The sequence below is a fragment of the Neolamprologus brichardi genome, chromosome 6, assembly GCF_056152115.1.
Source record: "Neolamprologus brichardi isolate AB-2024 chromosome 6, ASM5615211v1, whole genome shotgun sequence".
NCBI lineage: Eukaryota > Metazoa > Chordata > Actinopteri > Cichliformes > Cichlidae > Neolamprologus > Neolamprologus brichardi.
The window spans coordinates 3,885,377-3,950,236 of record NC_142109.1 but is presented as its reverse complement, the minus strand read 5'-3'; the positions used below and the strand labels follow the sequence as shown (position 1 = coordinate 3,950,236).

Here is a 64,860-nt window from a genome sequence, read left to right as displayed (position 1 = left end):
CCTGAGTTGACAAATAATCTAAGTTTGACAAGAAATCGAAGTTTGACAAGAAATCGAAGTTTGACAAGAAATCAAAGTTTGACAAGAAACCAAGTTTTTGGAAATTGAAGTTACCACAACTTCGTCGATCTGTTTTCAGAAATCTGAGAGATCTCTGCTCTCACTGCTCCTTCTTTCCTGTTGTTAAACTCTCTCATATCCACTCATTTTGCTGGAAATTACAAGTAAAAAGTTGAATATACAGTACAGTAGAACTCACTGTAGAAACTACTTACAGAGCCCTACATTTGTCATTTTAATTTTGCATTACACTTTGAAATAAACAGTGATAGTTTCGCTTACAAGTGCAATTACTTGGATAAATTATATAAAATATACACCTTTGTTGAGATTTATTTGTAGTAAGATAATCTGGTTATTTTGTAATACATACATTCAGACTGCTGTATTCAGATAAATATTAAATTTGATTCATATACATTTTTCAAGTCTGTTTCATTGGCAATAACATTTGACTACAAGTTTATACTATTATTATTTAAGGACAAACCCATTTTTGTCACTCAGTGTAAGTATTCAGTTACAATTGTTACATCTAGAGGCTGCCCTGAGAACCCAGACTTCCTGTTTCCTGACTGCTGCAGAACATCCAGCTGAAGAATCCTCATCGCCTTTCATCTGATCATCACACCACCACAGCTCCTTATATTTGCTTTAAATTTTAGATATCTGAAAGATTTACACAAAGTCTACTTAAAAGCTTAAAAGTTTTATTATAGCCTGTTGATTAATTGTTGAGATTTATTCTGCATATTACATTACAGAAGTATAGACCTATTTGTTATCCATTCTGGTTTAAAAAAATATAAGAAGTAATAATATACAGTTTTTGAAAAAGCTACAATAAAACAGACCAAAGTGTTTTCAGAGAACTTTAAATAACTTTTATATTGAGTTTGTATTTAAGTCAGCCTTTTACATCAATTCTGATAAATCTCTGATTTAATAGAAACTTGAGGTGTCATTAGTTTTTCAGTGTTTACAGGTTGAGTTTTGTTTACATTTGTGTATAAATACATATAAGGTTCAGTTTGTACTTCAATAAAATGCCAAGAAAAGGTCAAAGGTCGCAGTCGCAGAAGCTTAGATGGCAAAAGCAGAAAGAACAGGTAAATGTTTCTCAGAGCGGTGAGGAGGTAAATGTGTCTGTTACAAGTATTCCCAGTCCAGAAGTGCAGAGCAGCGTTCAGACAGCCGCAGTGTCTTATGCAGATGTGGTAAAGAGAGGTGTTTGCTCATCATCTGTGCCAAATGCTAAAGTACAGCAGGTAATCCAGACTGAACCCCAGGTAACTGTGCAAACGCAGCATGATGGAGAAGCTCCAGGACCGTCTCATGTACAGGTTACAAACAGTGAAAGTCGTGCACGAGTGAGTAGCATCTGTGCATCCCGAAGCCAGGCCTCTGCTAAGTATGGAAAGTACCGGAATCAGCAATGCATGGCTAACAGTTTGGTTTTCCTGTCATTCTTACACGAGGATGAATTCATTACCAGAGCAGATCTTAACCGTGTGTTGGACAAAGGCCATGCCGTGTATTCAGATGCCAGAAAGAGGTTTGTGAACAGCGTTTTTCTAGCCTGTGATGAGCTTCCCTCAGTGGTCACCAGCCGCAGACACGAGTATCAAGTGGACATGTCTCAGTTTGCTCGTTATGGCACATTTGATGGTACAGATCATCTTCCGAGCCTTGAACAGGGACTACAGTGTTTGGCTTCAGAGTTTCGCTACGCTTTGCTAGTCATGGGAGGAACAGTCATCGCAGTTTGCAGGCTGACTTCAGGTGAATTTGCATACTTTGACCCTCACCCACGTAAGTCTACAGGAATGCCATTGTCACTAAGTGTAAGTGGTGGAACTGCAGTAATGTTAAAATTCACACGTCTTAACGACATGATTGACAGGATCAAATGTTTGTACCGAATGTTTAACATCGCACCAACCTGCACTTATGAGCTACAGCCCATCGAGTTTCACAGTGAAAACGCTGCTTACCAAAGAGATGCTAATCAAAACACCGAATACAGACAATGCGCTACAAGTGCTCCAGCACCAGATTTAAATGAACCTGTTCCTGAATTAAACTCCAAGACATCCACTGAGCAGACACAGAAAACTGTGACTGACACTTTAACCACAGAAGTGACATCATCCAGAGTGGATTATTCAAATGAGACAGCTGCTCCTGAAAGCAACCATCGTCCTTCTGATTTTTTACAAAAAGAAACATCTGCATCTTCTGTGAGAGAACCTCAGGTAACATCAGATTCTGTTCCTCAGAAGGATCCAACCGCTGCCTCCTGTTCAACCAAGACAACACAGGAACTTTCACATAAACTGCTGAAATATAGTAAACAGCAAAGGCAAAAAATGAGGAGAAGATCACTGGCCCAACAAAAACTACCAAAAAGAAAGGAAAATCAGAAAAAGAAAGAAAGGCAGATGTCTAATGATCCTGATCACAGACAAAAGAAGAGTGTGTACAAAAGTAATCTATACAAGCTAAATCCTACATATAGAGAGAAACAGAGGGAACATTTGAGAAAGATCTATAAGGAAAGAGATGATTTTAAGGAAAAACAGAAGGAGCAAATGAGAAGGATCTATAGAGAAAGTGCTAAAATTAGAGAGAGAAAAAGAGAACGTGTCATAAGGATGTATAAAGACAATCCTATATTCAAAGATAAGCAGAAGGAACGAATAACAAGAACATACAGAGAATCTCCCGTGTTCCGAGAGAAGCAGAAGGAACGAATAACAAGAACATACAGAGAATCTCCCGTGTTCCGAGAGAAGCAGAAGGAACGAATAACAAGAACATACAGAGAATCTCCCGTGTTCCGAGAAAAGCATAAGGAACGAATAACAAGAACATACAGAGAATCTCCCGTGTTCCGAGAAAAGCAGAAGGAACGAATAACAAGAACATACAGAGAATCTCCCGTGTTCCGAGAAAAGCAGAAGGAACGAATAACAAGAACATACAGAACTTGTGCTGAATTCAGAGAGAAACATAAAGCTTACATGAGGTCATATGTTTCTAACCTATATAAAGAAAGTGTAGAATTTAGACAGAAAAAAAAATGTTACATCACTAAACGTTATGGAGAAGAGAGACAATTTCAGCAGCAACACAAGGACAATATGAGAGAACGAATGAGAGTAAAATATTGGAACAGTTTTTCTTTTAGACAGATGCATAACATTAGATGTGCAATGAAAATAAAAAGAAAATATTGTCAGATGCATCGACCAGCTGAAAGTTTACCATGTCATCCAGATAACACTTTAATGAATGAGGCCATATCTCGTTTCAGATCCAACATTAAGTCAGCACCATCGTATGTTTGTACTGTTTGTCTAAAAGCTTCTTTTCCTAATCAGGTGAAAATCTGCAAAAGAGAAAATTACTCAAAACACCAAACTGTAGCTCAACAGTGTCTAACTGGTAAATTTGTTCATGTGTGTGATGAAGCATGTCATGATCAATGCAGCTTTCCTATTGAGAGAAAAAAGGAGTATATCTGTCACACGTGTCACAGTTCCCTCAAAAGTGGACGCATGCCCAGGCTTGCTGCTGTCAATGGTTTAGAACTGCAAGATATTCCAGCTGAACTGTGTGATCTCAACATTCTGGAGAGACATCTGATTGCCAAATGCATACCTTTTGCTAAGATTATTCCACTTCCAAAGGGCAGACAAAGACTCATACGTGGTAATGTGGTGTGTGTACCATCTGAAGTCCAACAAACAGTTGACTGTTTACCGAGGCTCAGAAGTCAATCACAGGTCATGAGGATCAAGCTGAAAAGACGACTGTGCTACAAAGGCCATCAGCTGTTCCAGACTGTCACCTGGTCTAAACTCATTGAAGCTCTGCGTAAACTCAAACAGATTCACCCACAGTACACAGATGTTGTTATCAGAGATGATGCATTGCTTTGTGATCCAACGTTACCTGATGATGACAGCAGTGATGAAGCCAGCATGGAAAGTGATGATTATGATGAAGCAGATTTAATGGAAATTGACAACTATGAAAAAGATGCCCTTTTGTGCGAAAGTGAGTCTGAAAGTGACCAAGATATTAATATGCAATCCTGTGATCAACAACCAGAGGAACAAAATCCAGATGAACCAGAAAGTGATTTGAACAATGGAGGTTTTGCTCTAGAAAGTTGTCTGCAGCCTGTTGACATTTCAGAAGAGATTCTCTGTTTCAGTGATAACACATATTGTGTGGCTCCTGCAGAAAGAAACAATCCTGTTAGCTTTTTCAGAACTCCTCATTTGGAAGCGATGGCATTTCCTGTGCAGTTTCCTACTGGTCAGAATACACTGGACAAAAAGAGACTTCTTAAACTCACACCAAGTGCTTACTTCAAGTCAAGGCTTTTCAACATTGACGCAAGATTTGCTAAAGACACAAATTACCTGTTTTTCTCACAGTTTGTTACTGAAATACATTTGGCTAATTCCAGCATGACAATACAGCTAAGGAAAGGTAAAACTATGACCAAAGATGGACGCAAAATCACATCAGGAATGTTACAAAGTAAGACAGAAGTAGAGAAGCTGGTAAGAAATAAAGATGCAATCAGATTTATGCAGCCACTCAGAGGAACCCCAGCTTACTGGCAGAAAACTACCAAAGATGTATTCAGTATGGTTCGTCAAATAGGAACACCTCAGTTCTTTGTCACTTTCTCTGCTGCTGAGATGAGATGGCCTGAAGTGATTCAAGCAATAAAGAGACAGCAAGGTGAAGAGGTTGATTTTGAAACCCTGGACTGGTCAGAAAAGTGTGAAATCCTAAGATCAAATCCAGTAACCACCATGCGAATGTTTGATAAACGTGTTGAGGCTTTGTTCAGAGATTTGCTTTTTTCTCCTGCACAGCCCCTTGGTGAAATCATTGATTACTTTTACAGAGTAGAGTTCCAGCACAGAGGTAGTCCGCATATACACATGTTGCTGTGGATTCAAGAAAAGGTAGAAGTAGATGTGGACGATGACCAAACGGTCTGTGACTTTGTGGACAGATACATCTCAGCTCAACTCCCTGATCCAGAAAAACAACCTGAACTGCACAAAAAAGTCACTGAACTACAAAAGCACAGCAAAAACCACACAAAAACATGCTTTAAGAGTGTGAACTCTGGTTGTAGATTTGGGTTTCCAAAACCACCAGCCACAAGAACAATGATTGTGAGACAGGATGAGGATTCAGACACTGAAGCTGCAAAAGCCAAACTCAGACCTTTGATGAACCTGCTGAAGGAACCTGAAGCTGCTTCGCTCACCATAGAGCAGATTCTGTCACGATGCAACTTGACAATGAATGAGTATGAACAATGTCTGCAGGACATAAACAAGAAAACAGCTCTGATTCTGAAACGTGACCCAAAGGACTGTTGGATCAACAATTACAACCCTCACCTGCTTGAAGCCTGGAACGCAAATATAGATGTCTCATTAATTTTGAATGCCTATTCATGTATAGAATACCTCTGTAAATATATAACGAAGAAAGAATCTGGCCTCTCTGAATACCTGAAGACAGTTCTTGATAACTCTGCAAAGAACACGGTCAATGAATGTGATGAAATGAGAGCTGTGATGCAGGCTTACTCAAAAAAGAGAGAAATCAGCGCACAGGAGTGTGTGACTCGAGTCTGTGGCCTAAAAATGAAAAAATGTTCCCGCAGTGTTGTATTTGTACCAACAGATGATAACCCAGTAAAAATGAGTCGCCCCATGAGCTATCTGGAAACCACAACACATGACAGTTGTAATATTTGGATGACAAGTTTGAGTGATAAATACAAATGCAGACCTGAGACACCAGAATATGAGGAAATGTCGCTGGCTGATTTTGCTGCGCTGTGCAGGTTGGTGAGTGGTCCAAATGAAGGAAAAGATGTGCTTCCTCTTCTAAACCAGCTTGGATTTGTACAAAGGCGAAAGAATGATAAACCAGCTATAATCAGGTATTACCACTGTTCACAGGAAAAAGATCCTGAGCAATATTATGGACGACTGTTGAGACTTTACCTTCCACACAGATCAGAGCAGGAACTGAAACCACAAGGGTTCCAAACCTATCAGTCCTTTTACAACTCAGGTTTTGTGCGACTTCCATGTTCAGACCACAGTGAGTCTGTGAAAAGGGTTGTGAAAAGAAATAAAGACAAGTATGAGAAGAACTCTGAGGATATTGAGAGTGCACTGGAAGAGTTTGAACAAAATAGGGATGTTGTGATCGATGAATGGTGCAATCTGGCTCCTGAATCTGAAGTTGTGAGGCTGCAATGAGATGAGAATCTTCCTGAGAGACATGATGATGATGAGAACGAACAGGAGAATGTTCCCGACTACAGTCGTCAGTCTGATGCTGTAACAGAGATCAGAGCCATCAGAGAACAACCTGCAGTCGATCCAGCCGTGGTACGCGTCATGTATCAGAATCTGAACCAGAAGCAGGCCTGCGTGTTCTATGCTATAAGAGACTGGTGTATTCAGCGAGTTTGTGGTTTGAACCCAGATCCATTTTTCTTCTATATCAACGGTGGTGCAGGAACTGGAAAGTCACATCTGATTAAATGTATTCACTCTGAAGCATCAAAGATCCTGAGCAGACTGCCTGCTAATGCAGAAGAAGCTGACATATCAAATCCAACTGTTTTACTGACGTCATTTACCGGGACAGCAGCTTTTTCTATCAATGGCTCTACATTACATTCTCTACTCAAACTACCCAGGAGTCTGAAACCACCCATTCAAGGACTTGGTAACCAACTGGATGAAGTCAGATCTGAGCTGATAAATGCTGAAATTATTGTTATTGATGAGATTTCGATGGTTTCAAAACCCCTTTTTGCTTATGTGGATGCAAGACTGAAACAAATCAAAGGCACTCAGAGACCTTTTGGTGGAATGTCAGTTTTAGCTGTTGGAGATTTTTACCAGCTGCCACCAGTGCGACAGTCTAAACCTCTCTGTGTTTATGATCCAGAACAGATTGACCTATGGCAGGAACATTTTCAGATGATCACTCTAACCGAGATCATGCGTCAGAAAGATGATGTGGCCTTTGCAGAGATGTTGAACAGGATTAGAGTCAAAGAAAAGACAGATGAGCTTTCTCAGTGCGACAGAGATTTGTTGTCACAGGCTGTGACTGCACCAGAAGAATGTCCAACTGAGGTCTTACACATCTATGCCACCAACAAGAATGTGGAATCCCATAACACAGATACCCTGAAGAAGCTTCATTCAAACATCATAATCATCACTGCAGACGATTTCCAGAAGGATAAACGTACAGGCAGAATGGCACGAAGAGACAAACCATTTACAGGTGGGCGAAATGATTTACCCGACACTCTGAACGTTGCTGAAGGAGCTCGAGTGATGCTGACCAGAAACTTGGACACACTAAACGGTTTAGTCAATGGTGCTTTTGGTATACTGGTAAAGGTGGTGAGATCTGAAAATGATGGACACATAATTAAACTGGGCCTCAGAATGGACAACCGGCAGCCTATGAGACACAACCGCAGTTCTAATGCAGCATCTGATGATCTGGTTTACATTGAGAGAGCAGAGGAGAGTCTGAAGTTTAAAGGAGCGGTACGCAGACAGTTTCCTGTAAAGCTAGCATTCGCCTGCACAATTCACAAAACCCAGGGTCTTACAACACAGACAGCTGTAGTTTCAATGAAGAACATTTTTGAACCAGGTATGGCTTATGTTGCTCTCAGCAGGGTGACGTCTCTCAGTGGACTCTATTTACAGGACTTGGATGAGAAAAAGATTTACGCCAATCCTGAGGTAACTGCAGCGCTCCAAACCATGAGACAAGCCAGCGTTGAGGAAATGATGCCTCTTCTTCAGGTCAGAGAAACAGCCAGCAGACTTGACACTCTTACACTGATCCATCACAATACGGAGGGTTTGCCATCTCACATCAGTGACATCAAGAGTCATCATGAAATGTGTTTAGCAGATGTTTTGTGTCTCACAGAGTCTCACCTCCAAGGCTCCTTTGTTGCAGATAGTCTTCATTTGGACGGCTACACAATGTTCAAACGCAACAGACATGTGTCCTACACAAACTTTCCTCACATGGCCAGCAGAAGTGGTGGTGGAGTTGTTGTGTATTTGAGGAATCATTTTCAGGTTCAGGTAAAACAGTATCTGCATAATGTCACTGATCTTGAGTTTTTAGTGTTGAAGGTTCAGGCTCCATTCCCTGCGCTCATTGCGGTTGTGTACAGACCCCCTGACTACAGTTTGACACCGTTCATGCAAAACCTGGTAAGTCTTTTAGATTCACTTGAAATAATGGACTGTCACCCAATAATTGTGTGTGGAGATTTTAATGAGAACCAGTTACAGAGTGGAAGAAAACAGATTCTGGAGCAGTTTCAGTCGAGAGGGTATTCACAGCTGATCACTTCTGCCACTACAGACAAGAACACCCTGCTTGACCTGATTTTTATTTCTCAGCCACAGAAAAGCCTCCATTCAGGTGTTCTGAGAACATATTACAGTTACCACAACCCTGTGTTTTGTGTCCTGTCCTTGAGCCAATCATGAAGTCGTGTGGTGAGTTTTGAAACAATTACAGATCATGTTTGTTACAGAGTTTACTGATTATAGAGCATGAAAAAGATTTTTCATTGAAATATCACATTTCTTCATATTGTCTTCCCTACTCTGTCTGTAAGAAGACCCTTTCTTATTGCAATGTTATTAATCATTTCACCAAATCATGGCTGTACTTCATGCAGAGCTGGGAGATCTGCTTTCTGTTATCATGCACCTCAGATCTGAAATATGCTGCAAAAAGTATTAAACGGACATAATTTATTTTTTATTCTCATGTTTTAAATGACTAAATCTACTAATGCATTTTTTCATGGATGTTAATTGTCATCTCCTTTTTTGATACTTTTTTTACTCTGACGTATGTATCTCAACAAATGAGATCTTCCCCTCCAAGGGCTTTCAAATATGAAATAGTAAATAAATAAATCCCAGATAAATGCAGGTATTTATTATGGGTCACATGAATAAATACAGACAATTATATTTTCTTGATTATAGTAGATTTTGTAGAATCAAATGTTTTTGGGATGAATGAGGTTTTGATTATCATGTTTTACAGGTAAAAAAATTTAAAAGTTTTAAACTATCTTTAGGCTACCAGAGATGTCTATAATGATACATTATGTAGAGAAAAAACATTAGTACAGCTTACAGAATATGTATAAAAACTGATTTAGAAGTACATGGAAAGTTTCTGCATCCATTTTCTGACTTGGCCTTTATCCGGGTGGGTTTGGGTTTGGGTGGATAAAGGCCAAGTCAGAATTCTCTGAGCAGCTGGAAAAAGCTGCTAATAAATAAAGACATCAGAAAGTGGGGGCTTTAGGTGTAGCCCCTGCTTTCTGATGCACTAATTAGATTTAGTAACTGACACCCCATACCAGCATTACATAGACACTTGGGGGCTGAGATGGGTGGGTGGGGAGGGTGGGTGGTGTTAAAAGCACTTTATGTTTTGTAGATTATTTTTTTCAGACAGGGCACACACAGTCCTGTTTCCTTTGTGGGAAAACCTTCAAACTTCACCATCCTCAGCTGAAACAACAAAATCTTAACACCATCTTCATGAACTGCTGAGCCAAACCTGATCCATCAGTGCTGGACTGCACAGATAACTACATGCCACACAGAGTCTGCTGTTTTATGAACTGCCATACCAGTGTGTCTTCAATGGAGAAGATGACACACCCATCACCTGACCTCCTGCCTGATCTGGAGACCATCATCATGCTGCCACACTAAACACCTCTGAGACCATCAATGATGACTCATACTGAGGAAACTGTATTTCCTGTCAGAGATGCTCAGTGATCCTCAGAGCAGAGAGAGGTATGATTCTTTATCTTTGATAAAAATGTCAGTGTTTTTAATTCAATTAATTAATTTAAATCCTGTTTATTGCACAAATAATTTCACACTCAAATGATTATACTTGTTGAAACTTTTTGAGTTTTAATTCACATTATGGATTACAAATCTATGCTTTTTCTACTCTGTCTCTCTGTGCAGGTATTGCTGTCTTCTGAGTTCTTCAGTGTCCCAACTGAGACATTCAAACCTCATTGCAGAGCTCATGTCTTTCCTCACCATCATGTGAGTGTGAGATTGCTCTGGATTCTGGTTATGTGGCCTGCAGCACCTATAAGGTATTTCAACATTGTTCATTGTATAACTTATTTGTAGTTTTTAGGCCTTAACACAAATAAAATGTTCCTTTTTCTGTATTTTTTAGAACAAGCTCGTACAGTGTGCCTGCATTCCAGCTTCTTAGACTCTGCACAAGTGGACAGAGTATCAGTGTTTGGCCACTCTTACAGACACCGACTTCTGTCAACTCACTGCTACTGATCAGGCACCTCACTCCAGGAAGACAGAGGGCTGCAAGCCTGTCATCGTTTCCAGTGTGGCTTTGTATTCTTGGGGTAGCATCAGATTTTTCCCACAAATATTCAAAGGTAACACTTATTTTAAGCTTAGTTATTAAATCAAAAGTCTTCCCTTGTGTTCATTTTATTGTTTTAAAAATTTTTTTTTGTTTTCTTTTAGATTTATATGCAGTGATCGGATGTGGTGGAGCTTTGTTAACTGTGTGGAAAACATCTGTTTGTGATGATATTTACAATGAGGCTTTAAGGTGACAGTTTCCATGTAAATTCAATCCTTTTACTAAGCAAAAACATGTTTGCAATTAACATTTTTTTTCAGTTTTGTCTTTTGGATTTATGGTTAACATTCCTCTGTGACAGCAAATACTAAACTGGTCCAAGTAACCAGCATATCATTGGTCAAAGGCAAAAAGGACCACATGTCACGCTAGCAATGAATTTTTGACTGTGTTTGTGTCACCAGATTTAACAAACAATATCAGACATATGAAACTGAACTCTGGATTAATGTGCAGATGTTTTTTGTGTTTTTTTTTTTTATTGTTGAATAATTATTTTGTAGGACAAACCCAATCTATTTACCCAAACAATGTAACTTGTTTGGGTAAATAGTGGATTAATATATCTAAGTCTATAAGTATAGCAAGCTGAATTCATACAAACACACAGCTCTAAATCTTGAATTGTAGGATGTACAAAAATGATCATGTGATTATTATGGACATTTAAATAACTATATCTATTGAACCATTACACGTATTCTTTATAGAGATTACACAATCTCAAAATGTGAAAAAAGAAAGTGTTTAAGAGGATAAATAATGTGTGTTTGTATGAATCCTGCCTTAGTATGGGGTGTCAGTAACTACATTAGTATAGAGTAGGTCTAACAGTGGTTTTCCACATCTGCTCCAATATATATAGATAATGGGTCAGGCATATAAAGTCATTTTGAAAAGTTCATAAAGGTCATTTATATGTGTTCCTCTTTATCATTTTATATCAGGTCACACAGCTGACTTGAATTTTGATCAGGGTAGAACCATAACATTCATGCTAATGGTTCTACTGTTTACAGTTACTTTATAATGGATTTCACCCTGGTCACAGCACTATGTGAAAAGCTGTTAGAGGTAAAGTTAACCCAGTTAATACCTCATCATAAGTCACTCTCTAACGCAAAGCAGTGATTATTTTTCAGTGTAATTTATTCCACAACAATGTTCTTTATTTGATTCCTGTTTCTTTAAATATGCACATCGATTGTTCAGCTGTGTGACTCTCCACACCTCAAATATATCACAATGTGGACTTCATTTCGGTACAGATTTATCATCAAATCAGGAAACTGTAAACTAATTGAAAAAATGAAGCTTATGAAAATTTTAATGTGGCATTGGAACATGTTGTTTATCCTTGCCAAATGGTATTTACACAAAACTCCAGCAAATCAGAGGATGTATTTTTGTCCTTCACTTGCTGTTTATATATGTGTATATTTTTGCAGTTAATAGCCTATCATGTGTCTGCGCATCTTAGGGCCATAAACATAAACATGGCAAACAAGGATATGTTCACTATTCCAACAGATGCTTCAATTGTTTGTATAGGTGTTAGATTCATTTGATTTGCATTTTCTATTAATATTATTCTGTTTGTCCCAAATGGGATTTTTATTTCTGTATGCCATTATTGTAATAATTGGAAACAACTGAGTAAATATTTTGTATCATATGTTTCTAAAAATATTTGAATGTTCTACTTTTCTACTACTGGTTTTCTACTTTCTAAACTTTCTGCCACTCTTTGGCATTTCAATAACATTATTTTTGGGTGTTTTTATCTCTGACCGCAGCATCTTGTATTACCTAAATGTTGTTTGTGTGGGTTTTGTTTTTGTTTTGTTTTGTTTTTTGCCATTTTTAGATTTCACCAGCTGTGTAAACTCTGCAATTTTACCTTGGTTTTGTTCCACATCAGTTTATCTGCTGGGTGATTTTCTTCCTTTTCTAATGTTTCTGGTAATTTTTCACAGTTAAACAAGTAACTTTGAGGTTGCTTCAGCCTTTTCAGTTGTTATCTGTTGACAGTTTTGCCTAATTATTACATTTCTGCAAAATTATAGCAGTTCTGATAAGTTGTAATATTTCTGCCAAGTTTTTAATTTTCTACTAAATTATAGTATTTCTGCTAGGTTACACTACTTTTGTTTGTTATGTTATGTTATTCTAAATTATTACATTTCTGCTAAGTTTTTAATTTTCTACTAAATTATATTATTTCTGCTAGGTTACACTACTTTTGTTTGTTATGTTATTCTAAAGTATTACATTTCTGCTAAGTTTTTAATTTTCTATTAAATTATATTATTTCTGCTAGGTTACACTACTTTTGTTTGTTATGTTATGTTATGTTAAGTTATGTTATTCTAAATTATTACATTTCTGCTAAGTTGTCGCTTCTTGTAAACTACAACATTTCTGCTGAATTGTTATATTTATTAGTTATTTCATTTCTGCTAAGTTATTACATTTTTGTTAACTTGATGTTGTCCTGCAAAGTTATTAAAATTTCAACAACTTTTTAAACACTGACTTCAGCTTCTTCAGCTATTTTCAACTATTTTCAGCAGACAGCTTCAGCTATACAGCATCCACACTGCATTTTCGCAGGAAATGCAAATTTTTCTAGTTGTGTGGATGCTTTAAGGCATCCACACTATTGAGATCCTGTTTCTCTTTATTCTTTATTATTATTATTATTATTATTATTCTAGTTGCCACTTTTTTTCCCGTTTTTTGGCACTTAACTACTTCCACAATTTTCAGCCGATTTTCACCATTCAAATTTTAAACTATTCTGCTATTTCTGCTAATGATCGCTATGACTTTTGCTATTTTTTGCTATTATACTTTTTAAAATATTAAGCTTTTTTCCTTTAATTTGTCCCATTGAAATGAATGGAAAACTTCCAAAATTCTGCCAAAACTTGCTTCTTTTTGAAACTTAACTACTTCCTCATACTTTCACCTAGAACAACCATTCAAACTTTAAAATGTTCACAATTTATTGCGCTATTCATGTATGATTCAACTTTTTCATATCTGTTACCATTTTCATCTTATCCCTCTTCAAGTTTATAGTTTCATCTTTGTGATTTTTCACAAAATACATGGGTTGTTATGGTTGCTATGCTGTTGGTTCTAAGTGAGCCACTTTAAGTTTCGCAGTCTTCTCTTCATGTCCGAACAACTTCTTGCTACTTGCTCAATTTTCACTCAACTTCCACAAATTATACATCAAAACGTAGGTATTTTTGCTGGCTTTCAGAAAATGTCACTATCATTGTTGTGGGATTTATAGAATTTTGGCAAATCTCCTCAGACCAACAGAAAGTCTCAAAACTCTCCATAGAAAGTCAATGGAGAGTTTGTTCAAAATCACCGCTTGATTTCTGTAATGAGAGGCATATTCGAATCGTCATATCTCCTTAACGGAGCGAAGTTAAGACATGAGGCTTGTCCCGATATATCTTCAGACACTCCTGACGCTCACAATTCAAGAATTATTTTCTCACCTATTACCATTTGGCCATGAATTACGTTTGTTTGAGGGTAGGAAATTCGTGCTTCTCTCAGATTTCTTCAGCTTTCAAACTCTGGAAATGAACCACTTTTTTCTCTCGTCATATCTTTTTAATGGATTTCCACAAAGATCTGAAAATTTCCATGACTGTTCACTAAAGCCTGCTGTCTCTTACAGTGAAAGAATTTCATCGATACTCCAAATAGATTTAGAGTTACAAAGCGTTGTTTGAGGGCAAGTCAAGGCAGTTTTTGGTTCACCTCTACTCAGTTATGGTGCATTACAAGTCAAATATCTTTAATAATTCATATTTTAATGATCAATTGTCAACACTTGAAGATTCCCCCATCTCTTGTGAACAAAACGGTGTAAGAATGACCGTTCTAGCCCCTACGGTTAGGAAATTATGGCCATTTGTTTGGAGGGTAGTCCTCACTATGAGAAATAGACTGCAAAAATCCTGTCTCTGTGCTGCCTGTGTAAAACCGGGTGCACCTGTTTTGGCGGGAAAAAGTACACAGCCTCTCTGATTGGTGGATTCAAATTCAGCAGCTCCCAGGCTGCATGAATGACCTACAAAGTTGCTTCTCTCTCCCTCTGTGTGTGTGTGTGTGTATTTCTGCTTTTTATATTATTTCTGCTTAATATAGTACTTCTGCTGAATCATAGTATTTCTGCTTTTTATAATATTTCTGCTAAATTATAGTATTTCTGCTTAATATAGTATTTCTGCTAAATTATAGTATTTCTGCGAAATTATAGTATTTCTGCTTTTTATAGTATTTGTGCTTAATATAGTATGTCTGCTTAATATAGGATTTCTGCTAAATTATAGTATTTCTGCTTAATATAGTATTTCTGCTTAATTATAGTATTTCTGCTTTTTATAGTATTTCTGCTTAATATAGTATTTCTGCTTAATTATAGTATTTCTGCTAAATTATAGTATTTCTGCTAAATTATAGTATTTGTGCTTAATATAGTATTTCTGCTAAATTATAGTATTTCTGCTTTTTATACTATTTCTGCTTATTATAGTATTTCTGCTAAATCATAGTATTTCTGCTAAATTATAGTATTTCTGCTAAATTATAGTATTTCTGCTTTTTATAGTATTTCTGCTTAATATAGTATTTCTGCTAAATTATAGTATTTCTGCTTTTTATAGGATTTGTGCTTAATATAGTATTTGTGCTTAATATACTATTTCTGCTTTTTATAGTATTTCTGCTAAATTATAGTATTTCTACTTTTTATAGTATTTCTGCTTAATATAGTATTTCTGCTAAATTATAGTATTTCTGCTTTTTATAGTATTTCTGCTAAAACATAGTATTTCTACTAAATGTAGTATTTATGCTTAATCATACTATTTCTACATATTACTGCCAGGTCCCCAGGCAGCCAATCCTCTGTGAGGACTGACTCATTCTAATTTACAAATCAGAGCCTGCATGGCTTCCCAGCCAGCCAATCATATCTGAGGTCTTCCGTTTCTTCTCTCGTCATATCTCAGCCACGGTTGTACAAAGAGCAATGAAAATCGCAGTCAAAGTACACCAAAGTCCGCTGATTCAACCAGTACAAGATTTATGCTTCTAGTCCACCTAGTTTTTGAGTTAAACGACGTTTTGTAACTCAAAAAACTGCGTTTTTTGCCTCTCACCGCGATCTAATTCTGACTGCTCATCACCCTGTTTTCCAGGCGCCCGCTCTCTTTCCCAGTGGCGCAGTTGGTAGTGACATGGGTCTTCAAGCCAAAGATCGTTGGTTCGATTCCACCTTGGTCAACATGTTTTTTTCCCCTACAAATTAATACACTATCACAGACCAGTAATTCATATTCATCATTTATTACAATTCTGCAAACTTTTATCATTTTACCAGCTTTTCTAATATGGACCTCAGATTCTTGTTAACACTCCATGGCACAAATGCTGTTCCCTTTAGTCTCTGTGTATGTGTGTGTGTATCAATATTTCTCCCATTTTAAAGTATTACTCCTCCATAATTGTATTTCTGTTAAATCAAAGTACTTTTACTACATCTTAGTACTTCTGCTCAATCATAGTATTTCTGCTAAATTATAGTATTTCTGCTAAATTATAGTATTTCTGCTTTTTTATAGTATTTCTGCTTTTTATAGTATTTGAGCTTAATATAGTATTTCTGCTTTTAATAGGATTTGTGCTTAATATAGTATTTCTGCTTTTTATAGGATTTGTGCTTAATATAGTATTTCTGCTTTTGATATGATTTGTGCTTCATATAGTATTTCTGCTTTTTATAATATTTCTGTTTTTTATAATATTTCTGCTTTTTATAGTATTTCTGCTTTTTTATAATATTTCTGCTTTTTATAGTATTTCTCCTTTTTATAGTATTTGTGCTTAATATAGTATTTGTGCTTAATATAGTACTTCTGCTAAGTTATAATATTTCTGCTTTTTATGGTATTTGTGCTAAAACATAGTATTTCTATATATTACTGCCAGGTCCCCAGGTAGCCAATCCTCTGTGAGGACTGAGACATTCAAATTTACAAATCAGAGCCTGCACGACTTCCCAGCCAGCCAATCATATCTGAGGGCTCAGGCATTCAAATTTCCATAATGGGGCCTGCACGGCTTCCCAGCCAGCCAATCATATCTGAGGTCTGCCGTTTCTTCTCTCGTCATATCTCAGCGACGGTTGTACAAAGAGCAATGAAAATCGCAGTCAAAGTACACCAAAGTCCACTGATTCACCCAGTATAAGAATTATGCTTCTAGTCCAACTAGTTTTTGAGTTACACGACGTTTTGTAACTCCAAATGACGGCGTTTTTCGACTCGCACCGCAATCTTATTCTGACTGCTCATCACCCTGTTTTCCAGGCTCCCATGCTCTTTCCCAGTAGTGCAGTTGGTAATGACATGGTTCTGGAACCCAAAAGTCGTGGGTTCAATCCCACCTTGGTCAACATGTTTTTTTCCCTACAAATTAATACACTATCACAGGCCAGTAATTCATATTCATCATTTATTACAATTCTGCAAACTTTTATCATTTTACCAGCTTTTCTAATATGGACCTCACATTCTTGTTAACACTCCATGGCACAAATACTGTTCCCTTTAGGCTCTGTGTATGTGCGTGTGTATATCAATATTTCTCCCATTTTAAAGTATTACTACTCCATAATTGTATTTCTGTTGAATCAAAGTACTTTTACTACATCTTAGTACTTCTGCTCAATCATAGTATTTCTACTAAATCATAGTATTTTTGCAAAATCATGTTTTTTGTGCCAAATCATAACATTTGTGTTATGTTATAGTATTACTACTAAGTGGAGGAATTCCTATCATGTTATAGTATATGTGCAGATTACAGTATTTCTGCTAAATCATACTATTTCTACTATATTATATTTTTCTTTCTAAATATAGCATTTCTGCTATATAATTGTTTTTCTGCTATGTTATAATATTTGTGCTAAACCAGAGTATTTGTGCTGAAACATAGTATTTCTGCCAAATGATAGTATTTCTGTCAAATTATAGTATTTGTGCTAAAACATAGTATTAATTTAAAATTACAATATTCATAGTTCATCACAGTGTCTCTGGTAAATCACAGTATTTCTGCTATGTTGTACTATTTTTCTAAATCATAGTATTTCTGTAATGTTTAAGTATTTTTGGCTAAATATATTCTTTCTCTTATCTTATACTATTTCTCCTAAATTCTTGTATATTTGAGAAGTTATCATGTTTCTGGTAAGTTACAATATTTCTGCCAAGTTCTGCTATGCTATTGTATTTCTGCCAAGTATTATGTTTCCTCTAAGATATTGCAGTTCTGCTAAGTTATTACTTTTTAGCAAAGTTCCTTTGCTTCTGCAAAGTTTTTACAATTTCTGCAACTTTTCAGCTTTTTCAGCTAGTTTTTGCAGACAGCTTCAGCTTTAAAGCATCCACACTGCATTTTCGCAGGAAATGCAAATTTTTCTAGTTGTGTGGATGCCCTCACAGGGCATCCACACTATTGAGTTCCTGTTTCTCTTTAATCTTTATTATTCTTCTAGTTGCTTCCGTACACTTTTTGGACCTTAACTACTCCTTCAGTTTTTGTGCTATTTGCACCGTTCAAATCTCAAAAAATTCTGCTCTTTCTGCTAATGCCGGCTATGACTTTTGGTGCTCATAACTTCTATACTTTTTGAGATATTGAATTTTTTTTGCAATATTTTTTGCCCTTTTCTGCCACATTATCAGTGGCCTCACTGATTTTCCTTGCCGGGTTGACCTGTGTTTTAGCTCAGTGAGATGAGCATCCGTTCTCAGACTGGGAGGCCCGGGTTCAAATCCCGCTTATGGCAAAATTTCTTTCAGTTAACAATTAAACGTTTTTAACTCTTTTCAGCAGAAATTCTTCTGATTGAACTCTTTTCAGCAGAATTTTAAATTTTTTCACCACTTTTCAGCACAAATCCCAGCTTTTTCAGCTATTTTCAGCAAAAACATCTTTTCAGCAGAATTCTGCTGATTGAACTCTTTTCAGCAGAAATTCTGCTGATTGAACTCTTTTCAGCAGAATTCTAAACTTTTTCACTACTTTTCAGCACAAATCCCAGCTTTTTCAGCTGTTTTCAGCAAAAACCTCTTTTCAGCAGAAATTCTGCTCATTGAACTCTTTTCAGCAGAATTTTAAATTTTTTCACCACTTTTCAGCACAAATCCCAGCTTTTTCAGCTGTTTTCAGCAAAAACCTCTTTTCAGCAGAATTCTGCTGATTGAACTCTTTTCAGCAGAAATTCTGCTGATTGAACTCTTTTCAGCAGAATTTTAAATTTTTTCACCACTTTTCAGCACAAATCCCAGCTTTTTAAGCTGTTTTCAGCAAAAACCTCTTTTCAGCAGAATTCTGATGATTGAATTCTTTTCAGCAGAAATTCTTCTTATTCACCTCTTTTCTGTAAAGTTTTCAGACTTTTCACCTCTTATCAGCACAAATCCCAGCTTTTTCAGCTGTTTTCAGCAAAAACCTCTTTTCAGCAGAATTCTGATGATTGAATTCTTTTCAGCAGAAATTCTTCTTATTCACCTCTTTTCTGTAAAGTTTTCAGACTTTTCACCTCTTATCAGCACAAATCCCAGCTTTTTCAGCTGTTTTCAGCAAAAACCTCTTTTTAGCAGAATTCTGCTCATTCAGCTTTTTTCAGCAGAAATTCTGCTGATTTATCTCTTTTGAGCAGAAATTCTGCTGATTCATCTCTTTTCAGTGCAACTTTCTGCTTCTTTCCATCTTTTCTGCACAAATCCCAACTCATTCACCTCTTTTCAGCGCAATGTTCTACTCCTTTCCATCTTTTCTGCAGAAATTCTGCTGATTTATCTCTTTGAGCAGAAATTATGCTGATTCATCTCTTTTCAGCGCAATGTTCTGCTTCTTTCCATCTTTACTTCAGAAATTCTGCTCATTCAACTCTTTTCAGCAAGATTTTCAGACTTTTCACCTCTTATCAGCACAAATCCCAGCTGTTATCATAAAAATCTCTTTTGAGCACAAATTCTTCTGATTCACCTCTTTTCAGCGCAACTTTCTGCTTCTTTACCTCTTTTCAGCAGAAATTCTGCTCATTCAACTCTTTTCAGCAGAATTTTACATTTTTTTCACCACTTTTGAGCACAATTCCCAGCTTTTTCAGCTCTTTTCAGCAAAAACCTCTTTTCAGCAGAATTCTGCTGATTGAACTCTTTTCAGCAGAAATTCTGCTGATTGAACTCTTTTCAGCACAACTTTCTGCTTCTTTACCTCTTTTCAGCAGAAATTCTGCTGATTGAACTCTTTTCAGCAGAAATTCTGCTGATTGAACTCTTTTCAGCAGAATTTTCACCTCTTTTCAGCCCAAATTCTGCTTATTCACCTCTTCTGCAAAATATTCAGCCTTTTCACCTCTTTTCAGCAGAAATTCTGCTCAGTCAACTCTTTTCAGCAAAATTTTCAGCCTTTTCACCTCTTATCAGCACAAATCTCAACTATTTTCAGAAAAAACTCATTTGAGCACAAATTCTGCTGATTCATCTCTTTTCAGCAGAATTTTAAATTTTTTCACCACTTTTCTGCACAAATCCCAGCTTTTTCAGCTGTTTTCAGCAAAGACCTCTTTTCAGCACAAATTCTGCTTATTCACCTCTTCTGCAAAATATTCAGCCTTTTCACCTGTTGTCAGCAGAAATTCAGCTCATTCACCTCTTATCAGCGCAATTTTCTGCTTCTTTCCATCTTTTCTGTAGAAATTCTGCTCATTCAACTCTTTTGAGCAAAATTTTCAGCCTTTTCAACTTTTTCAGCTTTTTTCAGCAGACATCTTCGGCGTTAAGGCATCCACACAGCATTTTCGCAGGAAATGCAAATTGTGTGGATGCTTTAAGGCATCCACACTATTGAGTTCCTGTTTCTCTTTATTCTTTATACTTTATTATTGTGTGGATGCTTTAAGGCATCCACACTATTGTTTTCCTGTTTCTCTTTATTCTTTATTATTATTATTCTAGTTGCCACTTTTTGTACTTTTTTGGCACTTAACTACTTCCACAATTTTCAGCCGATTTTCACCGTTCAAATTTTAAACTATTCTGCTATTTCTGCTAATGATCGCTATGACTTTTGGTATTTTTTGCTATTATACTTTTTAAAATATTAAGCTTTTTTCCTTTAATTTGTCCCATTGAAATGAATGGAAAACTTCCGCAATTCTGCTAAAACTTGCTTGTTTTTGAAACTTAACTACTTCCTCATACTTTCACCTAGAACAACCATTCAAACTTTAAAATGTTCACAAATTATTGGGCTATTCATGTATGATTCAGCTTTTTCATATCTGTTACCATTTTCATCTTATCCCTTTTCAAGTTTTGAGTTTCATCTTTGTGATTTTTCACAAAATACATGGGTTGTTATGGTTGCTATGCAGTTGGTTCTAAGTGAGCCGCTGTACCTTTGGCAATTTTCTCTTCATGTCCGAACAACTTCTTGCTACTTGCTCAATTTTCACTCAACTTACACAAATTATACATCAAAACGTAGGTATTTTTGCTGGCTTTCACAAAATGTCACTATCATTGTTGTGGGATTTATAGAATTTTGGCAAATCTCCTCAGACCAACACAAAGTCTCAAAACTCTCCATAGAAAGTCAATGGAGAGTTTGTTCAAAATCACCGCTTGATTTCTGTAATGAGAGGCATATTCGAATCGTCATATCTCCTTATCGAAGCGACGTTAAGACATGAGGCTTGTCCTGATATATCTTCAGACACTCCTGACGCTCACAAATCAAGAATTTTTTTCTCACCTATTACCATTTGGCCATGAATTACGTTTGTTTGAGGGTAGGAAATTCGTCCTTCGCTCAGATTTCTTCAGCTTTCAAACTCTGGAAATGAACCACTTTTTTCTCTCGTCATATCTTTTTGATAGATTTCCACAGAGACCTGAAAATTTCCATGATTGTTCACCAAAGCCTGTTGTCTCTTACGGTGAAAGAATGATATCGATACTCCAAATAGATTTAGAGTTAGAAAGCGTTGTTTGAGGGCAAGTCAAGGCAGTTTTCGCTTTGCCTCTATTCAGTTATGGTGCATTACAAGTCAAATATCTTTAATAATTCATATTTTAATGATAAATTGTCAACACTTGAAGATTCCCCCATCTCTTCTGAACAAAACGGTGTAAGAATGACAATTCTAGCCCCTACAGTTAGGAAATTATGGCCATTTGTTTGGAGGGTAGTCCTCACTATGAGAAATAGACTGCAAAAATCCTGTCTCTCTGCTGTGTGTGTAAAAACGGCTGCACCTGTTTTGGCGGGAAAATGTACACAGCATCTCTGATTGGTTGATTCAAATCCAGCAGCTCCCAGGCTGCTTGACTGATCTATAAAGTTGCTTCTCTCTCTTTCTGTGTGTGTTATAGTATTTCTAAATTATAGTATTTCTGCTTTTTATAGTATTTCTGCTAAATTATACTATTTCTGCTTTTAATAGGAATTGTGCTTAATATAGTATTTCTGCTTTTTATAGTATTTGTGCTTAATATAGTAGTTCTGCTTTTTATAAGATTTGTGCGTAATATAGTATTTCTGCTTTTTATAGGATTTGTGCTTAATTATAGTATTTCTGCTACATTATAGTATTTCTGCTTTTTATAGTATTTGTGCTTAATATAGTAGTTCTGCTTTTTATAAGATTTGTGCTTAATATAGTATTTCTGCTTTTTATAGGATTTGTGCTTAATATAGTATTTTTGCTTTTTATACTATTTCTGCTAAATTATAGTATTTCTGCTACATTATAGTATTTCTGCTTTTTATAGTATTTGTGCTTAATATAGTTTTTCTGCTAAATTACAGTATTTCTGCTTTTTATAGTATTTCTGCTAAATTATAGTGTTTCTGCTAAATTATAGTATTTCTGCTAAATTATAGTATTTCTGCTTTTTATACGATTTGTGCTTAATATAGTATTTCTGCTAAATTTTAGTATTTCTGCTTTTTATAGTATTTGTGCTAAAACATAGTATTTCTACTAAATGTAGTATTTATGCTTAATCATACTATTTCTATATTTTACTGCCAGGTCCCCAGGCAGCCAATCCTCTGTGAGGACTTAGACATTTAGCCCTGAAATTTACATATCAGGGCCTGCACGGCTTCCCAGCCAGCCAATCATATCTGAGGTGTGCCGTTTCTTCTCTCGTCATATCTCAGCAACGGTTGTACAAAGAGCAATGAAAATCGCAGTCAAAGTACACCAAAGTCCACTGATTCACCCAGTGCAAGAATTATGTTTCTAGTCCACCTAGTTTTTGAGCTACACGACGTTTTGTAAATCCAAAAAACGGCGTTTTTCGCCTCTCACCAGAATCTAATTCTGACTGCTCATCAACCTGTTTTCCAGGCGCCCTGTCTCTTTCATAGTGGCGCAGTTGGTAATGACACGGGTCTGCAACCAAAAGGTCGTGGGTTCAATTACACCTTGATCAACATGTTTTTCTCCCTACAAATTAATACACTATCACAGACCAGTAATTCATATTCATCATTTATTACAATTCTGCAAACTTTTGTCATTTTACCAGCTTTTCTAATATGGACCTCACATTCTTGTTAACACTCCATGGCACAAATACTGTTCCTTTTAGGCTCTGTGTATGTGTGTGTGTATCAATATTTCTCCCATTTTAAAGAATTACTCCTCCATAATTGTATTTCTGTTAAATCAAAGTACTTTTACTACATCTTAGTACTTCTGCTCAATCATAGTATTTCTGCTAAATCATAGTATTTTTGCCAAATCATGGTTTTTGTGCCAAATCATAACATTTGTGTTATGTTATAGTATTACTACTAAGTGGAGGTATTTCTGTCATGTTACAGTATATGTGCTGATTACAGTATTTCTGCTAAATCATAGTATTTCTACTATATTATATTTTTTTTCTAAATATAGCATTTCTGCTATATAATTGTATTTCTGCTATGTTATAATATTTGTGCTAAACCAGAGTATTTGTGCTGAAACATAGTATTCTGCCAAATGATAGTATTTCTTTCAAATTATAGTATTTGTGCTAAAACATAGTATTAATTTAAAATTACAATATTCATAGTTCATCATAGTGTCTCTGGTAAATCACAGTATTTCTGCTATGTTGTACTATTTTTCTTAATCATAGTGTTTCTGTAATGTTTAAGTATTTTTGGCTAAATATATTCTTTCTGTTATCTTATACTATTTCTCCTAAATTCTTGTATATTTGAGAAGTTATCATGTTTCTGGTAAGTTACAATATTTCTGCCAAGTTCTGCTATGCTATTGTATTTCTGCCAAGTATTATGTTTCCTCTAAGATATTGCAGTTCTGCTAAGTTATTACTTTCTAGCAAAGTTCCTTTGCTTCTGCAAAGTTTTTACAATTTCTGCAACTTTTCAGCTATTTCAGCTAGTTTTTGCAGACAGCTTCAGCTTTAAAGCATCCACACTGCATTTTCGCAGGAAATGCAAATTTTTCTAGTTATTATTATTATTCTAGTTGCCACTTTTTTTCCCGTTTTTTGGCACTTAACTACTTCCACAATTTTCAGCCGATTTTCACCATTCAAATTTTAAACTATTCTGCTATTTCTGCTAATGATCGCTATGACTTTTGCTATTTTTTGCTATTATACTTTTTAAAATATTAAGCTTTTTTCCTTTAATTTGTCCCATTGAAATGAATGGAAAACTTCCAAAATTCTGCTAAAACTTGCTTCTTTTTGAAACTTAACTACTTCCTCATACTTTCACCTAGAACAACCATTCAAACTTTAAAATGTTCAAAAATTATTGCGCTATTCATGTATGATTCAACTTTTTCATATCTGTTACCATTTTCATCTTATCCCTCTTAAAGTTTTGAGTTTCATCTTTGTGATTTTTCACAAAATACATGGGTTGTTATGGTTGCTATGCAGTTGGTTCTAAGTGAGCCACTGAAGGTTTCGCAGTCTTCTCTTCATGTCCGAACAACTTCTTGCTACTTGCTCAATTTTCACTCAACTTCCACAAATTATACATCAAAACGTAGGTATTTTTGCTGGCTTTCAGAAAATGTCACTATCATTGTTGTGGGATTTATAGAATTTTGGCAAATCTCCTCAGACCAACACAAAGTCTAAAAACTCTCCATAGAAAGTCAATGGAGAATTTGTTCAAAATCACCGCTGGATTTCTCTAATGAGAGGCATTTTCGAATCGTCATATCTCCCCAACGAAGCAAAGTTAAAACATGAGGCTTGTCCCAGTATATCTTCAGACACTCCTGACGCTCACAATTCAAGAATTATTTTCTCACCTATTACCGTTCTGAGATGAGTTAGACTTGTTTGAGGGTAGGAAATTCGTCCTTCGCTCAGATTTCTTCAGATTTCAAACTCTGGAAATGAGGCAATTTTTTCTCTCGTCATATCTTTTTTTTGGATTTCCACAGAGACCTGAAAATTTCCATGACTGTTCACCAAAGCCTGCTGTCTCTTACGGTGAAAGAATGATATCGATACTCCAAATAGATTTAGAGTTAGAAAGCGTTGTTTGAGCGCAGGTCAAGGCAGTTTTCGCTTGCCTCTACTCAGTTATGGTGCATTACAAGTCAAATATCTTTAATAATTCATATTTTAATGATAAATTGTCAACACTTGAAGATTCCCCCATCTCTTCTGAACAAAACGGTGTAAGAATGACCGTTCTAGCCCCTACGGTTAGGAAATTATGGCCATTTGTTTGGAGGGTAGTCCTCACTATGAGAAATAGACTGCAAAAATCCTGTTTCTCTGCTGTGTGTGTAAAAACGGCTGCACCTGTTTTGGCGGGAAAATGTACACAGCATCTCTGATTGGTGGATTCAAATTCAGCAGCTCCCAGGCTGCTTGACTGACCTGCAAAGTTGCTTCTCTCTCCCTCTGTGTGTGTGTGTGTGTTTGTAATATAGTATTTAATATAGTATTTTTTGCTTAATTATAGTATTTCTGCTTTTTATAGTACTTCTGCTTTTTATAGTATTTGTGCTTAATATAGTATTTCTGCTTTTCATAGTATTTCTGCTAAATTATAGTATTTCTGCTCTTTATATTATTTCTGCAAAATTACAGTATTTCTGCTAAATTATAGTACTTCTGCTTTTTATACTATTTCTGCTTTTTATAGTATTTCTGCTAAATTATAGTATATCTGCTTAATATAGTATTTCTGCTTTTTATACTATTTCTGTTTAATATAGTATTTCTGCTAAATTATAGTATTTCTGCTTTTTATAGTATTTCTGCTACATTATAGTATTTCTGCTTTTTATAGGATTTGTGCTTAATATAGTATTTGTGCTTAATATAGTATTTCTGCTAAATCATAGTATTTCTGCTTTTTATAGTATTTCTGCTTAATATAGTATTTGTACTTAATATAGTATTTCTGCTAAATTATAGTATTTCTGCTTTTCATAGGATTTGTGCTTAATATAGTATTTCTTCTAAATCATAGTATTTCTGCTTTTTATAGTATTTCTGCTTTTTATAGTATTTGTGCTTAATATATTATTTCTGCTAAATTATAATATTTCTGCTTTTTATAGTATTACTGCTTTTTGTACTATTTCTGCTTAATATAGTATTTCTGCTAAATTATATATTTCTGCTTTTTGTAATGTTTCTTCTTTTTATAGTATTTGTGCTTAATATAATATTTCTGCTAAATTGTAGTATTTCTGCTTTTTATAGTATTTCTGCTTAATATAGTATTTCTGCTAAATTGTAGTATTTCTGATTTTTATAATATTTCTGCTTAATATAGTATTTCTGCTAAATTATAGTGTTTCTGCTACTTCATAGTATTTCTGCTTTTTATAGTATTTGTGCTTAATATAGTGTTTCTGCTTTTTATAGGATTTTTGCTTAATATAGTATTTCTGCTTTTTATAGTATTTCTGCTTAATACAGTTTTTCTGCTTAATATAGTATTTCTGCTTAATATAGTATTTCTGCTAAATTATAGTATTTCTGCTACATTATAGTATTTCTGCTTTTTATAGTATTTCTGCTTAATATACTATTTGTGCTTAATATAGTATTTGTGCTAAATTGTAGTATTTCTGCTTTTTATAGTATTTCTGCTAAATTATAGTATTTCTGCTTTTTATAGTATTTCTGCTTTTTATAGTATTTGTGCTAAAACATAGTATTTCTACTAAATGTAGTATTTATGCTTAATCATACTATTTCTATATATTACTGCCAGGTCCCCAGGCAGCCAATCCTCTGTGAGGCCTGAGACATTCAAATTTACAAATCAGAGCCTGCGCGGCTTCCCAGCCAGCCAATCATATCTGAGGGCTCAGGCATTCAAATTTGCATATTGGGGCCTGCACGGCTTCCCAGCCAGCCAATCATATCTGAGGTGTGCCGTTTCTTCTCTCGTCATATCTCAGCGACGGTTGTACAAAGAGCAATAAAAATCGCAGTCAAAGTACACCAAAGTCCGCTGATTCACCCAGTACAAGAATTATGCTTCTAGTCCACCTAGTTTTTGAGTTACACAATGTTTTGTAACTCCAAAAAACGGCGTTTTTCGCCTCTCACCGCGATCTAATTCTGACTGCTCATGACCCTGTTTTCCAGGCACCCGCTCTCTTCCCCAGTGGCGCAGTTGGTAGTGACATGGATCTGTAAGCCAAAGGTCGTGGGTTCAATCCCACCTTGGTCAACATTTTTTTTCCCCTACAAATTAATACACTATCACAGACCAGTAATTCATATTCATCATTTATTATAATTCTGCAAACTTTTATCATTTTAGCAGCTTTTCTAATATGGACCTCACATTCTTGTTAACACTCCATGGCACAAATACTGTTCCCTTTAGGCTCTGTGTATGTTTGTGTGTATCAATATTTCTCCCATTTTAAAGTATTACTCCTCCATAATTGTATTTCTGTTAAATCAAAGTACTTTTACTACATCTTAGTACTTCTGCTCAATCATAGTATTTCTGCTAAATCATAGTATTTTTGCCAAATCATGGTTTTTGTGCCAAATCATAACATTTGTTTTATGTTATAGTATTACTACTAAGTGGAGGAATTTCTGTCATGTTACAGTATATGTGCTGATTACAGTATTTCTGCTAAATCATACTATTTCTACTATATTATATTTTTCTTTCTAAATATAGCATTTCTGCTATATAATTGTATTTCTGCTATGTTATAATATTTGTGCTAAACCAGAGTATTCGTGCTGAAACATAGCATTTCTGCCAAATGATAGTATTTCTGTCAAATTATAGTATTTGTGCTAAAACATAGTATTCATTTAAAATTACAATATTCATAGTTCATCACAGTGTCTCTGGTAAATCACAGTATTTCTGCTATGTTGTACTATTTTTCTAAATCATAGTGTTTCCATAATGTTTAAGTATTTTTGGCTAAATATATTCTTTCTGTTATCTTATACTATTTCTCCTTAATTCTTGTATATTTGAGAAGTTGTCATGTTTCTGGTAAGTTACAATATTTCTGCTAACTTCTGCTATGCTATTGTATTTCTGCCAAGTATTATGTTTCCTCTACGATATTGCAGTTCTGCCAAGTTATTACTTTTTAGCAAAGTTCCTTTGCTTCTGCAAAGTTTTTACAATTTCTGCAACTTTTCAGCTTTTTCAGCTAGTTTTTGCAGACAGCTTCAGCTATAAAGCATCCACACTGCATTTTCGCAGGAAATGCAAATTTTTCTAGTTATTATTATTATTCTAGTTGCCACTTTTTGTCCCGTTTTTTGGCACTTAACTACTTCCACAATTTTCAGCCGATTTTCACCGTTCAAATTTTAAACTATTCTGCTATTTCTGCTAATGTGCGCTATGACTTTTGGTATTTTTTGCTATTATACTTTTTAAAATATTAAGCTTTTTTCCTTTAATTTGTCCCATTGAAATGAATGGGAAACCTCCGCAATTCTGCTAAAACTTGCTTGTTTTTGAAACTTAACTACTTCCTCATAGTTTCACCTAGAACAACCATTCAAACTTTAAAATGTTCACAAATTATTGGGCTATTCATGTATGATTCAGCTTTTTCATATCTGTTACCATTTTCATCTTATCCCTCTTTAAGTTTTGAGTTTCATCTTTGTGATTTTTCACAAAATACATGGGTTGTTATGGTTGCTATGAAGTTGGTTCTAAGTGAGACACTGTAGGTTTCGCAGTCTTTTCTTCATGTCTGAACAACTTCTTGCTACTTGCTCAATTTTCACTCAACTTCCACAAATTATACATCAAAACGTAGGTATTTTTGCTGGCTTTCAGAAAATGTCATTATCATTGTTGTGGGATTTATAGAATTTTGGCAAATCTCCTCAGACCAACACAAAGTCTGAAAACTCTCCATAGAAAGTCAATGGAGAGTTTGTTCAAAATCACCGCTTGATTTCTGTAATGAGAGGCATATTCGAATCGTCATATCTCCTTAACGAAGCGACGTTAAGACATGAGGCTTGTCCTGATATATCTTCAGACACTCCTGACGCTCACAATTCAAGAATTTTTGTCTCATCTATTACCATTTGGCCATGAATTACGTTTGTTTGAGGGTAGGAAATTCGTCCTTCGCTCAGATTTCTTCAGCTTTCAAACTCTGGAAATGAACCACTTTTTTCTCTCGTCATATCTTTTTTTTGGATTTCCACAGAGACCTGAAAATTTCCATGGTTGTTCACCAAAGCCTGCTGTCTCTTACGGTGAAAGAATGATATCGATACTCCAAGTAGATTTAGAGTTACAAAGCGTTGTTTGAGGGCAAGTCAAGGCAGTTTTTTGTTCCCCTCTACTCAGTTATGGTGCATTACAAGTCAAATATCTTTAATAATTCATAATTTAATGATAAATTGTCAACACTTGAAGATTCCCCCATCTCTGCTGAACATAATGGTGTAAGAATGACCATTCTAGCCCCTACGGTTAGGAAATTATGGTCATTTGTTTGAGTTTAGTCCTCACTATGAGAAATAGACTGCAAAAATCCTGTCTCTCTGCTGCGTGTGTAAAAACGGCTGCACCTGTTTTGGCGGGAAAAAGTACACAGCCTCTCTGATTGGTGCATTCAAATTTAGCAGCTCCCAGGCTGCTTGACTGACCTACAAACTTGCTTCTCTCTCTTTCTGTGTGTGTTATAGTATTTCTAAATGATAGTATTTCTGCTTTTTATAGTATTTCTGCTTTTTATAGGATTTGTGCTTAATATAGCATTTGTGCTTAATATAGTATTTCTGCTAAATTATAGTATTTCTGCTTTTTATAGTATTTCTGCTAAATTATAGTTTTTCTGCTTTTTATAGTATTTCTGCTAAATTATAGTATTTCTGCTTTTTATAGTATTTCTGCTAAATTATAGTATTTCTGCTTTTTATAGTATTTCTGCTAAATTATAGTATTTCTTCTTTTTACAGGATTTGTGCTTAATATAGTATTTGTGCATAATATAATAAGTCTGCTTAACATAGGATTTCTGCTAAATTATACTATTTCTGCTTTTTATAGGTTTTGTGCTTATTATAGCATTTGTGCTTAATATAGTATTTCTGCTTAATTATAGTATTTCTGCTAAATTATAGTATTTCTGCTTTTTATAGTATTTCTGCTTAATATAGTATTTCTGCTCAATTATAGTATTTCTGCTTTTTATAGTATTTCTGCTAAATTGTAGTATTTCTGCTTAATATAGTATTTCTGCTTTTTATAGTATTTCTGCTTAATATAGTATTTCTGCTAAATTATAGTATTTCTGCTTTTTATAGTATTCGTGCTAAAACATAGTATTTCTACTAAATGTAGTATTTATGCTTAATCATACTATTTCTATATATTACTGCCACGTCCCCAAGCAGCCAATCCTCTGTGACGACTGAGACATTCAAATTTACAAATCAGGGCCTGCACGGCTTCCCAGCCAGCCAATCATATCTGAGGTGTTCCGTTTCTTCTCTCATCATATCTCCGCGATGGTTGTACAAAGAGCAATGGAAATCGCAGTCAAGGTACACCAAAGTCCGCTGATTCACCCAGTACAATAATTATACTTCTAGTCCACCTAGTTTTTGAGTTACGTGACGTTTTGTAACTCCAAAAAACGGCGTTTTCCGCCTCGCACCGCGATCTAATTCTGACTGCTCATGACCCTGTTTTCCAGGCACTTGTTCTCTTTCCCAGTGGCGCAGTTGGTAATGACAGGGGTCTGCAAACAAAAGGTAGTGGGTTCGATTCCACCTCGATCAACATGTTTTTCTCCCTACAAATTGATACACTATCACAGACCAGTAATTCATATTGTTTATTTATTACAATTCTGCAAACTTTTATCATTTTACCAGCTTTTCTAATATGGACCTCATATTCTTGTTAACACTCCATGGCACAACTACTGTTCCCTGTAGGCTCTGTGTATGTGTGTGTGTATCAATATTTCTCCCATTTTAAAGTACTACTCCTCCATAATTGTATTTCTGTTAAATCAAAGTACTTTTACTACATCTTAGTACTTCTGCTCAATCATAGTATTTTTGCCAAATCCTGGTTTTTGTGCCAAATCATAACATTTGTGTTATGTTATAGTATTACTACTAAGTGGAGGAATTTCTGTCATGTTACAGTATATGTGCTGATTACAGTATTTCTACTAAATCATATTATATCTACTATATTATATTTTTCTTTCTAAATATCGCATTTCTGCTATATAATTGTATTTCTGCTATGTTATAATATTTGTGCTAAACCAGAGTATTTCTGCTGAAACATAGTATTTCTGCCAAATGATAGTATTTCTGCTTAATTATAGTATTTGTGTTTTTTATAGTATTTCTGCTTTTTATAGGATTTGTGCTTAATATAGTATTTGTGCTTAATATAGTATTTCTGCTAAATTATAGTATTTCTGCTTTTTATAGTATTTGTGCTAAATTATAGTATTTCTGCTTTTTATAGTATTTCTGCTTTTTATAGTATTTCTGCTTTTTATAGGTTTTGTGCTTAATATAGTATTTGTGCTTAATATAGTATTTCTGCTAAATTATAGTATTTCTGCTTTTTATAGTATTTCTGCTTTTTATAGTATTTCTGCTAAAACATAGTATTAATTTAAAATTACAATATTCATAGTTCATCACAGTGTCTCTGGTAAAACACAGTATTTCTGCTATGTTGTACTATTTTTCTAAATCATAGTGTTTCTGTAATGTTTAAGTATTTTCGGCTAAATATATTCTTTCTGTTATCTTATACTATTTCTCCTAAATTCTTGTATTTTTGAGAAGTTATCATGTTTCTGGTAAGTTACAGTATTTCTGCCAAGTTCTGCTTTGCTATTGTATTTCTGCCAAGTATTATGTTTCCTCTAAGATATTGCAGTTCTGCTAAGTTATTACTTTTTAGCAAAGTTCCTTTGCTTCTGCAAAGCTTTTACAATTTCTGCAACTTTTCAGCTTTTTCAGCGAGTTTTTGCAGACAGCTTCAGCTTTAAAGCATCCACACTGCATTTTCGCAGGAAATGCAAATTTTTCTAGTTGTGTGGATGCTTTAAGGCATCCACACTATTGAGATCCTGTTTCTCTTTATTCTTTATTATTATTATTATTATTATTATTCTAGTTGCCACTTTTTTTCCCGTTTTTTGGCACTTAACTACTTCCACAATTTTCAGCCGATTTTCACCATTCAAATTTTAAACTATTCTGCTATTTCTGCTAATGATCGCTATGACTTTTGCTATTTTTTGCTATTATACTTTTTAAAATATTAAGCTTTTTTCCTTTAATTTGTCCCATTGAAATGAATGGAAAACTTCCAAAATTCTGCCAAAACTTGCTTCTTTTTGAAACTTAACTACTTCCTCATACTTTCACCTAGAACAACCATTCAAACTTTAAAATGTTCACAATTTATTGCGCTATTCATGTATGATTCAACTTTTTCATATCTGTTACCATTTTCATCTTATCCCTCTTCAAGTTTATAGTTTCATCTTTGTGATTTTTCACAAAATACATGGGTTGTTATGGTTGCTATGCTGTTGGTTCTAAGTGAGCCACTTTAAGTTTCGCAGTCTTCTCTTCATGTCCGAACAACTTCTTGCTACTTGCTCAATTTTCACTCAACTTCCACAAATTATACATCAAAACGTAGGTATTTTTGCTGGCTTTCAGAAAATGTCACTATCATTGTTGTGGGATTTATAGAATTTTGGCAAATCTCCTCAGACCAACAGAAAGTCTCAAAACTCTCCATAGAAAGTCAATGGAGAGTTTGTTCAAAATCACCGCTTGATTTCTGTAATGAGAGGCATATTCGAATCGTCATATCTCCTTAACGGAGCGAAGTTAAGACATGAGGCTTGTCCCGATATATCTTCAGACACTCCTGACGCTCACAATTCAAGAATTATTTTCTCACCTATTACCATTTGGCCATGAATTACGTTTGTTTGAGGGTAGGAAATTCGTGCTTCTCTCAGATTTCTTCAGCTTTCAAACTCTGGAAATGAACCACTTTTTTCTCTCGTCATATCTTTTTAATGGATTTCCACAAAGATCTGAAAATTTCCATGACTGTTCACTAAAGCCTGCTGTCTCTTACAGTGAAAGAATTTCATCGATACTCCAAATAGATTTAGAGTTACAAAGCGTTGTTTGAGGGCAAGTCAAGGCAGTTTTTGGTTCACCTCTACTCAGTTATGGTGCATTACAAGTCAAATATCTTTAATAATTCATATTTTAATGATCAATTGTCAACACTTGAAGATTCCCCCATCTCTTGTGAACAAAACGGTGTAAGAATGACCGTTCTAGCCCCTACGGTTAGGAAATTATGGCCATTTGTTTGGAGGGTAGTCCTCACTATGAGAAATAGACTGCAAAAATCCTGTCTCTGTGCTGCCTGTGTAAAACCGGGTGCACCTGTTTTGGCGGGAAAAAGTACACAGCCTCTCTGATTGGTGGATTCAAATTCAGCAGCTCCCAGGCTGCATGAATGACCTACAAAGTTGCTTCTCTCTCCCTCTGTGTGTGTGTGTGTGTATTTCTGCTTTTTATATTATTTCTGCTTAATATAGTACTTCTGCTGAATCATAGTATTTCTGCTTTTTATAATATTTCTGCTAAATTATAGTATTTCTGCTTAATATAGTATTTCTGCTAAATTATAGTATTTCTGCGAAATTATAGTATTTCTGCTTTTTATAGTATTTGTGCTTAATATAGTATGTCTGCTTAATATAGGATTTCTGCTAAATTATAGTATTTCTGCTTAATATAGTATTTCTGCTTAATTATAGTATTTCTGCTTTTTATAGTATTTCTGCTTAATATAGTATTTCTGCTTAATTATAGTATTTCTGCTAAATTATAGTATTTCTGCTAAATTATAGTATTTGTGCTTAATATAGTATTTCTGCTAAATTATAGTATTTCTGCTTTTTATACTATTTCTGCTTATTATAGTATTTCTGCTAAATCATAGTATTTCTGCTAAATTATAGTATTTCTGCTAAATTATAGTATTTCTGCTTTTTATAGTATTTCTGCTTAATATAGTATTTCTGCTAAATTATAGTATTTCTGCTTTTTATAGGATTTGTGCTTAATATAGTATTTGTGCTTAATATACTATTTCTGCTTTTTATAGTATTTCTGCTAAATTATAGTATTTCTACTTTTTATAGTATTTCTGCTTAATATAGTATTTCTGCTAAATTATAGTATTTCTGCTTTTTATAGTATTTCTGCTAAAACATAGTATTTCTACTAAATGTAGTATTTATGCTTAATCATACTATTTCTACATATTACTGCCAGGTCCCCAGGCAGCCAATCCTCTGTGAGGACTGACTCATTCTAATTTACAAATCAGAGCCTGCATGGCTTCCCAGCCAGCCAATCATATCTGAGGTCTTCCGTTTCTTCTCTCGTCATATCTCAGCCACGGTTGTACAAAGAGCAATGAAAATCGCAGTCAAAGTACACCAAAGTCCGCTGATTCAACCAGTACAAGATTTATGCTTCTAGTCCACCTAGTTTTTGAGTTAAACGACGTTTTGTAACTCAAAAAACTGCGTTTTTTGCCTCTCACCGCGATCTAATTCTGACTGCTCATCACCCTGTTTTCCAGGCGCCCGCTCTCTTTCCCAGTGGCGCAGTTGGTAGTGACATGGGTCTTCAAGCCAAAGATCGTTGGTTCGATTCCACCTTGGTCAACATGTTTTTTTCCCCTACAAATTAATACACTATCACAGACCAGTAATTCATATTCATCATTTATTACAATTCTGCAAACTTTTATCATTTTACCAGCTTTTCTAATATGGACCTCAGATTCTTGTTAACACTCCATGGCACAAATGCTGTTCCCTTTAGTCTCTGTGTATGTGTGTGTGTATCAATATTTCTCCCATTTTAAAGTATTACTCCTCCATAATTGTATTTCTGTTAAATCAAAGTACTTTTACTACATCTTAGTACTTCTGCTCAATCATAGTATTTCTGCTAAATTATAGTATTTCTGCTAAATTATAGTATTTCTGCTTTTTTATAGTATTTCTGCTTTTTATAGTATTTGAGCTTAATATAGTATTTCTGCTTTTAATAGGATTTGTGCTTAATATAGTATTTCTGCTTTTTATAGGATTTGTGCTTAATATAGTATTTCTGCTTTTGATATGATTTGTGCTTCATATAGTATTTCTGCTTTTTATAATATTTCTGTTTTTTATAATATTTCTGCTTTTTATAGTATTTCTGCTTTTTTATAATATTTCTGCTTTTTATAGTATTTCTCCTTTTTATAGTATTTGTGCTTAATATAGTATTTGTGCTTAATATAGTACTTCTGCTAAGTTATAATATTTCTGCTTTTTATGGTATTTGTGCTAAAACATAGTATTTCTATATATTACTGCCAGGTCCCCAGGTAGCCAATCCTCTGTGAGGACTGAGACATTCAAATTTACAAATCAGAGCCTGCACGACTTCCCAGCCAGCCAATCATATCTGAGGGCTCAGGCATTCAAATTTCCATAATGGGGCCTGCACGGCTTCCCAGCCAGCCAATCATATCTGAGGTCTGCCGTTTCTTCTCTCGTCATATCTCAGCGACGGTTGTACAAAGAGCAATGAAAATCGCAGTCAAAGTACACCAAAGTCCACTGATTCACCCAGTATAAGAATTATGCTTCTAGTCCAACTAGTTTTTGAGTTACACGACGTTTTGTAACTCCAAATGACGGCGTTTTTCGACTCGCACCGCAATCTTATTCTGACTGCTCATCACCCTGTTTTCCAGGCTCCCATGCTCTTTCCCAGTAGCGCAGTTGGTAATGACATGGTTCTGGAACCCAAAAGTCGTGGGTTCAATCCCACCTTGGTCAACATGTTTTTTTCCCTACAAATTAATACACTATCACAGGCCAGTAATTCATATTCATCATTTATTACAATTCTGCAAACTTTTATCATTTTACCAGCTTTTCTAATATGGACCTCACATTCTTGTTAACACTCCATGGCACAAATACTGTTCCCTTTAGGCTCTGTGTATGTGCGTGTGTATATCAATATTTCTCCCATTTTAAAGTATTACTACTCCATAATTGTATTTCTGTTGAATCAAAGTACTTTTACTACATCTTAGTACTTCTGCTCAATCATAGTATTTCTACTAAATCATAGTATTTTTGCAAAATCATGTTTTTTGTGCCAAATCATAACATTTGTGTTATGTTATAGTATTACTACTAAGTGGAGGAATTCCTATCATGTTATAGTATATGTGCAGATTACAGTATTTCTGCTAAATCATACTATTTCTACTATATTATATTTTTCTTTCTAAATATAGCATTTCTGCTATATAATTGTTTTTCTGCTATGTTATAATATTTGTGCTAAACCAGAGTATTTGTGCTGAAACATAGTATTTCTGCCAAATGATAGTATTTCTGTCAAATTATAGTATTTGTGCTAAAACATAGTATTAATTTAAAATTACAATATTCATAGTTCATCACAGTGTCTCTGGTAAATCACAGTATTTCTGCTATGTTGTACTATTTTTCTAAATCATAGTATTTCTGTAATGTTTAAGTATTTTTGGCTAAATATATTCTTTCTCTTATCTTATACTATTTCTCCTAAATTCTTGTATATTTGAGAAGTTATCATGTTTCTGGTAAGTTACAATATTTCTGCCAAGTTCTGCTATGCTATTGTATTTCTGCCAAGTATTATGTTTCCTCTAAGATATTGCAGTTCTGCTAAGTTATTACTTTTTAGCAAAGTTCCTTTGCTTCTGCAAAGTTTTTACAATTTCTGCAACTTTTCAGCTTTTTCAGCTAGTTTTTGCAGACAGCTTCAGCTTTAAAGCATCCACACTGCATTTTCGCAGGAAATGCAAATTTTTCTAGTTATTATTATTATTCTAGTTGCCACTTTTTTCCCCGTTTTTTGGCACTTAACTACTTCCACAATTTTCAGCCGATTTTCACCATTCAAATTTTAAACTATTCTGCTATTTCTGCTAATGATCGCTATGACTTTTGCTATTTTTTGCTATTATACTTTTTTAAATATTAAGCTTTTTTCCTTTAATTTGTCCCATTGAAATGAATGGAAAACTTCCAAAATTCTGCTAAAACTTGCTTGTTTTTGAAACTTAACTACTTCCTCATACTTTCACCTAGAACAACCATTCAAACTTTAGAATGTTCACAAATTATTGCGCTATTCATGTATGATTCAGCTTTTTCATATCTGTTACCATTTTCATCTTATCCCTCTTCAAGTTTTGAGTTTCATCTTTGTGATTTTTCACAAAATACATGGGTTGTTATGGTTGCTATGCAGTTGGTTCTAAGTGAGCCACAGTACCTTTGGCAATTTTCTCTTCATGTCCGAACAACTTCTTGCTACTTGCTCAATTTTCACTCAACTCCCACAAATTATACATCAAAACGTAGGTATTTTTGCTGGCTTTCAGAAAATGTCACTATCATTGCTGTGGAATTTATAGAATTTTGGCAAATCTCCTCAGACCAACACAAAGTCGGAAAACTCTCCATAGAAAGTCAATGGAGAGTTTGTTCAAAATCACCGCTTGATTTCTGTAATGAGAGGCATATTCGAATCGTCATATCTCCTTAACGAAGCGACGTTAAGACATGAGGCTTGTGCCAATATATCTTCAGACACTCCTGACGCTCACAATTCAAGAATTATTTTCTCACCTATTACCGTTCTGAGATGAGTTAGACTTGTTTGAAGGTAGGAAATTCGTCCTTCGCTCAGATTTCTTCAGATTTCAAACTCTGGAAATGAACCACTTTTATCTCTCGTCATATCTTTTTAATGGATTTACACAGAGACCTGAAAATTTCCATGACTGTTCACCAATGCCTGCTGTCTCTTACGGTGAAAGAATGATATCGATACTCCAAATAGATTTAGAGTTAGAAAGCGTTGTTTGAGGGCAAGTCAAGGCAGTTTTTGCTTCGCCTCTACTCAGTTATGGTGCATTATAAGTCAAATATCTTTATTAATTCATATTTTAATGATAAATTGTCAACACTTTAAGATTCCCCCATCTCTTCTGAACAAAACGGTGTAAGAATGACCGTTCTAGCCCCTACGGTTAGGAAATTATGGTCATTTGTTTGAGTTTAGTCCTCACTATGAGAAATAGACTGCAAAAATCCTGTCTCTCTGCTGTGTGTGTAAAAACGGCTGCACCTGTTTTGGCGGGAAAAAAGTACACAGCCTCTCTGATTGGTGGATTCAAATTTAGCAGCTCCCAGGCTGCTTGACTGACCTAGAAACTGGCTTCTCTCTCTTTCTGTGTGTGTTATAGTATTTCTAAATCATAGTATTTCTGCTTTTTATACGATTTCTGCTAAATGATAGTATTTCTGCTTTTTATAGGATTTGTGCTTAATATAGTAGTTCTGATTTTTATAGTATTTGTGCTTAATATAGTATTTCTGCTTAATATAGTATTTCTACTAAATTATAGTATTTCTGCTTTTTATAGGATTTCTGCTAAATTATATCATTTCTGCTTTTTATAGGATTCGTGCTTAATATAGTATTTCTGCTAAATTATAGTATTTCTGCTTTTTAAGGTATTTCTGCTTTTTATAGTATTTCTGCTTAATATAGTATTTCTGCTAAATTATAGTATTTCTGCTACATTATAATATTTCTGCTTTTTATAAGATTTGTCTTTAATATAGGATTTGTGCTTAATATAGTATTTGTGCTAAATTATAGTATTTCTGCTAAATTATAGTATTTCTGCTTTTTATAGGATTTGTGCTTAATATAGTATTTATGCTAAATCATAGTATTTCTGCTTTTTATAGGATTTGTGCTTAATATACTATTTCTGCTAAATTATAGTATTTCTGCTTTTTATAGTATTTCTGCTAAATTATATCATTTCTGCTTTTTATAGGATTCGTGCTTAATATAGGATTTCTACTAAATTATAGTATTTCTGCTTTTTATAGTATTTGTGCTAAAACATAGTATTTCTACTAAATGTAGTATTTATTCTTAATCATACTATTTCTATATATTACTGCCAGGTCCCCAGGCAGCCAATCCTCTGTGAGGACTGAGACATTCAAATTCACAAATAAGAGCCTGCACGGCTTCCCAGCCAGCCAATCATATCTGAGGGCTCAGGCATTCAAATTTGCATATTGGGGCCTTCACGGCTTGTACGCCAGCCAATCCTATCTGAGGTCTGCCGTTTCTTCTCTCGTCATATCTCAGCGAAGGTTGTACAAAGAGCAATGAAAATCGCAGTCAAAGTACACCAAAGTCCGCTGATTCACCCAGTACAAGAATTATGTTTCTAGTCCACCTAGTTTTTGAGTTACACAACATTTTGTAACTCCATAAAACGGCGTTTTTCGCCTCTCACCGTGAGCTAATTCTGACTGCTCATCACCCGGTTTTCCAGGGGCCTGCTCTCTTTCCCAGTGGCGCAGTTGGTAATGACACGGTTCTGTAACCGAAAGGTCGTGGGTTCAAATCCACCTTGGTCAACATGTTTTTTTCCCTACAAATTAATACACTATCACAGACCAGTAATTCATATTCATCATTTATTACAATTCTGCAAACTTTTATCATTTTACCAGCTTTTCTAATATGGACCTCACATTCTTGTTAACACTCCATGGCACAAATACTGTTCCCTTTAGGCTCTGTGTATGTGTGTGTGTGTGTATCAATATTTCTCCCATTTTGAAGTATTACTCCACCATAATTGTATTTCTGTTAAATCAAAGTACTTTTACTATATCTTAGTACTTCTGCTCAATTATAGTATTTCTGCTAAATCATAGTATTTTTGCCAAATCATGGTTTTTGTGCCAAATCATAACATTTGTGTTATGTTATAGTATTACTACTAAGTGGAGGAATTTCTGTCATGTTACAGTATATGTGCTGATTACAGTATTTCTGCTAAATCATATTATTTCTACTATATTATATTTTTCTTTCTAAATATAGCATTTCTGCTATATAATTGTATTTCTGCTATGTTATAATATTTGTGCTAAAGCAGAGTATTTGTGCTGAAACATAGTATTTCTGCCAAATGATAGTATTTCTGCCAAATGATAGTATTTCTGTCAAATTATAGTATTTGTGCTTTTTATAGTATTTCTACTTTTTATAGGATTTGTGCTTAATATAGTATTTGTGCTTAATATAGTATTTCTGCTAAATTATAGTATTTCTGCTTTTTATAGGATTTGTGCTTAATACACTATTTCTGCTAAATTATAGTATTTCTGCTTAATATAGTATTTGTGCTAAATTATAGTATTTATGCTTTTTATAATATTTCTGCTTATTATAGGATTTGTGCTTAATATAGTATTTGTGCTTAATATACTATTTCTGCTAAATTATAGTATTTCTGTTTTTTATACTATTTCTGCTTTTTATAGTATTTGTGCTAAAACATAGTATTAATTTAAAATTACAATATTCATAGTTCATCACAGTATTTCTGCTATGTTGTACTATTTTTCTAAATCATAGTGTTTCTGTAATGTTTAAGTATTTTTGGCTAAATATATTCTTTCTGTTATCTTATACTATTTCTCCTAAATTCTTGTATATTTGAGAAGTTATCATGTTTCTGCTAAGTTACAATATTTCTGCCAAGTTCTGCTATGCTATTGTATTTCTGCCAAGTATTATGTTTCCTCTAAGTTATTACTTTTTAGCAAAGTTCCTTTGCTTCTGCAAAGTTTTTACAATTTCTGCAACTTTTCAGCTTTTTCAGCTAGTTTTTGCAGACAGCTTCAGCTTTAAAGCATCCACACTGCATTTTCGCAGGAAATGCAAATTTTTCTAGTTGTGTGGATGCCCTCACAGGGCATCCACACTATTGAGTTCCTGTTTCTCTTTAATCTTTATTATTCTTCTAGTTGCTTCCGTACACTTTTTGGACCTTAACTACTCCTTCAGTTTTTGTGCTATTTGCACCGTTCAAATCTCAAAAAATTCTGCTCTTTCTGCTAATGCCGGCTATGACTTTTGGTGCTCATAACTTCTATACTTTTTGAGATATTGAATTTTTTTTGCAATATTTTTTGCCCTTTTCTGCCACATTATCAGTGGCCTCACTGATTTTCCTTGCCGGGTTGACCTGTGTTTTAGCTCAGTGAGATGAGCATCCGTTCTCAGACTGGGAGGCCCGGGTTCAAATCCCGCTTATGGCAAAATTTCTTTCAGTTAACAATTAAACGTTTTTAACTCTTTTCAGCAGAAATTCTTCTGATTGAACTCTTTTCAGCAGAATTTTAAATTTTTTCACCACTTTTCAGCACAAATCCCAGCTTTTTCAGCTATTTTCAGCAAAAACATCTTTTCAGCAGAATTCTGCTGATTGAACTCTTTTCAGCAGAAATTCTGCTGATTGAACTCTTTTCAGCAGAATTCTAAACTTTTTCACTACTTTTCAGCACAAATCCCAGCTTTTTCAGCTGTTTTCAGCAAAAACCTCTTTTCAGCAGAAATTCTGCTCATTGAACTCTTTTCAGCAGAATTTTAAATTTTTTCACCACTTTTCAGCACAAATCCCAGCTTTTTCAGCTGTTTTCAGCAAAAACCTCTTTTCAGCAGAATTCTGCTGATTGAACTCTTTTCAGCAGAAATTCTGCTGATTGAACTCTTTTCAGCAGAATTTTAAATTTTTTCACCACTTTTCAGCACAAATCCCAGCTTTTTAAGCTGTTTTCAGCAAAAACCTCTTTTCAGCAGAATTCTGATGATTGAATTCTTTTCAGCAGAAATTCTTCTTATTCACCTCTTTTCTGTAAAGTTTTCAGACTTTTCACCTCTTATCAGCACAAATCCCAGCTTTTTCAGCTGTTTTCAGCAAAAACCTCTTTTCAGCAGAATTCTGATGATTGAATTCTTTTCAGCAGAAATTCTTCTTATTCACCTCTTTTCTGTAAAGTTTTCAGACTTTTCACCTCTTATCAGCACAAATCCCAGCTTTTTCAGCTGTTTTCAGCAAAAACCTCTTTTTAGCAGAATTCTGCTCATTCAGCTTTTTTCAGCAGAAATTCTGCTGATTTATCTCTTTTGAGCAGAAATTCTGCTGATTCATCTCTTTTCAGTGCAACTTTCTGCTTCTTTCCATCTTTTCTGCACAAATCCCAACTCATTCACCTCTTTTCAGCGCAATGTTCTACTCCTTTCCATCTTTTCTGCAGAAATTCTGCTGATTTATCTCTTTGAGCAGAAATTATGCTGATTCATCTCTTTTCAGCGCAATGTTCTGCTTCTTTCCATCTTTACTTCAGAAATTCTGCTCATTCAACTCTTTTCAGCAAGATTTTCAGACTTTTCACCTCTTATCAGCACAAATCCCAGCTGTTATCATAAAAATCTCTTTTGAGCACAAATTCTTCTGATTCACCTCTTTTCAGCGCAACTTTCTGCTTCTTTACCTCTTTTCAGCAGAAATTCTGCTCATTCAACTCTTTTCAGCAGAATTTTACATTTTTTTCACCACTTTTGAGCACAATTCCCAGCTTTTTCAGCTCTTTTCAGCAAAAACCTCTTTTCAGCAGAATTCTGCTGATTGAACTCTTTTCAGCAGAAATTCTGCTGATTGAACTCTTTTCAGCACAACTTTCTGCTTCTTTACCTCTTTTCAGCAGAAATTCTGCTGATTGAACTCTTTTCAGCAGAAATTCTGCTGATTGAACTCTTTTCAGCAGAATTTTCACCTCTTTTCAGCCCAAATTCTGCTTATTCACCTCTTCTGCAAAATATTCAGCCTTTTCACCTCTTTTCAGCAGAAATTCTGCTCAGTCAACTCTTTTCAGCAAAATTTTCAGCCTTTTCACCTCTTATCAGCACAAATCTCAACTATTTTCAGAAAAAACTCATTTGAGCACAAATTCTGCTGATTCATCTCTTTTCAGCAGAATTTTAAATTTTTTCACCACTTTTCTGCACAAATCCCAGCTTTTTCAGCTGTTTTCAGCAAAGACCTCTTTTCAGCACAAATTCTGCTTATTCACCTCTTCTGCAAAATATTCAGCCTTTTCACCTGTTGTCAGCAGAAATTCAGCTCATTCACCTCTTATCAGCGCAATTTTCTGCTTCTTTCCATCTTTTCTGTAGAAATTCTGCTCATTCAACTCTTTTGAGCAAAATTTTCAGCCTTTTCAACTTTTTCAGCTTTTTTCAGCAGACATCTTCGGCGTTAAGGCATCCACACAGCATTTTCGCAGGAAATGCAAATTGTGTGGATGCTTTAAGGCATCCACACTATTGAGTTCCTGTTTCTCTTTATTCTTTATACTTTATTATTGTGTGGATGCTTTAAGGCATCCACACTATTGTTTTCCTGTTTCTCTTTATTCTTTATTATTATTATTCTAGTTGCCACTTTTTGTACTTTTTTGGCACTTAACTACTTCCACAATTTTCAGCCGATTTTCACCGTTCAAATTTTAAACTATTCTGCTATTTCTGCTAATGATCGCTATGACTTTTGGTATTTTTTGCTATTATACTTTTTAAAATATTAAGCTTTTTTCCTTTAATTTGTCCCATTGAAATGAATGGAAAACTTCCGCAATTCTGCTAAAACTTGCTTGTTTTTGAAACTTAACTACTTCCTCATACTTTCACCTAGAACAACCATTCAAACTTTAAAATGTTCACAAATTATTGGGCTATTCATGTATGATTCAGCTTTTTCATATCTGTTACCATTTTCATCTTATCCCTTTTCAAGTTTTGAGTTTCATCTTTGTGATTTTTCACAAAATACATGGGTTGTTATGGTTGCTATGCAGTTGGTTCTAAGTGAGCCGCTGTACCTTTGGCAATTTTCTCTTCATGTCCGAACAACTTCTTGCTACTTGCTCAATTTTCACTCAACTTACACAAATTATACATCAAAACGTAGGTATTTTTGCTGGCTTTCACAAAATGTCACTATCATTGTTGTGGGATTTATAGAATTTTGGCAAATCTCCTCAGACCAACACAAAGTCTCAAAACTCTCCATAGAAAGTCAATGGAGAGTTTGTTCAAAATCACCGCTTGATTTCTGTAATGAGAGGCATATTCGAATCGTCATATCTCCTTATCGAAGCGACGTTAAGACATGAGGCTTGTCCTGATATATCTTCAGACACTCCTGACGCTCACAAATCAAGAATTTTTTTCTCACCTATTACCATTTGGCCATGAATTACGTTTGTTTGAGGGTAGGAAATTCGTCCTTCGCTCAGATTTCTTCAGCTTTCAAACTCTGGAAATGAACCACTTTTTTCTCTCGTCATATCTTTTTGATAGATTTCCACAGAGACCTGAAAATTTCCATGATTGTTCACCAAAGCCTGTTGTCTCTTACGGTGAAAGAATGATATCGATACTCCAAATAGATTTAGAGTTAGAAAGCGTTGTTTGAGGGCAAGTCAAGGCAGTTTTCGCTTTGCCTCTATTCAGTTATGGTGCATTACAAGTCAAATATCTTTAATAATTCATATTTTAATGATAAATTGTCAACACTTGAAGATTCCCCCATCTCTTCTGAACAAAACGGTGTAAGAATGACAATTCTAGCCCCTACAGTTAGGAAATTATGGCCATTTGTTTGGAGGGTAGTCCTCACTATGAGAAATAGACTGCAAAAATCCTGTCTCTCTGCTGTGTGTGTAAAAACGGCTGCACCTGTTTTGGCGGGAAAATGTACACAGCATCTCTGATTGGTTGATTCAAATCCAGCAGCTCCCAGGCTGCTTGACTGATCTATAAAGTTGCTTCTCTCTCTTTCTGTGTGTGTTATAGTATTTCTAAATTATAGTATTTCTGCTTTTTATAGTATTTCTGCTAAATTATACTATTTCTGCTTTTAATAGGAATTGTGCTTAATATAGTATTTCTGCTTTTTATAGTATTTGTGCTTAATATAGTAGTTCTGCTTTTTATAAGATTTGTGCGTAATATAGTATTTCTGCTTTTTATAGGATTTGTGCTTAATTATAGTATTTCTGCTACATTATAGTATTTCTGCTTTTTATAGTATTTGTGCTTAATATAGTAGTTCTGCTTTTTATAAGATTTGTGCTTAATATAGTATTTCTGCTTTTTATAGGATTTGTGCTTAATATAGTATTTTTGCTTTTTATACTATTTCTGCTAAATTATAGTATTTCTGCTACATTATAGTATTTCTGCTTTTTATAGTATTTGTGCTTAATATAGTTTTTCTGCTAAATTACAGTATTTCTGCTTTTTATAGTATTTCTGCTAAATTATAGTGTTTCTGCTAAATTATAGTATTTCTGCTAAATTATAGTATTTCTGCTTTTTATACGATTTGTGCTTAATATAGTATTTCTGCTAAATTTTAGTATTTCTGCTTTTTATAGTATTTGTGCTAAAACATAGTATTTCTACTAAATGTAGTATTTATGCTTAATCATACTATTTCTATATTTTACTGCCAGGTCCCCAGGCAGCCAATCCTCTGTGAGGACTTAGACATTTAGCCCTGAAATTTACATATCAGGGCCTGCACGGCTTCCCAGCCAGCCAATCATATCTGAGGTGTGCCGTTTCTTCTCTCGTCATATCTCAGCAACGGTTGTACAAAGAGCAATGAAAATCGCAGTCAAAGTACACCAAAGTCCACTGATTCACCCAGTGCAAGAATTATGTTTCTAGTCCACCTAGTTTTTGAGCTACACGACGTTTTGTAAATCCAAAAAACGGCGTTTTTCGCCTCTCACCAGAATCTAATTCTGACTGCTCATCAACCTGTTTTCCAGGCGCCCTGTCTCTTTCATAGTGGCGCAGTTGGTAATGACACGGGTCTGCAACCAAAAGGTCGTGGGTTCAATTACACCTTGATCAACATGTTTTTCTCCCTACAAATTAATACACTATCACAGACCAGTAATTCATATTCATCATTTATTACAATTCTGCAAACTTTTGTCATTTTACCAGCTTTTCTAATATGGACCTCACATTCTTGTTAACACTCCATGGCACAAATACTGTTCCTTTTAGGCTCTGTGTATGTGTGTGTGTATCAATATTTCTCCCATTTTAAAGAATTACTCCTCCATAATTGTATTTCTGTTAAATCAAAGTACTTTTACTACATCTTAGTACTTCTGCTCAATCATAGTATTTCTGCTAAATCATAGTATTTTTGCCAAATCATGGTTTTTGTGCCAAATCATAACATTTGTGTTATGTTATAGTATTACTACTAAGTGGAGGTATTTCTGTCATGTTACAGTATATGTGCTGATTACAGTATTTCTGCTAAATCATAGTATTTCTACTATATTATATTTTTTTTCTAAATATAGCATTTCTGCTATATAATTGTATTTCTGCTATGTTATAATATTTGTGCTAAACCAGAGTATTTGTGCTGAAACATAGTATTCTGCCAAATGATAGTATTTCTTTCAAATTATAGTATTTGTGCTAAAACATAGTATTAATTTAAAATTACAATATTCATAGTTCATCATAGTGTCTCTGGTAAATCACAGTATTTCTGCTATGTTGTACTATTTTTCTTAATCATAGTGTTTCTGTAATGTTTAAGTATTTTTGGCTAAATATATTCTTTCTGTTATCTTATACTATTTCTCCTAAATTCTTGTATATTTGAGAAGTTATCATGTTTCTGGTAAGTTACAATATTTCTGCCAAGTTCTGCTATGCTATTGTATTTCTGCCAAGTATTATGTTTCCTCTAAGATATTGCAGTTCTGCTAAGTTATTACTTTCTAGCAAAGTTCCTTTGCTTCTGCAAAGTTTTTACAATTTCTGCAACTTTTCAGCTATTTCAGCTAGTTTTTGCAGACAGCTTCAGCTTTAAAGCATCCACACTGCATTTTCGCAGGAAATGCAAATTTTTCTAGTTATTATTATTATTCTAGTTGCCACTTTTTTTCCCGTTTTTTGGCACTTAACTACTTCCACAATTTTCAGCCGATTTTCACCATTCAAATTTTAAACTATTCTGCTATTTCTGCTAATGATCGCTATGACTTTTGCTATTTTTTGCTATTATACTTTTTAAAATATTAAGCTTTTTTCCTTTAATTTGTCCCATTGAAATGAATGGAAAACTTCCAAAATTCTGCTAAAACTTGCTTCTTTTTGAAACTTAACTACTTCCTCATACTTTCACCTAGAACAACCATTCAAACTTTAAAATGTTCAAAAATTATTGCGCTATTCATGTATGATTCAACTTTTTCATATCTGTTACCATTTTCATCTTATCCCTCTTAAAGTTTTGAGTTTCATCTTTGTGATTTTTCACAAAATACATGGGTTGTTATGGTTGCTATGCAGTTGGTTCTAAGTGAGCCACTGAAGGTTTCGCAGTCTTCTCTTCATGTCCGAACAACTTCTTGCTACTTGCTCAATTTTCACTCAACTTCCACAAATTATACATCAAAACGTAGGTATTTTTGCTGGCTTTCAGAAAATGTCACTATCATTGTTGTGGGATTTATAGAATTTTGGCAAATCTCCTCAGACCAACACAAAGTCTAAAAACTCTCCATAGAAAGTCAATGGAGAATTTGTTCAAAATCACCGCTGGATTTCTCTAATGAGAGGCATTTTCGAATCGTCATATCTCCCCAACGAAGCAAAGTTAAAACATGAGGCTTGTCCCAGTATATCTTCAGACACTCCTGACGCTCACAATTCAAGAATTATTTTCTCACCTATTACCGTTCTGAGATGAGTTAGACTTGTTTGAGGGTAGGAAATTCGTCCTTCGCTCAGATTTCTTCAGATTTCAAACTCTGGAAATGAGGCAATTTTTTCTCTCGTCATATCTTTTTTTTGGATTTCCACAGAGACCTGAAAATTTCCATGACTGTTCACCAAAGCCTGCTGTCTCTTACGGTGAAAGAATGATATCGATACTCCAAATAGATTTAGAGTTAGAAAGCGTTGTTTGAGCGCAGGTCAAGGCAGTTTTCGCTTGCCTCTACTCAGTTATGGTGCATTACAAGTCAAATATCTTTAATAATTCATATTTTAATGATAAATTGTCAACACTTGAAGATTCCCCCATCTCTTCTGAACAAAACGGTGTAAGAATGACCGTTCTAGCCCCTACGGTTAGGAAATTATGGCCATTTGTTTGGAGGGTAGTCCTCACTATGAGAAATAGACTGCAAAAATCCTGTTTCTCTGCTGTGTGTGTAAAAACGGCTGCACCTGTTTTGGCGGGAAAATGTACACAGCATCTCTGATTGGTGGATTCAAATTCAGCAGCTCCCAGGCTGCTTGACTGACCTGCAAAGTTGCTTCTCTCTCCCTCTGTGTGTGTGTGTGTGTTTGTAATATAGTATTTAATATAGTATTTTTTGCTTAATTATAGTATTTCTGCTTTTTATAGTACTTCTGCTTTTTATAGTATTTGTGCTTAATATAGTATTTCTGCTTTTCATAGTATTTCTGCTAAATTATAGTATTTCTGCTCTTTATATTATTTCTGCAAAATTACAGTATTTCTGCTAAATTATAGTACTTCTGCTTTTTATACTATTTCTGCTTTTTATAGTATTTCTGCTAAATTATAGTATATCTGCTTAATATAGTATTTCTGCTTTTTATACTATTTCTGTTTAATATAGTATTTCTGCTAAATTATAGTATTTCTGCTTTTTATAGTATTTCTGCTACATTATAGTATTTCTGCTTTTTATAGGATTTGTGCTTAATATAGTATTTGTGCTTAATATAGTATTTCTGCTAAATCATAGTATTTCTGCTTTTTATAGTATTTCTGCTTAATATAGTATTTGTACTTAATATAGTATTTCTGCTAAATTATAGTATTTCTGCTTTTCATAGGATTTGTGCTTAATATAGTATTTCTTCTAAATCATAGTATTTCTGCTTTTTATAGTATTTCTGCTTTTTATAGTATTTGTGCTTAATATATTATTTCTGCTAAATTATAATATTTCTGCTTTTTATAGTATTACTGCTTTTTGTACTATTTCTGCTTAATATAGTATTTCTGCTAAATTATATATTTCTGCTTTTTGTAATGTTTCTTCTTTTTATAGTATTTGTGCTTAATATAATATTTCTGCTAAATTGTAGTATTTCTGCTTTTTATAGTATTTCTGCTTAATATAGTATTTCTGCTAAATTGTAGTATTTCTGATTTTTATAATATTTCTGCTTAATATAGTATTTCTGCTAAATTATAGTGTTTCTGCTACTTCATAGTATTTCTGCTTTTTATAGTATTTGTGCTTAATATAGTGTTTCTGCTTTTTATAGGATTTTTGCTTAATATAGTATTTCTGCTTTTTATAGTATTTCTGCTTAATACAGTTTTTCTGCTTAATATAGTATTTCTGCTTAATATAGTATTTCTGCTAAATTATAGTATTTCTGCTACATTATAGTATTTCTGCTTTTTATAGTATTTCTGCTTAATATACTATTTGTGCTTAATATAGTATTTGTGCTAAATTGTAGTATTTCTGCTTTTTATAGTATTTCTGCTAAATTATAGTATTTCTGCTTTTTATAGTATTTCTGCTTTTTATAGTATTTGTGCTAAAACATAGTATTTCTACTAAATGTAGTATTTATGCTTAATCATACTATTTCTATATATTACTGCCAGGTCCCCAGGCAGCCAATCCTCTGTGAGGCCTGAGACATTCAAATTTACAAATCAGAGCCTGCGCGGCTTCCCAGCCAGCCAATCATATCTGAGGGCTCAGGCATTCAAATTTGCATATTGGGGCCTGCACGGCTTCCCAGCCAGCCAATCATATCTGAGGTGTGCCGTTTCTTCTCTCGTCATATCTCAGCGACGGTTGTACAAAGAGCAATAAAAATCGCAGTCAAAGTACACCAAAGTCCGCTGATTCACCCAGTACAAGAATTATGCTTCTAGTCCACCTAGTTTTTGAGTTACACAATGTTTTGTAACTCCAAAAAACGGCGTTTTTCGCCTCTCACCGCGATCTAATTCTGACTGCTCATGACCCTGTTTTCCAGGCACCCGCTCTCTTCCCCAGTGGCGCAGTTGGTAGTGACATGGATCTGTAAGCCAAAGGTCGTGGGTTCAATCCCACCTTGGTCAACATTTTTTTTCCCCTACAAATTAATACACTATCACAGACCAGTAATTCATATTCATCATTTATTATAATTCTGCAAACTTTTATCATTTTAGCAGCTTTTCTAATATGGACCTCACATTCTTGTTAACACTCCATGGCACAAATACTGTTCCCTTTAGGCTCTGTGTATGTTTGTGTGTATCAATATTTCTCCCATTTTAAAGTATTACTCCTCCATAATTGTATTTCTGTTAAATCAAAGTACTTTTACTACATCTTAGTACTTCTGCTCAATCATAGTATTTCTGCTAAATCATAGTATTTTTGCCAAATCATGGTTTTTGTGCCAAATCATAACATTTGTTTTATGTTATAGTATTACTACTAAGTGGAGGAATTTCTGTCATGTTACAGTATATGTGCTGATTACAGTATTTCTGCTAAATCATACTATTTCTACTATATTATATTTTTCTTTCTAAATATAGCATTTCTGCTATATAATTGTATTTCTGCTATGTTATAATATTTGTGCTAAACCAGAGTATTCGTGCTGAAACATAGCATTTCTGCCAAATGATAGTATTTCTGTCAAATTATAGTATTTGTGCTAAAACATAGTATTCATTTAAAATTACAATATTCATAGTTCATCACAGTGTCTCTGGTAAATCACAGTATTTCTGCTATGTTGTACTATTTTTCTAAATCATAGTGTTTCCATAATGTTTAAGTATTTTTGGCTAAATATATTCTTTCTGTTATCTTATACTATTTCTCCTTAATTCTTGTATATTTGAGAAGTTGTCATGTTTCTGGTAAGTTACAATATTTCTGCTAACTTCTGCTATGCTATTGTATTTCTGCCAAGTATTATGTTTCCTCTACGATATTGCAGTTCTGCCAAGTTATTACTTTTTAGCAAAGTTCCTTTGCTTCTGCAAAGTTTTTACAATTTCTGCAACTTTTCAGCTTTTTCAGCTAGTTTTTGCAGACAGCTTCAGCTATAAAGCATCCACACTGCATTTTCGCAGGAAATGCAAATTTTTCTAGTTTTTCTAGTTGTGTGGATGCTTTAAGGCATCCACACTATTGTTTTCCTGTTTCTCTTTATTCTTTATTATTATTATTGTGTGGATGCTTTAAGGCATCCACACTATTGAGATCCTGTTTCTCTTTATTCTTTATTATTATTATTATTATTATTATTCTAGTTGCCACTTTTTTTCCCGTTTTTTGGCACTTAACTACTTCCACAATTTTCAGCCGATTTTCACCATTCAAATTTTAAACTATTCTGCTATTTCTGCTAATGATCGCTATGACTTTTGCTATTTTTTGCTATTATACTTTTTAAAATATTAAGCTTTTTTCCTTTAATTTGTCCCATTGAAATGAATGGAAAACTTCCAAAATTCTGCCAAAACTTGCTTCTTTTTGAAACTTAACTACTTCCTCATACTTTCACCTAGAACAACCATTCAAACTTTAAAATGTTCACAATTTATTGCGCTATTCATGTATGATTCAACTTTTTCATATCTGTTACCATTTTCATCTTATCCCTCTTCAAGTTTATAGTTTCATCTTTGTGATTTTTCACAAAATACATGGGTTGTTATGGTTGCTATGCTGTTGGTTCTAAGTGAGCCACTTTAAGTTTCGCAGTCTTCTCTTCATGTCCGAACAACTTCTTGCTACTTGCTCAATTTTCACTCAACTTCCACAAATTATACATCAAAACGTAGGTATTTTTGCTGGCTTTCAGAAAATGTCACTATCATTGTTGTGGGATTTATAGAATTTTGGCAAATCTCCTCAGACCAACAGAAAGTCTCAAAACTCTCCATAGAAAGTCAATGGAGAGTTTGTTCAAAATCACCGCTTGATTTCTGTAATGAGAGGCATATTCGAATCGTCATATCTCCTTAACGGAGCGAAGTTAAGACATGAGGCTTGTCCCGATATATCTTCAGACACTCCTGACGCTCACAATTCAAGAATTATTTTCTCACCTATTACCATTTGGCCATGAATTACGTTTGTTTGAGGGTAGGAAATTCGTGCTTCTCTCAGATTTCTTCAGCTTTCAAACTCTGGAAATGAACCACTTTTTTCTCTCGTCATATCTTTTTAATGGATTTCCACAAAGATCTGAAAATTTCCATGACTGTTCACTAAAGCCTGCTGTCTCTTACAGTGAAAGAATTTCATCGATACTCCAAATAGATTTAGAGTTACAAAGCGTTGTTTGAGGGCAAGTCAAGGCAGTTTTTGGTTCACCTCTACTCAGTTATGGTGCATTACAAGTCAAATATCTTTAATAATTCATATTTTAATGATCAATTGTCAACACTTGAAGATTCCCCCATCTCTTGTGAACAAAACGGTGTAAGAATGACCGTTCTAGCCCCTACGGTTAGGAAATTATGGCCATTTGTTTGGAGGGTAGTCCTCACTATGAGAAATAGACTGCAAAAATCCTGTCTCTGTGCTGCCTGTGTAAAACCGGGTGCACCTGTTTTGGCGGGAAAAAGTACACAGCCTCTCTGATTGGTGGATTCAAATTCAGCAGCTCCCAGGCTGCATGAATGACCTACAAAGTTGCTTCTCTCTCCCTCTGTGTGTGTGTGTGTGTATTTCTGCTTTTTATATTATTTCTGCTTAATATAGTACTTCTGCTGAATCATAGTATTTCTGCTTTTTATAATATTTCTGCTAAATTATAGTATTTCTGCTTAATATAGTATTTCTGCTAAATTATAGTATTTCTGCGAAATTATAGTATTTCTGCTTTTTATAGTATTTGTGCTTAATATAGTATGTCTGCTTAATATAGGATTTCTGCTAAATTATAGTATTTCTGCTTAATATAGTATTTCTGCTTAATTATAGTATTTCTGCTTTTTATAGTATTTCTGCTTAATATAGTATTTCTGCTTAATTATAGTATTTCTGCTAAATTATAGTATTTCTGCTAAATTATAGTATTTGTGCTTAATATAGTATTTCTGCTAAATTATAGTATTTCTGCTTTTTATACTATTTCTGCTTATTATAGTATTTCTGCTAAATCATAGTATTTCTGCTAAATTATAGTATTTCTGCTAAATTATAGTATTTCTGCTTTTTATAGTATTTCTGCTTAATATAGTATTTCTGCTAAATTATAGTATTTCTGCTTTTTATAGGATTTGTGCTTAATATAGTATTTGTGCTTAATATACTATTTCTGCTTTTTATAGTATTTCTGCTAAATTATAGTATTTCTACTTTTTATAGTATTTCTGCTTAATATAGTATTTCTGCTAAATTATAGTATTTCTGCTTTTTATAGTATTTCTGCTAAAACATAGTATTTCTACTAAATGTAGTATTTATGCTTAATCATACTATTTCTACATATTACTGCCAGGTCCCCAGGCAGCCAATCCTCTGTGAGGACTGACTCATTCTAATTTACAAATCAGAGCCTGCATGGCTTCCCAGCCAGCCAATCATATCTGAGGTCTTCCGTTTCTTCTCTCGTCATATCTCAGCCACGGTTGTACAAAGAGCAATGAAAATCGCAGTCAAAGTACACCAAAGTCCGCTGATTCAACCAGTACAAGATTTATGCTTCTAGTCCACCTAGTTTTTGAGTTAAACGACGTTTTGTAACTCAAAAAACTGCGTTTTTTGCCTCTCACCGCGATCTAATTCTGACTGCTCATCACCCTGTTTTCCAGGCGCCCGCTCTCTTTCCCAGTGGCGCAGTTGGTAGTGACATGGGTCTTCAAGCCAAAGATCGTTGGTTCGATTCCACCTTGGTCAACATGTTTTTTTCCCCTACAAATTAATACACTATCACAGACCAGTAATTCATATTCATCATTTATTACAATTCTGCAAACTTTTATCATTTTACCAGCTTTTCTAATATGGACCTCAGATTCTTGTTAACACTCCATGGCACAAATGCTGTTCCCTTTAGTCTCTGTGTATGTGTGTGTGTATCAATATTTCTCCCATTTTAAAGTATTACTCCTCCATAATTGTATTTCTGTTAAATCAAAGTACTTTTACTACATCTTAGTACTTCTGCTCAATCATAGTATTTCTGCTAAATTATAGTATTTCTGCTAAATTATAGTATTTCTGCTTTTTTATAGTATTTCTGCTTTTTATAGTATTTGAGCTTAATATAGTATTTCTGCTTTTAATAGGATTTGTGCTTAATATAGTATTTCTGCTTTTTATAGGATTTGTGCTTAATATAGTATTTCTGCTTTTGATATGATTTGTGCTTCATATAGTATTTCTGCTTTTTATAATATTTCTGTTTTTTATAATATTTCTGCTTTTTATAGTATTTCTGCTTTTTTATAATATTTCTGCTTTTTATAGTATTTCTCCTTTTTATAGTATTTGTGCTTAATATAGTATTTGTGCTTAATATAGTACTTCTGCTAAGTTATAATATTTCTGCTTTTTATGGTATTTGTGCTAAAACATAGTATTTCTATATATTACTGCCAGGTCCCCAGGTAGCCAATCCTCTGTGAGGACTGAGACATTCAAATTTACAAATCAGAGCCTGCACGACTTCCCAGCCAGCCAATCATATCTGAGGGCTCAGGCATTCAAATTTCCATAATGGGGCCTGCACGGCTTCCCAGCCAGCCAATCATATCTGAGGTCTGCCGTTTCTTCTCTCGTCATATCTCAGCGACGGTTGTACAAAGAGCAATGAAAATCGCAGTCAAAGTACACCAAAGTCCACTGATTCACCCAGTATAAGAATTATGCTTCTAGTCCAACTAGTTTTTGAGTTACACGACGTTTTGTAACTCCAAATGACGGCGTTTTTCGACTCGCACCGCAATCTTATTCTGACTGCTCATCACCCTGTTTTCCAGGCTCCCATGCTCTTTCCCAGTAGCGCAGTTGGTAATGACATGGTTCTGGAACCCAAAAGTCGTGGGTTCAATCCCACCTTGGTCAACATGTTTTTTTCCCTACAAATTAATACACTATCACAGGCCAGTAATTCATATTCATCATTTATTACAATTCTGCAAACTTTTATCATTTTACCAGCTTTTCTAATATGGACCTCACATTCTTGTTAACACTCCATGGCACAAATACTGTTCCCTTTAGGCTCTGTGTATGTGCGTGTGTATATCAATATTTCTCCCATTTTAAAGTATTACTACTCCATAATTGTATTTCTGTTGAATCAAAGTACTTTTACTACATCTTAGTACTTCTGCTCAATCATAGTATTTCTACTAAATCATAGTATTTTTGCAAAATCATGTTTTTTGTGCCAAATCATAACATTTGTGTTATGTTATAGTATTACTACTAAGTGGAGGAATTCCTATCATGTTATAGTATATGTGCAGATTACAGTATTTCTGCTAAATCATACTATTTCTACTATATTATATTTTTCTTTCTAAATATAGCATTTCTGCTATATAATTGTTTTTCTGCTATGTTATAATATTTGTGCTAAACCAGAGTATTTGTGCTGAAACATAGTATTTCTGCCAAATGATAGTATTTCTGTCAAATTATAGTATTTGTGCTAAAACATAGTATTAATTTAAAATTACAATATTCATAGTTCATCACAGTGTCTCTGGTAAATCACAGTATTTCTGCTATGTTGTACTATTTTTCTAAATCATAGTATTTCTGTAATGTTTAAGTATTTTTGGCTAAATATATTCTTTCTCTTATCTTATACTATTTCTCCTAAATTCTTGTATATTTGAGAAGTTATCATGTTTCTGGTAAGTTACAATATTTCTGCCAAGTTCTGCTATGCTATTGTATTTCTGCCAAGTATTATGTTTCCTCTAAGATATTGCAGTTCTGCTAAGTTATTACTTTTTAGCAAAGTTCCTTTGCTTCTGCAAAGTTTTTACAATTTCTGCAACTTTTCAGCTTTTTCAGCTAGTTTTTGCAGACAGCTTCAGCTTTAAAGCATCCACACTGCATTTTCGCAGGAAATGCAAATTTTTCTAGTTATTATTATTATTCTAGTTGCCACTTTTTGTCCCGTTTTTTGGCACTTAACTACTTCCACAATTTTCAGCCGATTTTCACCGTTCAAATTTTAAACTATTCTGCTATTTCTGCTAATGTGCGCTATGACTTTTGGTATTTTTTGCTATTATACTTTTTAAAATATTAAGCTTTTTTCCTTTAATTTGTCCCATTGAAATGAATGGGAAACCTCCGCAATTCTGCTAAAACTTGCTTGTTTTTGAAACTTAACTACTTCCTCATAGTTTCACCTAGAACAACCATTCAAACTTTAAAATGTTCACAAATTATTGGGCTATTCATGTATGATTCAGCTTTTTCATATCTGTTACCATTTTCATCTTATCCCTCTTTAAGTTTTGAGTTTCATCTTTGTGATTTTTCACAAAATACATGGGTTGTTATGGTTGCTATGAAGTTGGTTCTAAGTGAGACACTGTAGGTTTCGCAGTCTTTTCTTCATGTCTGAACAACTTCTTGCTACTTGCTCAATTTTCACTCAACTTCCACAAATTATACATCAAAACGTAGGTATTTTTGCTGGCTTTCAGAAAATGTCATTATCATTGTTGTGGGATTTATAGAATTTTGGCAAATCTCCTCAGACCAACACAAAGTCTGAAAACTCTCCATAGAAAGTCAATGGAGAGTTTGTTCAAAATCACCGCTTGATTTCTGTAATGAGAGGCATATTCGAATCGTCATATCTCCTTAACGAAGCGACGTTAAGACATGAGGCTTGTCCTGATATATCTTCAGACACTCCTCACGCTCACAATTCAAGAATTTTTGTCTCATCTATTACCATTTGGCCATGAATTACGTTTGTTTGAGGGTAGGAAATTCGTCCTTCGCTCAGATTTCTTCAGCTTTCAAACTCTGGAAATGAACCACTTTTTTCTCTCGTCATATCTTTTTTTTGGATTTCCACAGAGACCTGAAAATTTCCATGGTTGTTCACCAAAGCCTGCTGTCTCTTACGGTGAAAGAATGATATCGATACTCCAAGTAGATTTAGAGTTACAAAGCGTTGTTTGAGGGCAAGTCAAGGCAGTTTTTTGTTCCCCTCTACTCAGTTATGGTGCATTACAAGTCAAATATCTTTAATAATTCATAATTTAATGATAAATTGTCAACACTTGAAGATTCCCCCATCTCTGCTGAACATAATGGTGTAAGAATGACCATTCTAGCCCCTACGGTTAGGAAATTATGGTCATTTGTTTGAGTTTAGTCCTCACTATGAGAAATAGACTGCAAAAATCCTGTCTCTCTGCTGCGTGTGTAAAAACGGCTGCACCTGTTTTGGCGGGAAAAAGTACACAGCCTCTCTGATTGGTGCATTCAAATTTAGCAGCTCCCAGGCTGCTTGACTGACCTACAAACTTGCTTCTCTCTCTTTCTGTGTGTGTTATAGTATTTCTAAATGATAGTATTTCTGCTTTTTATAGTATTTCTGCTTTTTATAGGATTTGTGCTTAATATAGCATTTGTGCTTAATATAGTATTTCTGCTAAATTATAGTATTTCTGCTTTTTATAGTATTTCTGCTAAATTATAGTTTTTCTGCTTTTTATAGTATTTCTGCTAAATTATAGTATTTCTGCTTTTTATAGTATTTCTGCTAAATTATAGTATTTCTGCTTTTTATAGTATTTCTGCTAAATTATAGTATTTCTTCTTTTTACAGGATTTGTGCTTAATATAGTATTTGTGCATAATATAATAAGTCTGCTTAACATAGGATTTCTGCTAAATTATACTATTTCTGCTTTTTATAGGTTTTGTGCTTATTATAGCATTTGTGCTTAATATAGTATTTCTGCTTAATTATAGTATTTCTGCTAAATTATAGTATTTCTGCTTTTTATAGTATTTCTGCTTAATATAGTATTTCTGCTCAATTATAGTATTTCTGCTTTTTATAGTATTTCTGCTAAATTGTAGTATTTCTGCTTAATATAGTATTTCTGCTTTTTATAGTATTTCTGCTTAATATAGTATTTCTGCTAAATTATAGTATTTCTGCTTTTTATAGTATTCGTGCTAAAACATAGTATTTCTACTAAATGTAGTATTTATGCTTAATCATACTATTTCTATATATTACTGCCACGTCCCCAAGCAGCCAATCCTCTGTGACGACTGAGACATTCAAATTTACAAATCAGGGCCTGCACGGCTTCCCAGCCAGCCAATCATATCTGAGGTGTTCCGTTTCTTCTCTCATCATATCTCCGCGATGGTTGTACAAAGAGCAATGGAAATCGCAGTCAAGGTACACCAAAGTCCGCTGATTCACCCAGTACAATAATTATACTTCTAGTCCACCTAGTTTTTGAGTTACGTGACGTTTTGTAACTCCAAAAAACGGCGTTTTCCGCCTCGCACCGCGATCTAATTCTGACTGCTCATGACCCTGTTTTCCAGGCACTTGTTCTCTTTCCCAGTGGCGCAGTTGGTAATGACAGGGGTCTGCAAACAAAAGGTAGTGGGTTCGATTCCACCTCGATCAACATGTTTTTCTCCCTACAAATTGATACACTATCACAGACCAGTAATTCATATTGTTTATTTATTACAATTCTGCAAACTTTTATCATTTTACCAGCTTTTCTAATATGGACCTCATATTCTTGTTAACACTCCATGGCACAACTACTGTTCCCTGTAGGCTCTGTGTATGTGTGTGTGTATCAATATTTCTCCCATTTTAAAGTACTACTCCTCCATAATTGTATTTCTGTTAAATCAAAGTACTTTTACTACATCTTAGTACTTCTGCTCAATCATAGTATTTTTGCCAAATCCTGGTTTTTGTGCCAAATCATAACATTTGTGTTATGTTATAGTATTACTACTAAGTGGAGGAATTTCTGTCATGTTACAGTATATGTGCTGATTACAGTATTTCTACTAAATCATATTATATCTACTATATTATATTTTTCTTTCTAAATATCGCATTTCTGCTATATAATTGTATTTCTGCTATGTTATAATATTTGTGCTAAACCAGAGTATTTCTGCTGAAACATAGTATTTCTGCCAAATGATAGTATTTCTGCTTAATTATAGTATTTGTGTTTTTTATAGTATTTCTGCTTTTTATAGGATTTGTGCTTAATATAGTATTTGTGCTTAATATAGTATTTCTGCTAAATTATAGTATTTCTGCTTTTTATAGTATTTGTGCTAAATTATAGTATTTCTGCTTTTTATAGTATTTCTGCTTTTTATAGTATTTCTGCTTTTTATAGGTTTTGTGCTTAATATAGTATTTGTGCTTAATATAGTATTTCTGCTAAATTATAGTATTTCTGCTTTTTATAGTATTTCTGCTTTTTATAGTATTTCTGCTAAAACATAGTATTAATTTAAAATTACAATATTCATAGTTCATCACAGTGTCTCTGGTAAAACACAGTATTTCTGCTATGTTGTACTATTTTTCTAAATCATAGTGTTTCTGTAATGTTTAAGTATTTTCGGCTAAATATATTCTTTCTGTTATCTTATACTATTTCTCCTAAATTCTTGTATTTTTGAGAAGTTATCATGTTTCTGGTAAGTTACAGTATTTCTGCCAAGTTCTGCTTTGCTATTGTATTTCTGCCAAGTATTATGTTTCCTCTAAGATATTGCAGTTCTGCTAAGTTATTACTTTTTAGCAAAGTTCCTTTGCTTCTGCAAAGCTTTTACAATTTCTGCAACTTTTCAGCTTTTTCAGCGAGTTTTTGCAGACAGCTTCAGCTTTAAAGCATCCACACTGCATTTTCGCAGGAAATGCAAATTTTTCTAGTTATTATTATTATTCTAGTTGCCACTTTTTTTCCCGTTTTTTGGCACTTAACTACTTCCACAATTTTCAGCCGATTTTCACCATTCAAATTTTAAACTATTCTGCTATTTCTGCTAATGATCGCTATGACTTTTGCTATTTTTTGCTATTATACTTTTTAAAATATTAAGCTTTTTTCCTTTAATTTGTCCCATTGAAATGAATGGAAAACTTCCAAAATTCTGCCAAAACTTGCTTCTTTTTGAAACTTAACTACTTCCTCATACTTTCACCTAGAACAACCATTCAAACTTTAAAATGTTCACAATTTATTGCGCTATTCATGTATGATTCAACTTTTTCATATCTGTTACCATTTTCATCTTATCCCTCTTCAAGTTTATAGTTTCATCTTTGTGATTTTTCACAAAATACATGGGTTGTTATGGTTGCTATGCTGTTGGTTCTAAGTGAGCCACTTTAAGTTTCGCAGTCTTCTCTTCATGTCCGAACAACTTCTTGCTACTTGCTCAATTTTCACTCAACTTCCACAAATTATACATCAAAACGTAGGTATTTTTGCTGGCTTTCAGAAAATGTCACTATCATTGTTGTGGGATTTATAGAATTTTGGCAAATCTCCTCAGACCAACAGAAAGTCTCAAAACTCTCCATAGAAAGTCAATGGAGAGTTTGTTCAAAATCACCGCTTGATTTCTGTAATGAGAGGCATATTCGAATCGTCATATCTCCTTAACGGAGCGAAGTTAAGACATGAGGCTTGTCCCGATATATCTTCAGACACTCCTGACGCTCACAATTCAAGAATTATTTTCTCACCTATTACCATTTGGCCATGAATTACGTTTGTTTGAGGGTAGGAAATTCGTGCTTCTCTCAGATTTCTTCAGCTTTCAAACTCTGGAAATGAACCACTTTTTTCTCTCGTCATATCTTTTTAATGGATTTCCACAAAGATCTGAAAATTTCCATGACTGTTCACTAAAGCCTGCTGTCTCTTACAGTGAAAGAATTTCATCGATACTCCAAATAGATTTAGAGTTACAAAGCGTTGTTTGAGGGCAAGTCAAGGCAGTTTTTGGTTCACCTCTACTCAGTTATGGTGCATTACAAGTCAAATATCTTTAATAATTCATATTTTAATGATCAATTGTCAACACTTGAAGATTCCCCCATCTCTTGTGAACAAAACGGTGTAAGAATGACCGTTCTAGCCCCTACGGTTAGGAAATTATGGCCATTTGTTTGGAGGGTAGTCCTCACTATGAGAAATAGACTGCAAAAATCCTGTCTCTGTGCTGCCTGTGTAAAACCGGGTGCACCTGTTTTGGCGGGAAAAAGTACACAGCCTCTCTGATTGGTGGATTCAAATTCAGCAGCTCCCAGGCTGCATGAATGACCTACAAAGTTGCTTCTCTCTCCCTCTGTGTGTGTGTGTGTGTATTTCTGCTTTTTATATTATTTCTGCTTAATATAGTACTTCTGCTGAATCATAGTATTTCTGCTTTTTATAATATTTCTGCTAAATTATAGTATTTCTGCTTAATATAGTATTTCTGCTAAATTATAGTATTTCTGCGAAATTATAGTATTTCTGCTTTTTATAGTATTTGTGCTTAATATAGTATGTCTGCTTAATATAGGATTTCTGCTAAATTATAGTATTTCTGCTTAATATAGTATTTCTGCTTAATTATAGTATTTCTGCTTTTTATAGTATTTCTGCTTAATATAGTATTTCTGCTTAATTATAGTATTTCTGCTAAATTATAGTATTTCTGCTAAATTATAGTATTTGTGCTTAATATAGTATTTCTGCTAAATTATAGTATTTCTGCTTTTTATACTATTTCTGCTTATTATAGTATTTCTGCTAAATCATAGTATTTCTGCTAAATTATAGTATTTCTGCTAAATTATAGTATTTCTGCTTTTTATAGTATTTCTGCTTAATATAGTATTTCTGCTAAATTATAGTATTTCTGCTTTTTATAGGATTTGTGCTTAATATAGTATTTGTGCTTAATATACTATTTCTGCTTTTTATAGTATTTCTGCTAAATTATAGTATTTCTACTTTTTATAGTATTTCTGCTTAATATAGTATTTCTGCTAAATTATAGTATTTCTGCTTTTTATAGTATTTCTGCTAAAACATAGTATTTCTACTAAATGTAGTATTTATGCTTAATCATACTATTTCTACATATTACTGCCAGGTCCCCAGGCAGCCAATCCTCTGTGAGGACTGACTCATTCTAATTTACAAATCAGAGCCTGCATGGCTTCCCAGCCAGCCAATCATATCTGAGGTCTTCCGTTTCTTCTCTCGTCATATCTCAGCCACGGTTGTACAAAGAGCAATGAAAATCGCAGTCAAAGTACACCAAAGTCCGCTGATTCAACCAGTACAAGATTTATGCTTCTAGTCCACCTAGTTTTTGAGTTAAACGACGTTTTGTAACTCAAAAAACTGCGTTTTTTGCCTCTCACCGCGATCTAATTCTGACTGCTCATCACCCTGTTTTCCAGGCGCCCGCTCTCTTTCCCAGTGGCGCAGTTGGTAGTGACATGGGTCTTCAAGCCAAAGATCGTTGGTTCGATTCCACCTTGGTCAACATGTTTTTTTCCCCTACAAATTAATACACTATCACAGACCAGTAATTCATATTCATCATTTATTACAATTCTGCAAACTTTTATCATTTTACCAGCTTTTCTAATATGGACCTCAGATTCTTGTTAACACTCCATGGCACAAATGCTGTTCCCTTTAGTCTCTGTGTATGTGTGTGTGTATCAATATTTCTCCCATTTTAAAGTATTACTCCTCCATAATTGTATTTCTGTTAAATCAAAGTACTTTTACTACATCTTAGTACTTCTGCTCAATCATAGTATTTCTGCTAAATTATAGTATTTCTGCTAAATTATAGTATTTCTGCTTTTTTATAGTATTTCTGCTTTTTATAGTATTTGAGCTTAATATAGTATTTCTGCTTTTAATAGGATTTGTGCTTAATATAGTATTTCTGCTTTTTATAGGATTTGTGCTTAATATAGTATTTCTGCTTTTGATATGATTTGTGCTTCATATAGTATTTCTGCTTTTTATAATATTTCTGTTTTTTATAATATTTCTGCTTTTTATAGTATTTCTGCTTTTTTATAATATTTCTGCTTTTTATAGTATTTCTCCTTTTTATAGTATTTGTGCTTAATATAGTATTTGTGCTTAATATAGTACTTCTGCTAAGTTATAATATTTCTGCTTTTTATGGTATTTGTGCTAAAACATAGTATTTCTATATATTACTGCCAGGTCCCCAGGTAGCCAATCCTCTGTGAGGACTGAGACATTCAAATTTACAAATCAGAGCCTGCACGACTTCCCAGCCAGCCAATCATATCTGAGGGCTCAGGCATTCAAATTTCCATAATGGGGCCTGCACGGCTTCCCAGCCAGCCAATCATATCTGAGGTCTGCCGTTTCTTCTCTCGTCATATCTCAGCGACGGTTGTACAAAGAGCAATGAAAATCGCAGTCAAAGTACACCAAAGTCCACTGATTCACCCAGTATAAGAATTATGCTTCTAGTCCAACTAGTTTTTGAGTTACACGACGTTTTGTAACTCCAAATGACGGCGTTTTTCGACTCGCACCGCAATCTTATTCTGACTGCTCATCACCCTGTTTTCCAGGCTCCCATGCTCTTTCCCAGTAGCGCAGTTGGTAATGACATGGTTCTGGAACCCAAAAGTCGTGGGTTCAATCCCACCTTGGTCAACATGTTTTTTTCCCTACAAATTAATACACTATCACAGGCCAGTAATTCATATTCATCATTTATTACAATTCTGCAAACTTTTATCATTTTACCAGCTTTTCTAATATGGACCTCACATTCTTGTTAACACTCCATGGCACAAATACTGTTCCCTTTAGGCTCTGTGTATGTGCGTGTGTATATCAATATTTCTCCCATTTTAAAGTATTACTACTCCATAATTGTATTTCTGTTGAATCAAAGTACTTTTACTACATCTTAGTACTTCTGCTCAATCATAGTATTTCTACTAAATCATAGTATTTTTGCAAAATCATGTTTTTTGTGCCAAATCATAACATTTGTGTTATGTTATAGTATTACTACTAAGTGGAGGAATTCCTATCATGTTATAGTATATGTGCAGATTACAGTATTTCTGCTAAATCATACTATTTCTACTATATTATATTTTTCTTTCTAAATATAGCATTTCTGCTATATAATTGTTTTTCTGCTATGTTATAATATTTGTGCTAAACCAGAGTATTTGTGCTGAAACATAGTATTTCTGCCAAATGATAGTATTTCTGTCAAATTATAGTATTTGTGCTAAAACATAGTATTAATTTAAAATTACAATATTCATAGTTCATCACAGTGTCTCTGGTAAATCACAGTATTTCTGCTATGTTGTACTATTTTTCTAAATCATAGTATTTCTGTAATGTTTAAGTATTTTTGGCTAAATATATTCTTTCTCTTATCTTATACTATTTCTCCTAAATTCTTGTATATTTGAGAAGTTATCATGTTTCTGGTAAGTTACAATATTTCTGCCAAGTTCTGCTATGCTATTGTAT

The 64,860-nt window shown here is 34.2% G+C and overlaps 1 protein-coding gene and 1 long non-coding RNA gene across 2 annotated transcripts; both read left to right on the top strand.

The window, feature by feature from the left end:
- The first annotated feature begins 6,383 nt into the window (after window positions 1-6,383).
- LOC148102424 (uncharacterized) lies at window positions 6,384-9,259 on the top strand. The gene is made up of 2 exons (XM_087841517.1): window positions 6,384-7,691; window positions 7,857-9,259. The coding sequence occupies exons 1-2, from the start codon at window positions 6,516-6,518 to the stop codon at window positions 8,658-8,660; spliced, it is 1,980 nt and encodes a 659-aa protein (XP_087697643.1). The 5' UTR covers window positions 6,384-6,515; the 3' UTR covers window positions 8,661-9,259.
- Window positions 9,260-9,646: 387 nt separating this feature from the next.
- LOC148102423 (uncharacterized) lies at window positions 9,647-10,818 on the top strand. Its single transcript, XR_015719109.1, has 4 exons — window positions 9,647-10,001; window positions 10,182-10,318; window positions 10,405-10,627; window positions 10,719-10,818. It is a non-coding gene; the product is annotated as an uncharacterized LOC148102423 (long non-coding RNA).
- The last annotated feature ends 54,042 nt before the right edge of the window (window positions 10,819-64,860 follow it).

Bases quoted from the DNA above. Each gene is read 5' to 3' on its own strand.
- LOC148102424 (XM_087841517.1), top strand. From the start codon at position 6,516: ATGTATCAGAATCTGAACCAGAAGCAGGCCTGCGTGTTCTATGCTATA. The intron at 7,692-7,856 runs GTACGCAGACAG...CTCTATTTACAG, and splicing joins GTCTGAAGTTTAAAGGAGCG to GACTTGGATGAGAAAAAGAT.